General features: G+C 41.0%; 3 protein-coding genes across 6 annotated transcripts; 1 reads left to right on the top strand and 2 right to left on the bottom strand.

The window, feature by feature from the left end:
* Positions 1-13,952: 13,952 nt before the first annotated feature.
* sh2d3a (SH2 domain containing 3A) lies at positions 13,953-25,821 on the top strand. Of its 4 annotated transcripts, none has more exons than XM_085356817.1 (15): positions 13,953-14,060; positions 18,284-18,323; positions 18,470-18,586; positions 19,211-19,354; positions 19,738-20,027; positions 20,116-20,201; positions 20,896-21,015; positions 21,093-21,250; positions 21,384-21,584; positions 22,478-22,639; positions 22,801-22,916; positions 23,247-23,418; positions 23,532-23,643; positions 24,682-24,867; positions 25,375-25,821. In XM_085356817.1, the coding sequence occupies exons 3-15, from the start codon at positions 18,491-18,493 to the stop codon at positions 25,548-25,550; spliced, it is 2,019 nt and encodes a 672-aa protein (XP_085212943.1). In that variant the 5' UTR covers positions 13,953-14,060; positions 18,284-18,323; positions 18,470-18,490; the 3' UTR covers positions 25,551-25,821. The 4 variants fall into 4 exon arrangements, with proteins under 4 accessions (XP_085212943.1, XP_085212941.1, XP_085212944.1 ...); XM_085356815.1 differs by having other exon boundaries at positions 24,667-24,867; XM_085356818.1 differs by lacking the exons at positions 24,682-24,867; positions 25,375-25,821 and adding an exon at positions 24,001-24,647.
* Positions 25,822-26,064: 243 nt separating this feature from the next.
* Positions 26,065-46,615, bottom strand: trip10b (thyroid hormone receptor interactor 10b). Its single transcript, XM_085356814.1, has 14 exons — positions 46,338-46,615; positions 40,085-40,200; positions 39,911-39,964; positions 38,895-39,042; positions 38,668-38,730; positions 38,205-38,309; positions 37,801-37,929; positions 37,476-37,622; positions 36,562-36,723; positions 29,648-29,757; positions 29,047-29,179; positions 28,884-28,951; positions 28,252-28,373; positions 26,065-28,163 (listed from the first exon to the last, which is right to left on the bottom strand). The coding sequence occupies exons 1-14, from the start codon at positions 46,359-46,361 to the stop codon at positions 28,018-28,020; spliced, it is 1,527 nt and encodes a 508-aa protein (XP_085212940.1). The 5' UTR covers positions 46,362-46,615; the 3' UTR covers positions 26,065-28,017.
* Positions 46,616-48,410: 1,795 nt separating this feature from the next.
* On the bottom strand, positions 48,411-51,224 carry LOC146630246 (microfibril-associated glycoprotein 4-like). The gene is made up of 5 exons (XM_085355692.1): positions 51,188-51,224; positions 50,204-50,401; positions 49,774-49,870; positions 49,434-49,601; positions 48,411-48,960 (listed from the first exon to the last, which is right to left on the bottom strand). Exons 1-5 carry the CDS (start codon positions 51,194-51,196, stop codon positions 48,689-48,691), a joined length of 744 nt encoding a protein of 247 aa, XP_085211818.1. The 5' UTR covers positions 51,197-51,224; the 3' UTR covers positions 48,411-48,688.
* Positions 51,225-72,089: the final 20,865 nt, after the last annotated feature.

Genomic DNA, 72,089 nt, shown 5'->3' with positions numbered 1-72,089 from the left:
TTTATACAAGACTTTGCCCACACCTGACCTCGTTAGTCCCTACCATTGAACAAAATAGGTCAAACCAAATAATACAATTCTAAACAAAGAACAGGAATAAAGTCATGCATGAAACTGACAAACTCATTTACTCAACTAAATGGTTTGTAAAGTAAAACACTGCATACAATATAACTCAAAAGGCTACTTTAAAGAAAACAAACAATACTATACAAAATGAAAACCCTCCATTTGGTTACACCCAGTGATCCAATCATTGACCTCATGACCCTATATAAACAGGAAGTAGTGGGCGGCCCTTCCCATACACCCGTCTCACATACAGGACCTGAATGCACAACATGGACACCATGGTAAGTATAACCAAAGCAACATAAAGAAACATAATTTACTAGACATGTGCCTGTAAACAGAAGAAAATTCAGATGATCTGATGGTTAGTAGTGTTTGCTTTAAAACACATGCATGGATGTAAAGAATGTAACTACTGCTACCACAAACAAAACCCGGGATATTGTGTGTTAAGAGAAGTTACACCAGCACTGTCTAAATTAAAGCATTATGGCTGACTGTAAAATAACAGAACACAGAATAACAATATACGCAAGTGACAAATGGCAAATGAATTCTGTCCTAGCCACTTTGTCACAGGTATGACGCACCTCCCTCATGTTTTAGTCAAGGCTATTACATATCTTAAATTTCAAACGGGTGCTAATGATGTGATTAGCCACTTTGTCACATTCCCCCCCCCCCTTAAGTCCGTTACTCTTCATAGGAACGGGAAAGAAAGTCTGCCACAACATTCTTTTTCCCTGCCCTATATCGAATCTTAAAACAATATGGCTGCAATGAAAGATACCACCTCGTGATCCTTGCGTTGGTGTCTCTCATTCTGCTCATCCACTGTAAAGCTCGATGATCGGTTTCAAGCACAAATTCACCTCCCAGTAGATAGTATCTCAGAGTGTCCAAAGCCCATTTTATTGCCAAAGCTTCTTTTTCAATTGTGGAATACTTCATTTCTCTGGGGAAGAGCTTACGGCTTATGTACTGCACAGGTCTTTGGTCCTCTCCATCACCTTGCAGCAACACAGCTCCCAGCCCAACTCCTGAAGCATCAGTCTGTACAATAAACGGGCACGTAAAGTCTGGACACTGCAACACAGGCTCATTACACAAACAGTTTTTCAAATCCATGAATGCAGCCTCACACTCTGGAGTCCATTTAATTTTGTTGGGGCATGATTTACGAGTTAAATCACTAAGAATAGCTGATCTGGTAGAGAAATTAGGGATGAAACGACGATACCAGCCAGCTAAACCCAGGAAGGATCTCAACTTTTTCTTTGTAGTCGGAGGAGGACAAGAGGCAAGGTTCGACCTTACTCACCTGAGGGCGGATGACCCCACCCCCAATGACGTATCCCAGGTACTCCACCTCGGTCTGTGCAATGTGGCATTTCCCAGGGTTGATGACTAGTCCAGCTGTTCTGATGCGTTGCAGGACATCAGCCAGATGTTTCACATGGTCCTCCCATGTCTCGCTGAACACCACAATGTCGTCAATATACGCTGCTGCATAGCCAGATGTTTCACATGGTCCTCCCATGTCTCGCTGAACACCACAATGTCGTCAATATACGCTGCTGCATAGCCATCAGCTCCTTTCAGAACCAAGTCCACCAGCCTCTGGAACGTGGCTGGAGCTCCATGTAGTCTGAAAGGCATAGTTCTGAAACGATAAAGTCCGCTGGGAACCCTGAATGTAGTTAAATCCCTTGAGGACTCTGTTAGGGGGACTTGCCAATAACCTTTACAAAGGTCGAGTGTTGTGAGGTACTTGGCATTACCCAAGCGCTCAATCAATTCATCCACTCTTGGCATAGGATATGCATCAAAAGCAGAGACAGCATTAAGTTTTGAGAAGTCAACACAAAATCTCTGTCTTGCATCATTTTTCTTGGGGACGAGTACCACAGGGCTACACCACTCACCTCTAGATGGCTCTATAATCCCTGTTGCAAGCATTTCTTCCACCTCCTGTTTCAATGCTGGCATTAGCTTTGCTGGAACTCTGGAGGTGGTATCCCTGATGGGTGGTTGATTCGAACAACGCAGGTGTATGTCATGCTGAATAAGATGGGTGTAGCCTGGCTTTGTGCTGAAAAGCTCCTGTGGCATTATGGCCACGAGCTCCTCCTGCTGTTCTGGTGATAGATGGCTCAAATCCGGAAATAGCTTTTCTTCAGTACTGGTGGGAAAGAATTGCTCTTGAGGCTCTTCTTCCTGCAGTACAACACGAGCCCACAACTGAAGTGATTGCTCTGGCTTCTCAATCCACTCCCTCAACATGTTGACATGAAACACCTGTTGCTTTTTCCGACGATTCGGCATGTTGAGCTCATAAGTGACAGGACCTGCTTTCCTGTTTATCACAAATGGCCCCTGCCATTTGGCTAAGAGACTGCTTTCAGTGGTTGGCAAAAGGAGCAACACTTTTTGTCCTTCTTTAAAGGTCCTCCTGCGAGCTGTCTTATCATAGTTCTGTTTTTGACGTCGCTGGGCACTTACTAGGTGACAATGAGCCAGTTCCTGAAACTGTTCAAGCTTGTCCCTCATTTTCAACACATAAGAGAGGGAAGAGCACTGTTTTTCAGGGCTAGCTTCCTCCCAAGCTTCCCGAAGTACATCCAGTGGACCTCTGACATTATGGCCGTACAAGAGCTGAAACGGAGAAAATCCAGTTGATGCTTGTGGTACCTCTCTATAGGCGAAAAGCAAAAATGGAAGCCATTGGTCCCAGTCTTTTCCCGATTCTCTTACGAACCTCCTCAGCATTGATTTCAGGGTTTTATTAAACCTCTCAACAAGTCCATCAGTTTGTGGATGATAAGGGCTCGTTTTGATTCCGGTAATTCCCAGAAGTTTGTAGACTTCTTTCAACAGGTTGGAAGTGAAGTTTGAGCCTTGGTCTGTCAAGATTTCTTTGGGAATACCCACCCTTGAAAACATCTGTATCAGACAATTAGCTATTTGGCGGGCTTTGACCCTTCTCAATGGGAAAGCTTCAGGATACCTTGTTGCATAGTCACAAATCACTAGAATGTACCTATGCCCTGAACCACTTCTCTCCAATGGGCCGACAATATCCATGGCAACACGAGAAAAGGGGACGTCTATTACAGGCATAGGAATGAGTGGGGCTCTGTCTCCTTTCCTACTTGGGGCTGTCAACTGACACTGTGGACATGATTTGCAAAACTGGGCAGTGTCTGAAAATTGCTGTGGCCAAAAAAAACGAGTTACCATTCTGGAAAAGGTTTTAAGATGTCCTAAGTGGCCTTCCCAAGGAACTGAATGAGCCAACTGCAAGACTACAGGCCTTAAGCTTTTGGGAACAACCAACTGGTCACCAACTTTGCTACGACGATATAGTCGTTCATTCTTAACAATGAATACTTCCCGTACTCTGTCTGTAATCTGTGCTGATTCTTGGGTGCTCTTAGCAAACAGAGGTGCTAAAGAGGGGTCCTCCCTTTGGAGTTGGACAATATTGCTCGGGACAACCAGGAGCTCATCGATCTCTGGTTCAGGAAGTGACTCAGCAATTTCTGTCCCCCTCACTTTTTCCTGTCTTCTCTGCATTTTACTTTTCTTTATATGCGGCCTACTTGGTCTGTCAATATCTGGAATTTCACTGTCTGCATAGGGCAACTCACTCAAACCTGGCTCTGACTGAGAAGCTTTATTACCAGACCTAGTGACTACTAGCAGACCTTCACATGCAACATGCAGATTCTTCTCTTCTCTGTCCTTCTCTGTCTTTGCTAATAACTCCCCAAGAATTGGCATGTCCCGGCCCAACACAATCTGGTAGGGAAGTTTATCCATTACTCCAACTGTAAGTACGTACTCCTTTTCATTAACTTGAAGGCAAACATTGGCAATAGGATAATCAACATTATCACCATGAACACACCAGACTTTAACTTTACCACAAAATGTGGTGTCGCTAGGGAGGCAATCTTGCCTGACAAGTGTGCGGCTACTGCCTGAATCCAAGAGGGCAACACACGGTTTTCCCTCAATGAAAACACAGATGGTGTGCTCCTGATCACTGGAGGGTACTAGAGACTCTGTTTCTTCCTCTAGCAAGTCAAAACACTGTGGTGAAAGACACATGTAAGTCTTACTGACTTGCTGACCTGGGCAATCTGCCTTAAAGTGACCTGCTTGACCATAGGCATGACACACCAATGGGCCTCTCTGCTTTACTTCTCTAGCGCGGCTACTGCTAGTGATTGGGGAACTTTGTTTAGGGCTTTTAGCTTTGTACCCATTCCCACCCCCTGACCTACCCACAAAAACATTGGCTGAACTGGGTTTTCCTACCATGTACCCTTTTTGTGGGCGTCGGGCTGCAAGAAAAGCCTCTGCCATCTCTGCAGCTTCTTTTGAAGTGGTGGGGTTGCGCTCTTTCACCCAGGTCCTCAGCTCTGGGTTAAGAACTCTGAGAAACTGTTCCATCACTATGACATCTCCTATTTGGTCCTTTGTCTTCTCCTTTGGAAGCATCCACTTTTCATATAGGTCTTTAAGGCGGGTTCGCAGCTCTTTGGGTGTCTCATCGTCCTTCACCGTCATGTTGCGAAATCTGGTTCGGTAAGTCTCAGCACTTATTTCAAATTTTTCAAGAACGGCGGTTTTTACCTTATCATAGTCCATTGTTTCTTCAGTGTCCATAGCAACATATGCCGCACGTGCTTTACCACTAAGAAGTGGAGCCAGATGCAGTGCCCATTCTTCTTGTGGCCACTGACATCCTGTTGCAATCCTCTCAAAAGTGGTTAAATAATGTTCAATATCTTCATCCTCACCATAGGGCTGCATCTTCGGGCCTTTCCAACCGCTTACTCTGCCCAGATTGGATGAATGTGGTGCTGCGGAAGATTCAGGGGGGTTTCCTCGCTGTTGAACAGGTTGCTGCACCTTTTGCCGCACTGAGGAACTCAGAGGCACTCCGGAATCAGCTACTGCACCTTCCCACAGCATCTGATGCTCCCGGCGCTCCGACTGGACCTCCTGCTGCAGTTGGCTGAACTGGTGTTGCATTCTATGCCACCGTTCATCCTGGCGTTGTCTGTCCTGCTCCCATTTTGCCTCACGGTCAGCCTGCTGTTGCATCAGGCCTTTTAATAAAGTTGAGAGCTCTGAGAGACTTTGTGCTTCCGTGCTGTGCTCACCCGTAGCTTCTGGCAGGTTGCCATCATCTTGGGCCTCCTCTGGGGGAAAATCTGTTGGCCCTTGAGGTTTCCTTGACTTGGCTGATTTCTGCATTGCTATAACCTATTGGCCTGGAGCCACTGCTGCCACCATTTGTGATGTAGCATAACTTAAGCAGCAAGGAAGGTGATAAGTAAATAGCATTAGCAGACAATTGAAGTTCTTTTTAAGCATACTTTATTGCTAGCATCTCCCTTTTACCATAAAACAATCAATCAGGCATGCAAAAATCCCACTGGCTTTATACAAGACTTTGCCCACACCTGACCTCGTTAGTCCCTACCATTGAACAAAATAGGTCAAACCAAATAATACAATTCTAAACAAAGAACAGGAATAAAGTCATGCATGAAACTGACAAACTCATTTACTCAACTAAATGGTTTGTAAAGTAAAACACTGCATACAATATAACTCAAAAGGCTACTTTAAAGAAAACAAACAATACTATACAAAATGAAAACCCTCCATTTGGTTACACCCAGTGATCCAATCATTGACCTCATGACCCTATATAAACAGGAAGTAGTGGGCGGCCCTTCCCATACACCCGTCTCACATACAGGACCTGAATGCACAACATGGACACCATGGTAAGTATAACCAAAGCAACATAAAGAAACATAATTTACTAGACATGTGCCTGTAAACAGAAGAAAATTCAGATGATCTGATGGTTAGTAGTGTTTGCTTTAAAACACATGCATGGATGTAAAGAATGTAACTACTGCTACCACAAACAAAACCCGGGATATTGTGTGTTAAGAGAAGTTACACCAGCACTGTCTAAATTAAAGCATTATGGCTGACTGTAAAATAACAGAACACAGAATAACAATATACGCAAGTGACAAATGGCAAATGAATTCTGTCCTAGCCACTTTGTCACAGGTATGACGCACCTCCCTCATGTTTTAGTCAAGGCTATTACATATCTTAAATTTCAAACGGGTGCTAATGATGTGATTATGATGGAACCCTAAAGCCCTGGGTTGAGAGCTAGATAAAAAAAAAAGGCAGCAGATCTTCTGGAGGTTTGTAAGGCTGTTTCACAGCTCGTCCAAGAGGCTTCTTCAGCTCTAAAAAGCAATATGGAGAGTCCCAGGTATTTAACCCCTAGTGGGCGTTGTCCCCTTTGGAGGTGAACCAGGTCGTTGAGCCACTATTGATCATGTTAGTCATAACATGAGCTAAGGTGTGGAAAAAAAGACATGGGCCATTACCATCACTAGTGGTTAAGGGCGAACCTACTGTGAGACCTTGTCCCCAAGCCATCATGAGACTTATTGAGGTCACCTGACACAAGGTGTGAGTGGGGGTGAAGCATCTGGGAAGACTGCATCATCGGGGGCTGATAGCTGGTGTCATAAATTACCACCTGTATTCAACGCTGGTTGTTCACAGTGGACATAGATCAGGGGTGTCAAACATAAGGCCCGATCCAGCCCACTGGATAGCTCTGGAAAATGTGAAGGACAGCATAAATTTTGGATTTTTAACTCTACTTTTTTTTAATGTTTTACAGTTTTTCCTACAGGTAAAGACTCTCCCATGGCCATTCATACTGCACCAAAGTAATCAAGTAACAGATAAACAGTTAAATTCAGAAATTTAAATGACAGAAAAGGTCTCGTTGTACAATAATTTTTGCTTGTTTTTTGTCAGTTAACAAAGACTTTCTCTTTTATAACTAAATGAATTGAGTGCATTGAGCTACCAGAGCTTTTTCTCTAGTTTTACACATTTATTTTATACAGCTGACAGATTTATTTCATTCACTGCAGCAGCATTTCTTTGTTGTGTAGAAAGACTGATGTGCATTCTTGAAATTGCTCTTCTTTATTTTTAATCTCACTGATTTAATGTATATTTAAAATTCTTTACACTGACAGAAAATAGACTACCACTGGTCCGGCTAACTTAAGTGGGCTGTATGTGGCATCCTCAAAAGTATCCTTTGTCCTTTAGGTGCGTTTGTACTGCGGAGTCCTCTCCTGTTGACGAGGCTATTCTATGTTGAACCTTGTGTTTATAGAGCAGGTGTTTCATCTACATAGAGGTCCGAGCACTCCTCACTGCCCTGCACAGCAAACACTATGTTGTTTAGCTTGTGTTTTACCCTCGGGACAAACCAGTTTGTATCTGGTTGTGATGTCATTTTTGGAGAAAATACTTCATTCATTCAGGGCTTCTTCAGTCCTCAAAACAAAAAGTGGATTTCTCATCACCCACTGGAACTCAAAGTAGCTGTGATCAGGACCTCTACACCATGGGAGAAGAACATTATCTCTAAGGGAGGACAAAAAGAAGAGGAGTACACACATGTTGGCCTAAATCAAATCAGCAAAGATGCACAGGAAAAAATGTCAGAAACCAAAATGAATACCAAATGGAACAACTGTCGTCCTTTATGTAGCAAGTTTGTCAGAGAAACTACAGTTGCCTTTTTTTAAGCTCTCAAGACTACTATGACCTGGATGACTGAAACTATGGTAAATGATAACCTTTACTCCACTGAAGATTAGGAAGTTTACCACCTAAACAGAATTTAATGCTGTCGAGTCACAAGACTACAACTTTTTCCTGATCCCTGGGGTGTAACCGTATCAGTAATACAATATCGTTAAAACTGAGTTTTTCCTACTGTCACCATGTGCTTGCTCAAAGGGGCTCATCTGATTGTGGAGGTTTTCTCTGTATTATTGTAGGGTGTTTACCTTAAAATCTCAAAAAGCACTTTGAGATAAATAATTGAACTAAATTCTCACAGGATGTTAAAAGTAAAAAACAACTCACAGGATGATTTCAGCCTGAGGAAATGAACTACTGTGAAGTCTGGTGGTACAGTGGCAGATTGTGGCTCTTGGTATTCTTTGGGCTCACCTCACTAAAAGTCATCCATACTTAAAAGACAGATGTGTTCAATGTAACCCTTTCAGTCTTGGTTCGTACACACGCAACAATAGAGGGGGATGTTTCCTGTCAAGAACCTGGCACTGTACCACCATCATGGAAGATGTTGAAATCCCTTAAGTTCCCCTTTATGAATCAAAAAGCGAGGAGGGTTCTCGATCAAACACTGATACAGCCTCCCTTACATATGCGCCTTTAAACATCCTCGCTGGGAGGAGCTACGGTGAGAGAAAGAGATGAGAGGGAGGGAAACAGGAAGACATGCTGGTTTAATGAAAAGCACCCGGCTCAGCAGGGATTTCAAACCTTTATGTTGAGAGGCCAAACAGCTTCAAAAGTCTTGTTCTAATAAGACATTAATCCTGCACTGTTTACTTTCCCCCTTTGCAGGTAGCCTTTCACTTTCCAACAACTATTCTGGCTCTGTATTGGCCAGCATTGGCCTTGCTGAATGCAATCAGCCTTATCAGCAAACAAGAACACACTCACTGGTGCCAGTTGCCAAGATAATTATCTGTGCCAAATCAATATTGCACCATATGATGATATAACACGATCACATCAAAGTCATATCAAAAACAAAACAGCATTTTGTATGAAACTTCAAAAATACTTAATGCTCCATAGTCTCTGTAGAAAAAGTAAACACCCAAACTGTCCCCATTTAATTTCCTTAGTTACTGACACTCTTTACTTTCAGATTAACATACTGCGGCTTTACATATGCTGAGCACTTGCCATCAAGTTGAGTAAATTGCCTTTTGTTGTATAAAACTGGCAGGTCTGTGTCACTTTTCACTTCAACACTGGGTGTCAGCCTCATGCAAAGCACCAGTATTCCTGCAGGGACTGTATCTCACAACATGCTACCTTAACAGACAGTCAGACAGGTTGGAAGACATACCGCTGGGCCTGCATGCCTATCTCTGACTTGACATGCTGACAGCTGCCTAACATTTAATATCCCCCTTCTTGTTTTTTGGAACTCTGTATCTATCTCACGGCATGTCTCTACCTGCGCTCTCCACCTACCGAGAACTCAAGAGGATTCCTGTGATGTGATTTGCCGTTTTGGGCAGGGTGCTGTGTTCCCAGTGTAAAATCTGATTGGCTTTCTGTTGACCCCGCAGGTTTGAGGGGGAGCGGGCTTCCACTGTTACCACAAACAGAAAGTGAGAGGCAGACTTAATGATATAAGAAACTTTGACAAGGACTACTCAAAGAAGGGAGGAAAAGTAAGGAAAGAAAAAAGCAGAATGAAAGAGAGATATTAAAAAGAGAAGAGAGAGAAGACTCCCAGAGTGAGACGGGGGACCCAGTAAACAGGTAGGCGTTGCATACTGTAGCTGCTGCAAGGCAAACTGGACTGTCTGCTTGTGTTTCTAGCTGGCTGCTTTCTGGAAGTAAGCTGATAATCAGGCTGATCCTTCATTTGTGTTTCTTCTAAAACTCTTATGCACAGAAACATGTGCAAGCATGTGCGTGTTTGCATATGTGCTGGTATGTAATCCGTATCTTCCCCCCAACTTGCTGTTCAGACATGAATAATCGCTCCATCGCCTGGTGGCTGAGACAGATTGGCCTGCCCCAGTACACCAAGATACTTGAAAATGAATATTATGGTCTGGAGGTATGAACAGTAAATATTCAAAATGCATATTTTTTCTTTTTTTTTCTTGTACCCTAATCATTGCCTTTTTTTAAATGATGTTCCCCGGCCTGACTTTGTTTGTTTGTTTACTTGTTTACAGGGTTTGCTGAATGTGACGGACGGAGAGTTGAAGGATGCAGGGATAGAAGATGCAACACACAGAGAAACCATCCTCAACCAGCTTTCAAAACAGAGAGAGCGAATGGACCCACACTACGGTGACATGCATTCGCTAGATGCATTTGCACGTACACACAAGGGCTGGGAAGTTTGGAGATTATGTATAAATATGCTGATTAAATATTGAAACGTACTGGACGACAGCATATAAAGTGGAGCATTATCACATCACAGATTACAGTTTTGTCAGGCTTTCTTTTGGTAAATCATGTATTTCAATAGTTTATCCCACTCCACTTATATCCTGGAAGATTTTGGTTCATACTGACATGACAAAAGTAAATGTGGTCATGGATGTGCAGCCAATAAACATGCAGCACATCCATGACCACATTTCCCGTTTCATCACATCCTACAACATGCTCTATTGGATGCATCCATGCTTGCATCCATGTCTTTTTATGCCAAATTCTGACCTTGCATCCAAGCAAAAATCAAGACTCATCAGACCAGGCAATGTTTTTTCTAATCTCCTACTATCCAATTTTGGTGAATTCAAGCGCACTGTAGGCCTCAGTTTCCTGTTCCTAGCTAAATAGAGTAGCACCCTGTGTGGTCTTGTGCTCTGAAGGGATTTAAGGTTTGACATGTGTGGTCAGAGATGCTCTTCTGAGTACCTCGCCTCTAATGTCTGGTTATTTGAGTTACTGCTGCCTTCCTATCAGCTCAAAGCTGTTTGGCCATTCGCTCGTGACCTCTGACATCAACAAGTCGTTTTCACCCAGAGAACTGCCACTTGTAAATTCTTGAGATAATTGTGTGGAAAAATCCCAGGAAATCAGCAGTTTCTGAAATAATCAGACCAGCCTGTCTAGGAGGCAGCGACCACGCCGTGCTATATATGCATCAACATGTGTACCTAACAAAGTGGCCAGTGAGTGTATGTCTCTGTTACGAAAGAACACAGACAGAAAGATAACATCTTATCTTGGGTTGATTCATCCTTAACTTTCACAGAGCAGAATCTGTTAGAATAATTAACGCAGTGCGTGACGAGTCAGTTCATGAAGTCAAATGTTATCTTTTTAGGGTTTTTTCTGGCTCTTGGTGCTTAGTATAAATGAAAGTAGGTGAAGATCTCTGAACGAATGATGAACTCACAACTTATTTAATATCTGGCACAGTGCATGCTTGGAAATAAACAAATATGCTGAACAGTTCTGTGGATGAAAAGACAAAAACTAACAGACTTTAATCACCAATTAATTTAAATTAACATTGACTATGTTTTTTTTTAAATTCCAGCTTCAATTCTAACGGACAGTCAAGGCAGCGGTACGGATCTTGTCTTCTTCAACTCTTCTTTAACTCTGTTTTCCAGCATGTCAACCTGTGCCATTAAAAATGTCCTTCTGTCCTCTGAGGTGGGCAAGTCATAAAGCGCAGAATGAGCCGAAAATATTCGCTGGGATCGTCCATGGATCTGGTGAGCTCGCAAAGTTTGCACTGCAAGCTGTGAACATCACAAAACAGCTGAAGTCCTAACGCAATGCAGACAGCTGCTCCAGAGGCAACACTAACTGGGGATTTGCCTTTGCGTGCAGGAGAGGCCGAAGGATCTGTTTCGTCAGAGTGTTCTGCCCCGCCTCCAGCGCGCTGACAAGAAACATCGCCTGTCGGCCTCCTGCTCGCAGCTCCGCCCCCTGGACGAGGACAACATCAGTAACAACACCTGTCAGGACAGCAAACACAGGTAAAGTGACCCCCGCCTCCACCTTCTGGCTAATGATTACATTTGACCTCACAAAGTCTAACTCAGAGTTTGTAAGGCGGGGCAAACAATCAGTTATCCATAAATGGGCCTGAAAAGACATTACGAATGAAAAGCCTTTATGAATATTAAATGACAGGATGTTACGCTGCACTGAGTCCCACCTCCCACTGACGAAGGTCAAGAACTCAGTGACAAAGTGAAAGTACGCGTCTGCAAGTGTTCAATCCTTACAGTCCAAACAATTACAAAGAAGAAGATTTAGCTCCAGACTATCTCCAGCAACAAAATCCAGTTCATTCAAATTACAAAAAGCATGTATTTTCACTCTATTCCTGGTAAGTGGCAACCTTGACCAAGTCATGTCCTTCCTAAACCCATTGTTCCAGTTTGTTTGAATCATCCAGAGACCTTATGAAGAAGATCTCCATAAAAGAATCAGTTAACTGTTATTTTCTCTCAAAACAGGCAGCGATGGAGTTTTTCAGCAGATCTGAGATGGATAAACAATAGTTTAGCATCCTATGTCTGAGGGCAGCTGTAGATGTGGATATTTGAACATTTGAGCATGTAAAACCAAACCCACCTGCACGGCTAAATACAGCTTCAAGTGTGTGTGAAAAGATAGTTTTATAATGTGTGAAGTGACCGTTTACATATTAGCATATCACCTCCTTTCTATAGGTCTGCTCATCACCTCACCTGTAATCAGTTTTACTGATCCAAAGGCTATTTATATCCAATATATAACATCCAGTCATGCACTTACTTTTTAAATTTTGAGATGCCTGTGTGTAAGGTTTCTGTTGCTCCTCCTCAGTGGATGTGACAGGTCAGGAGCAATTTATCTTTCTATTATCAACATCTGTTAAAGTATAAAGAGGCATAAAACAAACAGCATTTGTTGTGCTGAAGAAAGACTTAGTAAAATCTGTTGATGAGGAAAGCATGTGCAGGAGTGCTACAATAGCAGGGTGATCGGTTTCCAATAAACTGAATGTGGGGCAAACACTGTGTCTGTGTGGGACAAAGTGGGACATGTCAACAATGCTGAGAGACAGACAGGTACATTGACAAGGTATGCTACTCTATCTATCCATAGACTAGCATACCTTGTTTTGAGCAATATCTGACAGTTTTAACCATTTTCATCCAAGAATGAACACATATACTACGTTTACGTTATTTTTTTCCCATCATATTCAACAAAAAAGCTTTTTGGTGACTTGTAGCGTTCCCTGATGGTACTAGACAGGATAAGCTTCTTCTGACTAGAAAAGTGCATGACCTGCAAAAACAAGTCAAAATGTGGGACAATGCTTCATGATGTTCCTAGGACTAGGGACAAACATGTTGTCCACTCCCACATAAAGAGGCAAATCTAGTTACTCCACGTAACACTGATTACTAAATACTGCTTAGATTATTCATATAAAATATAAACTTAGTAATCATGCCAGATTGTAAAAGGTACCAGCTACTCAGCAGTATATAAAGTAAATAAAACAAACAGCAGCTGCAACATTGTGAACTGCTCTGTTCTTTATACTAACTATGTTTAGGCCATATTTGGATGCTATTGCTTTTCTATGCAGGGACTTTTACTTGTGCAAATATTATAGACTGTAGTGCAGTAATGTGTATGTTTTGGTAAATCGTCTTAACACTTCTTTCACCCCAATTCCAAATTATTGCTTAGGTCATTTTTCATGCAATACTATTAGCAAATTTCCATTTGTTTCTTCTTCTTCTTCTTCTTCTTCTAATAATAATAATAATAATAATAATAATAATAATAATAATATCTATTTTCTACTTTAATTTTTTTTTAAATTTCTATTCATGGTAACCCCCCAGCCTTCAACTGCTTCTTTTGTTTTTAAATCCTATGCTCGCCCTTGACCGTGTTTTGCCCAATACCGACCTTCAGTTTGTGTGATAAAATAAAATGTTGGCCAAGTTGACATCTAAACCAGCTCCACATGTAGGATATACCCCCATACAGCTCCCCACCTTCCTGTCGTCCCAGGTGCTGCTGTGTCAGCTCACCTTGCGTCGGTATCCGAGGAATGCCAGACAGATAGCGGCGTTTCAGCACCGGGGCCAGGGGCGGGGAGGAGGAGAGCTGAGGGCAACTTGTGGGAACTCGTACTGAGCACGACTCAGGCAGGAGGGAGAAGAGAGGAGGGGGGAGCTGGGAGGGACCGCAGCACAGACGGACACAACGTTAAACTTCCCAGCTGTTGTTTGTTGGTGTGAACTCGGACCGCAAACAGTAAAACATGTCCGCGGAGAGTGAGCTGTGAGTCGGGCTGACAGGTAGGACGGACCGCTGACCGCCGTCAGTGCCGTTTTTTTTAAACAACGAACAACTTTAACTAACGCGAGATGTTGGAGGTTAAGACGGGTGTTTTCTCAACAGTTAATTTACCTTTTATTGCGGATTGTGCAAGGCTTTCTGGACATTTTCTGAACATGCAGTACTCAGAACTCAGCACACGAAGTGGTAAAGCTAGAACCAAAAAGTCGAGAGTGGTTACTTTTGGGTTGTTGTTACCTGTACCTCTGCCAGCGAACTAACGACCTGTTGCACAATTTTAAGGCACTGGCAAGTTTAGACGCTGTCGAAGAATGTTCAGGTTGACAACAAGAGCTGTTAGAGGATATAATGGCAGCTGTCTCCTCTGGTGTGCCAAATTTCCAGAGAACTTTAATAAAATTGTATCAAACATAGAAATATGTGGTGTCAGGTTACATTTCTCAATAGCTGGCTGTCCAGCGCGTTGTACAGGTGTTTCTGCCCAGACCAACGCCCCTCAGACCGGATGTTGAACTAAGAACCACACAGAAAATCTTACAACTGTGATTTATTCGGATGTCCTTCAATTTTAGTTTTTTACCCCCCGGTTTTATTTATATAGCGCCAAATCGCAATAGCAGTCATCTCAAAGCACTTTATATTGTGAGGTAAGGACCTTGCAATAACAAAGAGAAAACCCCAGCAAGTAAACGACCCCCTATGAACAAGCACTTGGCGACAGTGGAAAGGAAAAACTCCCTTATAACAGGAAGAAACCTCCTTCACTCTGTTCAAAATGTCCATTATTATTATTATTGTTGCTGTTGTTGTTTTTATTATCAACATGGGACACCCCTCAACATAACTCGTATATTACACTAAACCTGCTACCTGTACGAAGGCTGTGATGGTGTTACGGTTCTGATGCTTCCCTGACCTGAATCCATTTGAAAGCCTCTGGGATGTCATGTATCGGTGACTCCACCGAATAGACCCACACACCGAGGTTGTTGTGGGTTTGCACAGCCAATACACACTACCGTGACACATTACGACAATACAGGGAGTGCAGAATTATTAGGCAAGTTGTATTTTTGAGGAATAATGTTATTATTGAACAACAACCATGTTCTCAATGAACCCAAAAAACTCATTAATATCAAAGCTGAATGTTTTTGGAAGTAGTTTTTAGTTTGTTCTTAGTTTTAGCTATTTTAGGGGGATATCTGTGTGTGCAGGTGACTATTACTGTGCATAATTATTAGGCAACTTAACAAAAAACAAATATATATACCCATTTCAATTATTTATTTTTACCAGTGAAATCAATATAACATCTCCACATTCACAAATATACATTTCTGACATTCAAAAACAAAACAAAAACAAATCAGCGACCAATATAGCCACCTTTCTTTGCAAGGACACTCAAAAGCCTGCCATCCATGGATTCTGTCAGTGTTTTGATCTGTTCACCATCAACATTGCGTGCAGCAGCAACCACAGCCTCCCAGACACTGTTCAGAGAGGTGTACTGTTTTCCCTCCTTGTAAATTTCACATTTGATGATGGACCACAGGTTCTCAATGGGGTTCAGATCAGGTGAACAAGGTGGCCATGTCATTAGTTTTTCTTCTTTTATACCCTTTCTTGCCAGCCACGCTGTGGAGTACTTGGACGCGTGTGATGGAGCATTGTCCTGCATGGAAATCATGTTTTTCTTGAAGGATGCAGACTTCTTCCTGTACCACTGCTTGAAGAAGGTGTCTTCCAGAAACTGGCAGTAGGACTGGGAGTTGAGCTTGACTCCATCCTCAACCCGAAAAGGCCCCACAAGCTCATCTTTGATGATACCAGCCCAAACCAGTACTCCACCTCCACCTTGCTGGCGTCTGAGTCGGACTGGAGCTCTCTGCCCTTTACCAATCCAGCCACGGGCCCATCCATCTGGCCCATCAAGACTCACTCTCATTTCATCAGTCCATAAAACCTTAGAAAAACCAGTCTTGAGATATTTCTTGGCCCAGTCTTGACGTTTCAGCTTGTGTGTCTTGTTCAGTGGTGGTCGTCTTTCAGCCTTTCTTACCTTGGCCATGTCTCTGAGTATTGCACACCTTGTGCTTTTGGGCACTCCAGTGATGTTGCAGCTCTGAAATATGGCCAAACTGGTGGCAAGTGGCATCTTGGCAGCTGCACGCTTGACTTTTCTCAGTTCATGGGCAGTTATTTTGTGCCTTGGTTTTTCCACACGCTTCTTGCGACCCTGTTGACTATTTTGAATGAAACGCTTGATTGTTCGATGATCACGCTTCAGAAGCTTTGCAATTTTGAGACTGCTGCATCCCTCTGCAAGATATCTCACTATTTTTGACTTTTCTGAGCCTGTCAAGTCCTTCTTTTGACCCATTTTGCCAAAAGAAAGGACGTTGCCTAATAATTATGCACACCTGATATAGGGTGTTGATGTCATTAGACCACACCCCTTCTCATTACAGAGATGCACATCACCTAATATGCTTAATTGGTAGTAGGCTTTTGAGCCTATACAGCTTGGAGTAAGACAACATGCACGAAGAGGATGATGTGGACAAAATACTCATTTGCCTAATAATTCTGCACTCCCTGTAGTGTGTCAGCCTGTGGTTTCAGTTTTTATCTCAGATTTTTGGTTTGATTGTGGTTCCAACCTTCAAGGGGTTAATGATTAATCGTCCCAACTGACCACTGTGACATCATTTTGTTCTCTTTGAATTACTCAGTGTATGTCAGTAAAGATTTTCAGTTTGAGTATTTCCTTCATCAAACGCTGATGTGTGACTTACAATAGAGAACAGAATGCTTTTATTGTCACCATCCAGATGTGCAATGAGATACAGAGCGTCTCCTCCTCAGTGCAAACATGTGGGAGATTTAAGTGTTTCCTTTCTTTCTTTCTTTTTAAAGTGTACTTATCCACTGCCACAGGGTTTAGACACAGACTGAAACTACCTCTTAGCACAATTAAAGGCTATTTCTCTGGCCTGTGTTTTGGATTGAGCTTCATACCCAGTTAATTAATTGTTTTTAGATCTTTGCAGCTTCTCAGTTTGGGGGATTTGCTGTTTTGCTTTGTGTTATGTGGAAGTTGGATTTTTGGCTTTAGGAAAGTGTGATTACTATTATTATTATTTTGCCATTTTGTAAAATTTATAGATCAAATGACAGGTGGATTAGTTAATAAGAAGAAAACTCCTGAGTGGAATATTTAAAAGGCATACAGGATGAAGATTTCTGATGTTACAAAATTGTTCAGGGAGCAAGTTTTCAAGGGCTGCTGTCAGTCTGGTGGACGCCTGCTCTTGAATTCAGTGAGGACAAACATGGAAGAGAAAGCTGCTGTCAGGCTTCATTGCTAGTGAAAGCAGGTAGGATGAGCGGCACTGAGGACTCTGAGGTCATGGAGGTCATATGATTTTTTTTTCTGGAAGGTTGGTGGACTTTTTTTTAACAACCGTTGAATAACTCTCGTGTTAAAGACTTAGTTGTCATTTAAAAATATGCATATTCTAGTTTTTTAGATTATATGTCTGAAAAGAACATTTTTGGTGATTTGGGGATATAAAATTATGACTTGTTTGCAAAGGTTTTTGCAAAGGTATAGATCTGAAAATAAAGACTCCGTTTGATGAGGTTAATTTAACAGTAAACTGAACAAACAATTAAAAGACACAAAACAGGACTCATCAGAACAATTGCACTCGTATGATTTGAGGATCCTAAATTTGTTTTTGTAATCAGAATATACTTCTCTGCATAAACCAAAGAAAACCATAAAAAATGTGGCGGGTTTTGTTTAGATGTTGATAGTGGTGATGTCCAGGCTCAAATCACCTTCCATCACTGTTTGTGCACAAGCAATCCCTAAACAGATCATTTGTTCCAGTGACACAGATGGACCTTTTATGGAATAGTTAATATAATCTGTGGGAGGTATCTTTTTCCAGCCCTGTTATAAGTTGTCTGACCTCTTCATCTGCAAGCCTTGTGTATACAGAGGCAGGAAGGTGGAAGCTTGGGGAGGAAGGAAGGAAGAAAATGAAGGCAGGCTGTTAAAAGTTGTTCAGATTTTCTGGTGTTAATCGCACACCCAGACCTTGGACCTTCCATCCTCGTGCTGCTTTTGTTCAGAGGAAAAACATGGCACCATCATCTGTGGCTCTCTGGGGTTCAGACGAGTAACTCCGAATCACTTCTTGTTTTTCAGCAAGAGGAGAAGTGTCGCTGCATACTTCAGCCAGCTGAAGGTAAGAGCTTAAGCAAATGGCCTTTCTGGCTGTTTTCTTTTTCATTCTATAAATTTCCCTTTAAATCCTCGTTCATGCAGAATATGAGCACGAAATCAGCAGTGTATCTCTGGCCTCTGCGGGGGCTGCTGTGTTTTGTGCTGTAGGTGTTTGGAGGTCGAAAAGAGATGGACTCACTGAAGAAGGAGCTGGAAGAAGAGCTGAAGCTTAGCACTGACGACCCAAGGAGCCACGCGTGGTACCACGGACCGCTGAACCGAGAGGTGCACATCAGATCCACACGTTTAAGCAACAGATTTACTTCCCCTCTGGAAATATGGTTATTTGCTGTACTGTGAAAAGTTAGACTTTCATGTTTGTACAAAATAAATATCAAGTTACACCTAGTAGCTCGTTATTGTGTGTCAGCCTAGCATGAAGACTGTAAACAGACAGTGCAGAAATAGACACAAAAAACCAACTTCCTGCAGTTGTGACTTCATCTGGGGTTGTCAGGCATTCAGTGAAACCTCAAGGAAGTTGTTTCTTGTTCTCGCAGTTTTTGGATTTTGCAGATCAAACAAGCAAACAGGATATAATGAGTGTAGCTGCTACTGTTATTACATTTGGATAAAGGTAGCATTGACGTTTTCTTCAGTATACAGACTTATTGCCAGTTTTCATTCAAGTGCCACTTCCTGTTTAAAAACAGGTGAATAAGTAAATGAAGGCTAAGTTTAACAGCATAGCTCACCATAAATATCCTTTACAGTAATCATACATCATTCTTGAACATCTAAAACACTTATCTTTAGCTGACTGGCAACTCATTGTATCTATCACACAGACATGAGAGTGTGCGTGGTAATTGTCTGGCTGTCAAAGCTAACCTGCTGACTCTTCTCCAGGCTGCCGAGTCTCTGCTGGAGAGGGATGGGGACTTTCTGGTCCGAGAATCGAGCTCCTCCGCGGGCGACTATGTTTTGACCTGCTTTTGGAAGAACAGCCCCATGCACTTTAAAGTCATACGAGTGGTCCTCCGACCAAAAAAGGTGTGTCTGTGCTACGTGTGCTCATGCTAACCTGACAACAATCCATGTCTCAAACAACACACACAGCACATACCATATGTCTGGCCGTAGATCAATAGAAAAAACAAATATAAATTAAAAATAATTGATAAAAATATTAATGCTGCTAAAGAAGTTTGAGATCTTGTGTGATGTTTGTATATATATACACATATAAATTGTAATTATTATTATTATTTTTTAATCAATACCAACTTAAAAGTAACAGTAATGATTCTGGGTCACCACAGCTGCAAGCTACACTAGCCATTTTTTGTTGTTGTTAACAATACGTCTTTACTGCCTTTGCTTGACACGTTGTGTGTAAGTTTGTGTGTGTGACTGCGCCTCCATCTGTGTGACAGGGCTACTCTCGGGAGCTGTTCCAGTTTGAGGAGGATCGCTTTGACAGCGTTCCCGCTCTCGTTCGTTTCCACGTGGGCGGGCGCCGGCCCATCTCCCAGGGTTCGGGCGCTGTCATCTTTCACCCAATCACACGGACCCTTCCTCTGCGTGTCATCACCGAGCGACAGGCCACGTCCAAAAGCAGCTGTAATAAAGTTGCAGGTGGAGAAAAACAGACCGAGCACGGCAAAAGACGCAGCCTCAGCTCCACACATGCCGACACACTGGAAGTTGCCAATCCGCTGCTGAGGTGCGAGAACGTAATTGGTGTGGTGCACATTCATACACAGAACTGAGATTTAAAGCAAAGTTACTGAGCGTTGTTTGATGTGTGGCAGAAGTGGAAGTCATCCTGCTAACTTGGAGAACGTGGGACGGAGGCCTTCACTTCAGACTGCACAGTCTGACAGCAACCTACGAACTGGTACAGTATTGCAAACATGCAGCGTATTTGCAGAACAGCAACATTAATGTCAGCTGCTTGATGTACCACTCGTGCTGCCAAACCAGTTCTGACCCCCTCAGAAAAAAGGAATATGTTTAAATTCTTTTTTGGAATTTAAACATTTGATATGTTTTTGTTTTTCTGTGTTGGATTGTGATAAGGGTTTCAAAGATCATTATACACATACAGTGGTGGGGAAATGATTATTTAATCCCCTGCTGAAGCTGTAAGTGTGCTCGCTTCCAAAGAAATGAACAGTCTCTCGTATTTATGGTAGTTTTATGGAGAGAGGGGGATTTTATCCACAAATCCAGAAAGAACACATTATATAAAAGTTATGAATTGATTTGATGAATTTACGTTAAGTGAAATAAGTATTTGATCCCCGACATGACTTAGTATTTGGTGGCAAGCTCAAAGGTAAGAGGTTCCATGTAGTTGGTCACCATACATTTGGACACACCTCAGGAGGGATCTTGACCCCCTCCTCTGTACAGAAACACTCTAAATCCTTTAGGCCAACTCGAAGCTTCAGCCCCTCCATCACTCCATGGCCTTAATGTGCTTCTTCTTTAGCCACTTCTTTGTTGCCTTGGATATGTTTTGGGTCACTGTCATGCTTGGAGACTCATCCACGCTCCATCTTCAGTGCTCTATCACCTTCTTCATACAGGTGTTCCACAGAACCTTCAGTCTGAGGACACTAGCCCTGCCCAAATCTCCCCAGTGTTTCGGACAGGCAGCGAGCCCCTTCTGAGCCCACAGCCACGACACGCACGACCTTCCCATCCAGGTAACGTGGAGAGCCACGCGCATGGAGAACTTCTTTATCTAACAAACAAAGCTCATGCTTCCCTCTCTCTGATGCAGGTGGTGGTGCAACTTTAAGAGGTTCAGATGGGCAGCTACACCCCAGAGCTCCTCCTAAGCCTCTCAGGGTTTCTACTGTTTTCTCCAATACTGTACCTCCCCCACCCAGAGACCAGGATGAAGACCCTTCTTCTTTCTACAATGAGCTGGTCATCCGGGTAAAAGAAAAAAATTTCACAGCTGATGTCATCTTTCTGTTGTAACTGTTTATGTTTGCAGAAATGAGGAAGGCCTTTCAAGCTACAACTAAATCCTCCGTGGAGACTTAAGCCCTCCTCTTGTTCTGTTTAGGTGCCACAGAGCCGGCGGAAAGGTCATGTGGATCAGCTGCGTGCGGAAGAAAAGTGGCAGAGCCGTGCCCGCCTCACAGAGACTTCCTTTGGCTTTTTGGAGGCTGAGAAAAGAAAAGCCTCCTCACAGCTGCTGTTTGACAAACAGTTCCAGAAAAAGGCAGAGAAGGAAGTGGAGGACTGGTGCTTTGAACGACCACATGTTTGTATACATAATAATTACCTTCCAGTTTGTAGTTTTCACATTTCCCATTGGTTCTGAGGCTTCTGGAACTATTAAGTTCTTATCTGTACATAAATCTATTTTATGCTCCCCTGGGAGGCTGTTGATTTCCAATTATTTGATTATGATTTATGAAAAGAGTACTCTTTAAATTGTTGGAGTTGTGTAATCCATCACAGTGCTATCAAATCTGCTTTACCTTAGATATAGTTGCATACGTCTACAGGCACAGCAGCTCCAACTTCCACATCAGTGTTTGGTCAGCTACACAGAGCTGACAGTGTCAGAAACTGTATCTGTACCAGTCTTGCCAGTTAAAAGTAATAGGGAACTCCAGGCCTCGAGGGCCGGTGTCCTGCAGGTTTTAGATCGCACCCTGGGTCAACACGCCTGAATCAAATGATTAGTTCATTACCAGGCCTCTGGAGAACTTGAAGACATGTTGAGGGGGAAATTTAGCCATTTGAATCAGCTGTGTTGGATCAAGGACACATCTAAAACCTGCAGGACACCGGCCCTTGAGGCCTGGAGATCCCCACCCCAGACGTAAGAGGAAGTTTTCCATTGTTCCTAAGATCATGTCAACATTGACCTTGACTGTTATTAAAGGTGACACTTTTTTTGCACTATTGCATGCATATTTCCTGTTGTTTCTCTACTGCAGTTTTAATTACTGACTTACTACCTTTTTGCCACCAGGTGTCAGAATCATATTGTATTTGCCAGTTTGTAAAGCCTGACTCTGCCGTCTTAACTTCATATTCACAATAAATTCAATCCATGCACATTAGTGTGCAGTTATATAGAACTGCACACTAATGTGCATGATGTGTATCATGTGTGTATATGATATTCTTCTGCCTTCATTACAGATGGAGTCACAGTCGTGTTTTCAGTTGGATCAGTTTAAGTCGCTGCTCCTACCTGAGAATAACCGACCTCTGGAGAACAGCGTCCTGGTGACGCTGAAAGAGCTCTTTACCCGATCAGACCCTAAAACCATGGCTTTGCACATGCTCAGCATTGACTGCCAGGTGTCCCTGGTTTTTACTCTTTTCTCATTTAAAACTTTAGCTGTGTTGAATTTAACAGTAGTTTCTAATCTTGAGTAGTTTGATAAACACTTTATGTACACATGAGCTGTTGAAATTCTTGGATCAGGAATCTGACTGGCCATTTATCGCTCATTGTGCAGGTTGCACGCATCATCGGGGTGACCGATGAGCAGAAGAGGCTAATGGGAGTTGGCTCAGGGCTGGAGCTTGTCACTCTGCCACATGGACACCAGTTAAGACAGGATTTATTAGAGAGGTACACGCAGCCTGCACACTATTTTAAAAATCAATCCAATGTTACACTTTGTCAGTCATCCTTGGAGGTGTTGGTTTATCTCGTGGCTGTACACAGAAACTGTAAAAGGATCAGTTTTTATTTGTTTGTTTCTTTGTTTGGGGTTTTTTGCACATCTTTTTTTTTTAATTCTCTGGGTACCACAAAATTCGTTTCACCTCAACTGTATTTGCTTGGACTCTGGTTGGGTGAAAGCCAGTGTTCAGAAATGAAAAATGTCCCTTACCAGTTACTGCATTCAATCTTCTGTCCACTCAGACGCCTCTAATCCACTCAATGTGAATTTTTTAGGCATCATCTAATAGCACTGGGAGTCGCAGTGGATATCCTGGGCTGCACAGGGAGGGTGGAACAGAGAGCATCTGTTTTACACAAAGTAATCTTATTGGCTAAGGCCCTGAAAGAGCACACCCACAACTTGTACTCTTTCTCAGCTGTGATGAAGGCTCTGGAGATGCCTCAGGTGGAGTATTTATGACAGAGGACTGTGATTGCTGGATGTAAAATTATTCAAAGTAAAATGCGGTTCAAGTTTTCTTGCATATATTGAATATTTGTTTACATACAAATGTGCAGATAACGCGACTGGAGGCGACATGGAAAGAGCTGAGGAGGGAGTACACAGAGAGCGCAGTTTTATTTGAGAAGAATCTCAAACCGTTCATGAAGTCGCTGAATGAGGGAGATGGTGAGTGGCTGTGTTTACATCGTCTATGCAAGTTACTTTTGTTCAGCGCGGTTAGAAATATTTGTTTCTTGTGGTTTGATCAGGCGTTACAAAGATACAGTACTGTGCAAAAGTCTCGAGCACCCTTCATTTCTTTAGATTTGGCTTGTAAAATGGGGAAATAGGTGCAGCAATTTATTGAAACCTGTGCAAACATGCACGGAAATACAGTATGTAAGGCAAAAACAGAATTTGTACATTTCTAATGAGCGTATTCTTCAACCTGGCCTAGACCTGTTCTCTGTCTATGACCCTGTGTGAAAGCTGTGCATTCTCATTTTCAGGCCCCACTCACTCTCCCTCCCTTTCTCAATGCAGCCACTCCTCATTACTACATGAGGATCTGCCCGGCCTTCCCTAAACCGCAGCCTCAATTCATGGTCAAGCCGTCTGCCATCATCTACTGGACAAGCTGTCAAACCTAAATGACAATGTGGTCCCAACTAGTGAAATTACATATAGAGCACAATCAAATCAACAATCACAATCAAGACCAATACTAATATTTGGCGATTTGATGTATTTTGGCAAACACACAAAACATAACTTTCACTAAAATTTGACATATGTAATCATTTATCAGTCCTTTCTTAGATAATGTGACAATGCAGTTTTTCCTTTATTGTCGCAACAATTTGTGAATTAGTCATTTACAATCTGCACAGTTCTCCTTGCATCAGCTGGCTGTTTGTGGTGTCCCAAAAACATCAAGTTGCAGAATGCCGTCTCACAGACAAACTATGCAACATCAACATGAATAGCATGGTCAATCGCTTTCCTTTTTTTTCCCCTTTACTAAATTTTCAGTTGCCAGCTAATACAAATATTGGCAAATATCTAATATTGGCTGATACATCAGTCAGGCTTTAATTATATATGTTAAGCTCTTATGAATATGCAGTTGATGTAGTATTCCCTGAAATGTGTAAGCAAACACTGATGTGTAAAATCTTTGCATTACCCCTGTGAGATTAATGGGTGCAGTGCTTTTGTTTGCAGGCTCTGTGGTCCAGGGCCCCATAGCCTTGCCACATCTGGTTCCACTGCTGATGCTAATGGAGGGTGAGGACCCAGTAGAGGACAGTGAAAGAGGCTGTCAGCTACTCTATGATGTCCTCCAATCTGCTCGCAGCGCTGCGTTGCATGCCCATGATTATCAGGAGCACGCACACGCTCTGCTCTCAGGTATGCACGTTCATCCACACAATACAGTACAACATTATCATTAGTGTTATTAAGGAAACAAAAATGTCAGTGCACGTGAGTCCAAATGAGGGGGGAAATAATATTCAGTAAAACGTTTAAGGCAAATACAGCTTGTGTAAAGATGCTGGGAGGCAGCTGTGTTACTGAGCTGAAATTCAAGTCGAGAAAATGTTGAAGCCAAAACTGGCAACCTGGTGATATGGTGAGCAGAATATTCACTGTGCATCAATTTCCTTCAGCTTTATTAAGTAAGTCGAGAGAGTGTTTTGTGAAATATGGAAATGAAGTGGATTGCTCCCACAGGCTACAGATAATTGGTTCATCTGAGTAGCTTTTGCACCGAGCCCATTGTAATATAAAATAAACACTGGCTGAGACAGGAAGTGGAAAAGTAAAAAGCATTATGCTCAAAAACTGTGTACATTGTGAAACTTGTATCTTGGTGGTATCTGATCTGACTAAGTGTCCAACGCACTGTTCCAACAGGAGGCTGGGAGCCGATCCCCGAACTGCTCGAGGCTTTCCGCACAGAGTTCGCCCTGCGGCTGTTCTGGGGTCAGCTGGGCGCAAGAGCAGAGAGGAAGGAGCGATATGAGAAGTTTGATAAGGTTCTTTGTGTCCTCTCAAAAAAACTGGAATCTAAAGACAACCCGAACCTTTAACCTGAGCCTCAGCCCTCCGTTTCTCTGAGCAGAGAGCGAAATCGGCACTTTCTTCACTTGAGGAAAACGAGAAAAGGTTTCAGCCGAGCCTCTGCGTGCTGTGGAGGTAAAGGAAGAGACATTTCTACTGGGAGATAAAATAGAGAAAAAAATGTTTTGTTTTGTTTTTTTCTTCCTGTACTTGCTGAGAAAAGACTGTATGTCGAGCTCGTCAAACAACAGCTTAACAACTTTCTTTTTCTTTTATTTTTTTTTTTTTAAACAGGAATGTGTGCACAGACCTTTATTGTGAAATAGGCCTGCGCCAGATTTCAAAATTGCTTTTCCAAAAACTGGAATGTGTTTACAAAATGTACATTTCTGATCCTTTTTTTAAAAATCATTGTTTAAAGAAGCCTGACTGGATACTCTATTTTTCACTTCAGTGTTTCGAAGCATAAATAAAAGTTTTCCTTTGTCATTTGTTTCTTATGAGTAACACTGCAATAAAACGAGACAAATGTTTTTCCTTTTTTATGATACAAGTAAATACAAACATTTTCTTTTAAAAAATGACAATGATTCCTTTTGAATGTTGAGAAAACATTTACTCGTGCGGGTCAGAGTGCTGGAGAAGACGTGCGTAAACCTTATGTGGCTCATCTTTAAACGTTTCAGATTTGATCTTAGAAATATTTGATAGCTGTTGGGAGGGATTCCAGTGAGGAGGTGAATCATAAAACTCATTTCCTTTCCACTGATGCCGTGATTCTTCATAATATTGGCTGAACGGGGCCATCGGCATTTCAAGTTTAAAGAAAAAAAGAAAAGGAAAGAGTTTTGCTTTTTAAAGGACCTCATTTTAGACAATCTGACCAGGCAAACATTCAGGAAACATGCAGTTTAAACAATTTGAGAATATGAGAAACAGAAAGCAAACAGCTGACCATGAGAGCTGTAACCCTTCCAGCGTGAGTCCGACCACCGCCAAAAACTGCCTGTAGACCACATTTGTATTAACAGATATGATAAAGCCAGTGAAGCTGCACCCTCAAACACAAGCAATTCACAGGGATCAAAAATTAATAAACTCTGCATTTTTTTTTCACAACTTTGATCTTTCATTGCCAGCACTTTTCCTTTCGCTTCGGACAAACCTTTAATTCACAAAAAGCACCGCAAAGCAAGTTCCCTTCCAACCCTCTGTCACAGAGAAACTACAATGTCTGGTGTGAAGACAAAGGATAGGTTCACATGGTTTAAAAAGTCTGTCTTCACAGTACTCAGATCCTGCATAAGCCCCCTTTCAGCCACCTTCCTTTATTCTGACAGCTTCATGGACACTTCTGTAAACGTCACTATGTTAGAATGTGTAACATCACTTTTTACGCGACACGAGCCTGAACGCATGCCACGGGTTAACCGAGGAGCGTGCGCCGAATTAGACCGCGCACAGGCTCTTTGTGAGTTGCTTGACTCACCAGAAAATGCCCCAGACAGCAACAACCATTGTGCTTTCGTTATCTGGCCAAGTCAGTTATTAATTTCCAATAAGATTAAGACAGACCTCTGCAGTTTCCCCATTCCCAATCTAGAAGAGAAATCTCGCTCGCTGCGTGTGACGGGCAAGCTACAGGTCTCTGAGAGGCACCGTGCAGACAGAGACGCTGTGCTCTGCATGACAATCGCTGCGAGATCTAAATGTTCAAAAGTATAGTTACACTTCCATAGCGTGACTGTCTCCATCATTGTCGCGGCATGTCTGAATCAGGTCAGGAGGAGTCAGCAACAAAGTGAAAGTGTTTGAATAACCGGTTGGTGAAGCCATGGAGAAAAATGACTAATCTTCACATGGAGCCCGAGTTCTGTTCCAAACAGACCATAAACACACGTAAACCTATCCTTTCCTCTCACCGTCTACTGGGAGGGTCATTGTGCACTCCCTACTGAGTAGTGGTTTTCAGTTAAAATAATTAAACATCACATTTCTAAATAATAATAATAACAATAATAATAAAAAACCCTCACATTATCCTCTCACATGAAGGAATTGGGTAAATAGTTGGTGTTAAAACAAGAAAAGGTTCAGCAGGTTAATTCAAATCATTAGTGGGAAAGTCAAGTGGATGGATACAAACATTGCCATAAACATATCAAAGTATGTTACAGGAGTGGTCACTTCACACGTGACAAAATGTTCAGGCATACATTCAAAAGTTTTGGGGTTTTTTGTTTTAAAAGAGCTGAGATCTATAAAAGTCAAAGTTTCGTCCGTCTGCGTTTAGAGGCAACGTCTGCCACGGCGAGCAGAGATGGAGTGTATGATATTGCGATCAGCCTCGATAACAAGCTTTATAATCACTCACTTTCATCTCTCCATACACATCACTAGCTGAGATAAAAGATGTAGAGAGCAGCTCCAATTATCTGGAATGACTTTGTGTTCACCTTTGGCTGTTAACTTCCATCACAAGCTCTGTGATGGAAGTTAGGATGCGAGTTTGACATAGGATGAAGGTATATAGCCCTCGTCTCCACTGGCTCTAAGGACTCTCATCCATCCGTCGCCTTTATCCTCTTCCATTATGCTCAATAGCTCTCCCTCTTTAATGGAAACGGTGCCCTCGCTGTTGCCTGCACATAAACACCCAAGTAAGAGATGTATAATAGGCTAAATGGAGACCTATTTATTAACAAGTTTCATGTCAGTCATAAAATTCACCTTCAAAGCTGTACAGAGCCGTGCACTGGCCAATAGGACTTTCTATTTCATCAAACTCTTCATCGAACTCTGCGTAGATGTTCGCATCAGGATCATGTGTTACCCTGCTGGACATGCTCGTCCTCAGATGGAAAAAAAAAGATTACTCATTCTGTTTCACTTTAAATGTTCACACGCTAAGGTAACTGGTATCAGTGTCTAAAAGGCAGACATCAAGCTACAGCCAGCAGTCAGTTGACTCAGGACACAAGGCACCCCTGATTCAGACAACTGTCATGTGATGGCCATGTGACTTTTTAAAATTACATCAAGCAATAGCTCCTAAGGAGGTGCCTTGCTTTTTTGAGAGGGGAAAAAAGTCACATAAACGTCAGACCACCACAGCCAAGTTTAAAATGTGAACATCTTCAGTGGCCCAGCCAAACTTTTTTGTTACAAATCTGATCACCGAACTAGAAAATTATGATTTTCTATAAGCATAAATATGTGATTTCAGTTTTAAACGTGTTTTGGACAGTTTCTTCTCTTTTTATGACAGGTGGTCTACATTTCTTTAGTACTGTGCTATTTACATCAAGCTAAGCTAAGCTAAGCAAACTGAAAGTCTCCTCGTACGTTTCCTTTAAACTTACCCATACTCTGTGTTGTTGTTGACAGGAAATGGAGATTCCTCTCCTCCCAGAGCTTCTGAGAGCCACGTCTGTCAAGAACATGAAGATTTGAAATGTTTATGAAAATTGCCCCAAAATACAGTACGGTATTAGCTTGCGTGTGCATATGTATGTGCGCGATAACCTCGTATTTGGCGAGCTCTCCCCTCAGGCGGCCCATGTCCTTGGTCATTTCCAGGATCCGAGGTTCCAGACTGGAGGGGTCTCCCATCTGTGGATTCTGCTCATACACACCCTTCATCTTCTCCAGGGCTTCACTGACAAAAGTGATGAAACAAGAAGAGAGAGGTGTTAATGTTTGGGGAATGTGATGTTTAAGGAAGTCTTTTTGAGAACACTTGTTGAGCTGCTGTTTTAAATCACTGCAAAGCTGTTGAATGGGGTCGGGGTCAGAGCTTGGTGAAGTTATTTTGTTATCTATTAATGGAGCTGACATGAGCTCTAGGTACTATTACGTTCAAACAGAAAATAACCTTTTTAAGCTTCCACAAAGTTAGAAGTACACATTTATTTAAGATATGAAATGATGACTTTGCATTTCTATCTCTCTTATATATTTGCTGCTGTTTTGGTTTAAACAAGAAGCATGTGTGGGAGATATAGCCTCGGGCAGCCGCGTTTCATTTCAAAGTTAGTTCATGCACAAAGGAGCTCGCACTCGGCTGTCTGTCACAGTCAAAAGCATTTTTCAGAGACGTCTGTCATAGTGTTGCCGACGCTTTCACCTTTGGTCCTGTGCCTTCTGCAGATCTTTGTGGATATCGTCAATCTTCGTCTGCAGCCTCTTCTTCCTCTGCTCCGGAGGAAGGTGAGAGTAATCTTCCGCAGGAGTTTGCTACACAAACACACACACGACACCAACAACAACGGAAACGCACACGCAAACAGTTAAATCTCCTGAGCATCACGTATACAACAATCATATGAATTCTGACCACCGGCTGTCTTCATCTTTCCCACCTCTAGACAGACATCTTCACACACACACACACACACAGGTTAATGCAGCAAATGCAGGTTGTTAGTTAAGGAAACAGAAACGAGGGAGAGACATTTATAGTAAAAACCCAGTAAGTAATAATGCATTTACAGTTTATACTGGATGAACAGTTTACAGACAGAACAAGGCCGACTCTCTCTCCTGTGATGGTATACAAGTACGCATTTAAGTAGCAGAAAAGATTCAATTCATTACACATAGTAAATTTTAAAAGACAATATAACAAAGAGGCACAGCAAACAAGTAAAATATGACACACAATGCAAATGCAAACTACAGAATACTGTTTTATATTATACGTTTTTAGGAATGTGCCTAATTGGGAAAAATATGACCCTGTATGATTTATGATACTGGGACTTTCTTGCTGGTTTTGGTTCTTAGTTTACGAACCAAAAAGTGTTTTACACGAAGAGCGAGGACTTCTGTGAAGGTAGCAGGTGTTGTGTTAAGCTACACTGGAAGGTAAAGTGCCAGCACTACTGATTCTACAGTAAGACAATAATAATAATAATAATATTGGCACACCAGTTTAAAAGAAATATGTTTTAAACTACTAAAAAGTAGGAGAAGGAGCGTAGTTAGAAAAGGTAAGGAGCTCCTTATGCCTACATGCACAAGCATTTAACATTAAACAAATGTTAATCTGGACTTTGGACTCAATAATCTAGTCCAATCTATTTTTGGAAACAGCTGGAGCAGCAACAATCAATGTTGGGTCTTTACTGCTTTATGCGCACTCGTTATACATGATAGTTAATAAAAACCACTTTGGCTGTCTTCACTGTTGTTTTTAATATATTTGTGAAGTGAACCTCCAGGTTAAAATGTCATATTTTGTAACTTTTTATTAAGCTTTTTCCTGGATTGGATAGTCAAGCTATAATATACATATACTGTAAATAGTATGTAAAATAAATCTTTAAATTAAATTGATCTGAATTTACTTCAATGTTTCACCTTAAATGTTACATACCTGTATGTCATCACAGAGAGAGAAAATTCAGAGGACGTCCTCAATAGAACAAAAACAAAAACAGTCGATTTTCCCATGAGATAACAGCATTTGATCGGGGGAATTAAAGAGTAACTGCAACCACACTGAGAACCCTGCGTGCACTGCCCACTAGGCCTTTTTCCACACACCACACCCGACTGTGATTACAGGTGTAATGCCATATCACTTATTTCCTTTCAGATCTCTTATCTAGCATAACCCACGCTGGTGCCACCAGTACTAATGCTGATAACAGCGACTGTGTTTCAGAACTTTCCATGTCCAGAAACAGTAAATGGACAGTAAACGCAGCGAGCTGCTGCTCTTGGAGAATCGCCTACAAAAGCTAAATCTCATTTAGGGTGGAGCATCTAGAAATGCACCAGCAGGTGTAGAAGACGACTGGGATCTGCAGGTTACACAGCATTTTCTGGTTTATATAAAATTATGACATGATGTGCTGTTCAAATGTGCATCCGTCAGCGCTGGGTGGAAGCAAATGACACATGAATACATTTACAATATTGGCAATAAAACAGCCATTCCACCATCAGAGGCGTTCTAATAAAACTGAGAAATATTTTATTGAACTGATGAGACGGGAGCCCAGAAACAAGCTTCACTACCAGCCCAACTCCCACAATGCAGCCCGACCTTTACAGAGCTCTTTATTGTGGCAATTAGTTATTTCATCACTTCCTTACTTGCGCTTTCATTTTAAAACAAGTGTGCTTATTAATTATATAATAAGAACGTCTTTATAATAGCGTAAATTAAATGGCATGTGGCTTTAGGAGCGCGGGGAACTGGTGTTGTTTGAAAATTACCCCACAAAACGAGGCCTTGACGAAAGCGAAGCTTCCTTTCCCACGGTCAGTGATAAATGAAAGCTGCACTCGCGCTGTCTCGCCCTCTCTGTACCTGGATACTGCCTGGAGCTACCAAAGGATTAAAAGACACGTTTCTATTATGCTAACAGCACCTTTCTTCTCTTCTTCAAACAGGCTACATGCTCACACAATTATAAAGGTACGGCCGTTCCAAGCATCTGGACAATGACAACATTTGTAATTTCTCCTCTGCACGCCACCACAGTGGATTTTACAATCAAACAATCAAGATGTGATTGAAGTGCAGGCTTTCAGTTTTAATTCAAAGGGGTTTAACAAATGTATTCTATTAGATGTTTAGAAATTTTAGTCATATAGTGTTTTTCCATGTAGTTATTTTTGCAGTCAATGATTGCCTGGAGTCTGAAACCCTGTTTCCTCCCTTGAGATGCTCTTTAGTGCAGCCACACTCAGTTGCTGTTTGTTTGTGGGTCTCTGTGCATTCAGTTTTGTCTTCCGTAACTCAAATGCGTTCTCTGTTGCTTTGAGATCACGTACCTGACTTGTGTATTTAGAAATATCCAATTTTTTTGTCTTGAGAAATTCTTGGTTTGCTTTTGCAGTGTGTTGTTGGTTATTAGCTATCTGCTCAGTGAACCTGCTGAATCTGAGCAAAGTATGGCTCTGTATACTTCAGAATTCATGCTGCCACTTCTGTCGGCAGGCACAACATCAATAAACACTAGTTTCCCAGTTCCGCTGGCAGCCTTGCATGCCCATACCATAACACTGCCCCCAACATGTTTGAGAGATAATGTGTATGCTTCAGATCATGAGCGATTTCTCTCCGTTAATCTTGGTTTTATCTGTCTAATGATTTTTAAGTTAAATCTTTCCTTTCTGTTGTTGAATGTAACTAGTAGTTTGCGCTATGTTGTAAATGCCCCGTATTTTATTCACGAAGGCGTCTCTTGTTCTTGACTTAGATAAGGCTACTCTGAAGCATATCTAACACATTTGAGAACACCTGGGATTCTGAATGTTCGTGACTTGGTTAGATATTGAGAAGTTATTCTTACCCATTAAAAAAATTATTTAATCATCCATTTCAGTGGTCTTCTGTGGTCTTTCAGGGCTTTATGTGCTGATAGGTTTGTCAGTGATTTTTTTCTGGTCTCTCTGATAGGCTGAAAAAACAAAATAAACCTAATGATGTTCCATCACATCTCTTTTGGTTTTGAACCGAGAGCTCCAGTAAACAACTGAACACAAGTTCAATGTTTGTGATCAACTCAATTTATTTTTAAATCGTAAGATAAAGAGGAAACTGCCCTCCTGTGGCTATGCTTGTCACTCAACAATTGCTTTTGAGCTTTGGGAAAAAAGAAATGTCTGTAATTCGAAAACACTTAATGCCATACTTTTGTTAAAGTAGGGGATTAATTAAGTCTGCATTTCAATCACATCTTGATTTTTTTTTTAAATTTAAATCCTCAGCTGCGATGTATCAAGAAAAATGACAACAATTTAGTCACTGTGCAAATAGTTATGGACCTAACTGTAGTTTATATACACATATGACTGGAGGAAATAGTTCCCATCTGTGGAAGGAGCTCTAGTTTACATCTATACTGGTCAAAATATTTAAGGAACACTTTTTAAATGAGAGAAAAGCATCAAGTCATTTAAACTTCTTGGCTAATGACGTGCTCAGTTAACTAGCGGGGGGTGGTGGTGGTGGTGGGGGGGGGGGGTTTAATCAGTTTCAGCTGTTCTGTTTTTAAAGAAGGTAACAACAGGTGCACTAGAGGGGCAACGATGAGATACTACAAAAACAGGAATTGTTTCACAGGTGGAGGACACTGATATTTTCCCCTCATCTTTTCTGACTGCTTTTTTAACTAGTTTTGCATTTGGCTAAGGTCAGTGTCACTACTGGTACCACGAGGTGATACCTGGACGCTACAGAGGTTGCTCAAGTAGTCTCACGATAGCTCATCGGTATGTGCCATTGCGTGAAGGTTTGCTGTGTTTCCAACCACTGTCTCACAAGCATGAAGGAGATTTCGGCAGACAGGCAGTTACTCTAGGAGAGCTGGACAGGGCTGTAGAAGGTCCTTAACCCATCAGCAGGACCAGTGTCTGCTCCTTTTTGCAAGGAGGAACAGGAGGAGGAGGCCATTGGACTGGAAAGGCCATGACAGTGTTATGCTGCCCATAATATTGTTAAGGATGACCGATTTGGTGGTCTGGACAGGCATATCCATGGAGGGACACAAAGACCCATACAGGCTAAGCAACAACACCCTGACTGCTATTAGATATCCTTGGATCACCTGGCAGACCCTACATCAGTGCAGTGGGTGCTGGGGTCCTCCTGGTGCGAGACCATGCCCGGCTTCATGTGTGAGAGCATGCAGGCAGTTCCTAGAAGTTGAAAGACTTCATACCATTAACTGACTTCCAAGCTCACCTGACCTAAATCCAACAGAACTGGGACATTATGTTTCAGTCCATCCAGTGGTGCTGGGTTGCATCTCAGACTGTCCAGGAGCTCAGCGATGCCTTGGACCAGATCGTGGAGGAGATCCCCCAGGTAATAACCCATCATTAGGATGTTGTCAGGCATACAAACGAACTACTGAGTGCCATTCTGAGCTCTTGCAATTAAATGAAATTGCAATTAAAATGGACTCGCCTGCCACCTCATTTTTTCAGCCCACTGTAGATTGATAATTTTTTATTTCCATCACACAATGTGGCCACCTTTCAGTCCTAACACATTACCTAGTCCATTACAGTATAGATATCCAGTATGACTTTTTCCCCCATTGAGATATGATGTATTTTCAAAGTGTTCCTTAATTATGAGCAGTGTAATGTGTTGCAGCATCCCCCTGCAAGCAGTGACTGGAAGAGTTGGAGGAAGTACAACATCAACCAGCTATCCGGTGACATTTATTTCCTGAATGACATGACTTGGAGCAGATGCCTCCCTGTGTCAGGAATCTAAAGTCAAGCAGGAAGTAAATTCCTTGCTTTGTAGGGGTCAAAGGTACTGAAAGCCAACTGAACTGTAGCTAAGCGCAAGAAAGTGGGGTCAGTCACGAACAGAAGCTGTCAAACGGAAACAGATATGCCCCTCAGCTGCGATGAGCGATCAAAATAGTAAAAACTAAACTTCTTTGCAATTGATTATGTCCTCTTAACAGTTCTCTGTCTCTTTTATTATTGTGGTGGTCTATAGGGGACATTTTTTACTGAGTGGCTACTGGGATAACTTGACAGCAAGGGTGTCTGTGCTTTCTACCCACAAAGGTCAGTGCAGCATTAATTAGTGTGGAGTTACTCCTTATATATCACTTCCCCTTGAAAAGAATCCAGCACCAGATCAAGTTCTACCGGTATACCCTCTATGTAGTGATCATAATTGTTACCATTTGCTTTTGAGCTTGCATTATCTAGACAGAAAGAAACAAAGACTATGAGGCAGGTACACATCAAACACATGGCATGGAACGCACAGATACAATATCAACAAAAGCTTGTGTACATGAAACAGATTAGGACAGCAAAACAAGGGCGTGAACACGACAGCAAGCGAGGGGATGGAGGTCAGACGTGAACCAAGACGGGGGCGTCACTCACCAAGCAACATTTGTTTAATGTCTTTAAGGTGGAAATCCTGAGTTTGACAGAGGCTGAGGGTTGGGGTGGAATAAAGAAGGAGGGGAAGATGGAGAACAGAACAAGACAAGGTGGAGGAGCAAGGGAGCGGAGAATAGGAGGGATAAAATAACAATGGTAATGAGAAAAGAAGAAAGGGGAGAGAGCGGGTGAAAGAGGTGCACAGCTTGAAATAATGTGTGTAAAGAGGGACAGTGAGAAATATGTTTGGGGCATGTCTGTGCAGCAGCCTGGAATCAGAATCGGCCCCCTAGGCAATGGGGTAGTGGGGTACGACATGAGTGGAATGTGAGCTGAGTCTGATGTATGCGTGTGTGCGTTTGTTCGAAACTGCTGTTATAAGACTATGACAGGACCGTATTTGCAATTCTCGATAAGGTTGACAGGAGCCAGAGTCCCACACTGCATCGAGCACCTGCAGGTTTTCTGTTTCTAGAGTTTGGAGATTAACTCTGTAAAAGTGTTGAGAGACTGACTAACACTGTATTGTAAATGGACTTTGAATGGGACCTGCTGATGAAAAGAAAATACAGAATGAAGCTCTTCCTGCAGTCTGCTGGATAATAGACCTTTTTCATAACTTGACACGTCACAGCAGGGAAAACACAGATGCCTTAATGATGGCTGCATTCCACTTAAGGGAGGTCCTGCTTTTGTTCCATGCAGTGGCTTAATGGGACACTGAAAGGAAATGGGCTGTGCTTTCTGTATTACAGTATAAAAGGTCATAAAGGTCTGTAGAGAAAAAAAGGTCTTTCATCACAATTTCAGAGACTTGCAACACAAAAACAAACTGCCTGTCAGGTTAAAATTCTCTCTATAATACTAACAACAAGGTTTATGTTACATCCTGATGAGATTTGTAATTTCAAGCTCCATATTTAAATAACTCAAGGCAAAAGAAAAAGAGTGTCTTTGTAAGTTGATTAGCATGCCCAATCGTGAAATCAACTCTGTGTCTTCATTTCAAAATAATGTAAAAACATGTACTATTTTAGGAAAGACTAACAAAACTAACTAAGTTAGCTACACATCTTTTTAAAAATGTTGGGATCATCTTAGCCCAGATTAGAAATGATATTCAGGTTTTTACATGCAGAAGAGGAGAGTGCGGTACAAGTTCACCTTGTGTTTCTTGCTGAACGGCCAGATCAGGCCGCGCACTTTTGGCGGGTTGAGGCTGGACTCTGAGGTTGCCGATTTAATGCCCTGGGAGTAATCTTCAAAGTCCACATCTGCAGGTGGCTCGAAACCAGATTTGTGCTGCTCGATGACCAGAATAGAGTCCTCCAGAGAACAAAACAAAGAAATAGACTCAGTCACATCAAAGCAACAAACGGAGACCTTAAAAGGGTTGGCAGTGACACTGGATTTTTAAGTGCAGCAATTAGAGGCGTTTAATCTTTTTATTTAATTATTTATTTTATTTTACAAATTTTACAGCTAAAAAGCAACATCAAAGTCAAAAACCACCATTCCTTCCACTAGATGCTGTCTACATACGCTGGTCAGAAGTAAATGCATTTAGGTACATTTTTACCCCTCTGTAAAAACAGTGAAGAGGTGAATTTCTGTATAAGTGACTCATTTCCAATTTGTAGCCTGAGAGTTTTTTGGTTTTTTTCACTTAACGTTTTACATGACAGATCTGGATTTTCCAGACGTTAAGAGAAATTCTGTAGCTTAATAATTAGCCGTTATCTGTGTGACAGTCAGACAGTATAAAAGATGGCTGCAGCCTTGATGTCATGACCCCAAACACACTCAGTGGCTAATGGCTTGCGATTGGCCAATCCACTAACCAATATCGATGCAGTTTCATACCACAGATAATCCTGTATTTTGGAATACAGTATGAGAAAAACTAATAAAACTGTTTAATTTTTTAATCAAAATCACCCAAAAACAAGTGACTGAGCCCATAAACTCTGCAGGAAAATGTTAACAGTGACATCTCCAAGTTTTGCTTAAAGTTGTGTTTTCGTGGAGATGACTCTAAACCTGACAGAAAAAAAATATGACAAACATTTCACACTTGCCTGTTTCTCATTAACTTTTGTCCCAGCAGCAGAAATTCCTTCTAGACACTTCGAGATGATGGGCAGCACCTTCTTCTCAATATCTGAAAACTTGCAGTAGCCATCCGCAAGGCTCCGGATCCTCCGCTCATCCATGCCTTGCAATTTCTGTTCACAGCACAAATTAAAGGGCCTCCTTTCACAATCAGACTTGCTGATTTCTACAATGGCCACTCATCAATGTATGAACTCACTGAATTGTTTTGTTTATATTGACATATGTCATATTAGCTTTGTCCACTTGTGCTACATCATCACAGTGTTTTTATGAATACGTTTGCCTTACATTGAGGAGCTGCGGTATGTCGGTGTAATAGTGGTTGTTCTGTTCCTTGTTGTATTTCTGGAGTTCTGCTGCATAGTCGTTCCTGCACTCCTCTGCCGTGTGAGTGCGAGCATGGGCATGCTGCTTGGCCTTTCAGAGTGAAGGGCAGATGGAACAACAGAAACAAGAGATGGGAGGATAAAAGGGTTCAGCAAGAAAAAGAAATGAAGAGAGACAAAACAAAATGCAAAGTGGAATGCAGGAATAGATGCACGGAGGTGATGGGAGGATACACAAGGAGGTGAGCGGGAGACAGAAAGTAAAAGTTCATGGAGGGAAAATATCACAAAATCCAAAAGTGGTAAAAACAAACTAAAAACGAAACACTGCTCAAGTAAAGCTAGCGCGTGCATGTGTGTGTTTACTTTTTCGACATCGACTTTGGTGGCATAGACCTCGCACTCCGCTTTCTCTGCTTGTTGTGAGGCTTTTTCCGCCTCCGCCCACTCCTTGGCATAGCGCTTCTTCGTCTGTAGGCATAAACACACACATATTAAACTTAAACACAAACTTTATTTTTAATAATTTCAGCCCTAGTAGTATTAACAATTTAAAAATGAAAGAACTGAGTTCCACTTGAGATACTAAGAGTAAAGTCATGGCCATATTTTACTGCCCCTCGGGTAATCTGTCACCTGAAGAGTTACCAATAAATTATTAACAGTATGACAGCAAAAATCATAATAACGTAAACTCCAATGATGTCATTGAGATATTGCTGTAACATCTGTAGAATAAGAATTACTACCAAGAATATCTTCATCTTGAGGTACCACTTGAGTGATCTGCTCAGTAACAAACTAAAACCGCGAACAACACAAGACTCACATTTTCTAGGTGCTTAAAGCTGCTCTCTAAATTCTGCTGGGCCTTCTTGACATCAGCCAGGTGCTGAGGAAGGAAGAGGATGCAATAAATGTCAGGCGGTTCAAGATGATGACGGCAAAGTGTGCAAATCAGTCTTTAACCTGCCAAACTTTCCCGTCAGTTCTTCCTTTCTTTTTCTCCCCCTCCCTCCCTATCTCCCTCTCACACTCGCTTCCTCCTTCTCTCACCGTTTTCCGTTCTTGTTTAAAATCCTGAAGCTTCTTCAAGAGATCAACACAGATGCCAGTTATCAAGTTTTCAGCAATGAGCTCACGTTGCCCGGCGTAATCGTTGAGCTCGTTGAGGATCTCCTGGAATGAAGCATGGTTGCTGAACCTGCGAGAAGATGGCAAAGGGATAAAGTGTTGGCTCCAAAGGTCAAGATTTAACGTACTATTTGGTAAAAAAACAAAACAAACCCTACTCTGAACAGCAGTTGTAAAAAAAAAAGTAATAAACAAACTATTAAAAAATGGACATAGTGATCATAGCATCACATGTCACATACTGGTTACTGAAGTCCTGTTGGAGTGTTTTTGCATTGCCGTCTGTGTGTTTTTAAACCAGACGTGGCGAGCAGCACGTCTGACTGAGAAACTGAGTTGCGCTACATGCTAATGAGTGAGGTTATAATGGACATCATAGTTTCAGGTATAAGGCACTTCTTCATTTGCTTTGTTTTTCAGACTCAGAATGATATAGTTTCGTATATGGTTTGCATATTCTCTATGTTTGACATGCAGCCTTTATTACTTCAAGCTAACTACCATGCTACCAAGCTATAGCTATCTACTGATTAGCATAGTTTTGGACCATCTGTTCAAAATCTTTTAAGCCTCCAAACCACAGTTAGCACAATTTTTAGTATCATATATAATTATGTGCCATGCTACTCCACTAGCTCAAGCTTTTTATCCGAATGTGTGAATGCAAAGAAGAAAAAAAGATGCTAAACGTGAAACTTGAAAATGTTAGCCCACATGATCACAGCATTCTCTTACATACAATCTTCAGTCATTTCTGCAAAAACTTTGCACCATTTGCAACTTATCTGCAGTCATTAAAGTATATAGTTAAAGGTTATATCAGAAAAACCTCAAAAACCAAGAAAATGTTATATACAAATAAAAAAATAAGAGCTGAAATGGAGAAATGTAACAATGCAACTCAAACTGGAGCTGGAAACGAGTTTTTGTTTTCTTACTTGCAGTCTTGATCTTCCCTGTTTCCTCGTTTGGCATATTTCTTTGTGAGATTTCTGTTGGAAAAGTGTAAAAACATCCACTTGACTAGCATGCATAGGGTAAGAGCACACACAAAAAATAAATTCAAGATCCCATTTCATATAAAAATGAATAAACATTCAGAAGGACCACACCTGAGCTGCTTGGCGTAATTTTGTTCTATCTCCGACCGCTCCTTCACAAATTTGATGTAGCGGTCCAGCAGGTCAAGGCCCGACTGTGTATGCTTGTCGATGACATCATACTGATCCTGAAAGAAGAACAGCACAGAGAAACATGTTTTATATCAAAATATCACCTTTGGTTTCTGGACAATTTCAATGGAAACTTCTCCTTCCATTGAAATTGTCCTTCCTTCCTCATCCTGTTACTTCCCTAACTATACAAATGCCATAGCATGTCAGTAGGTCAGATTGCCTTTTAAAACTCTGTAAGCTGACCATGCACAAGCAAAAACACGGCTTCAGCAAACTATGACACAGGACTTAAAAGAGTTTTTCACCAACAGCCACTCTGATAAAGCAAACATCCACAGCGCCGTGTGCTGCAGGGCTGCAAAAAATTATTGTTTTTATCATTGCTGCTGAGTATTTTCTCAGTGAGACGACTTGGTCTTGAAAATGTCAGGAAATACTTTTAAATGCCCACGAGAATTTTCCGAAGCCATAACAGATGTTATGAAATTGTTTCTTTTGTCTGACACAAGGTCACGAAAGCCCAGAATACACAGTTTGCAATCACAAAAGGAAGCAAAAGTTCTCACAGCGCAGACATTGGAGAATATTTGGCCTTTTTGCTTGACTTACACAATTAGTTCACAAAATGAGACTCATTGCTCAACCCGGGATGTATTTCACAAGGCGCATATTCTGCATTTAATTTAGGGTTGCAGTTAACTTAATATTCTCATTATTGATTGTTCTTCTTAATTTTTCTTCTTCTATCAAGCTAATATTAGGTCTTTTTCTCAATGTAAGTTGGGCTGTAAGTTCCCACAGTCCAACATGCCTTCATGTAACTCATTTTTTGCCCATTAAAATTTTTAAAAACAACAAAATTATTTCCTTCATAAAACAATAAGCAGAAAACATTCACTTGTGCCATTTTGCATTAAAAAAATAATTAAAACAACAAAAATTGATCCCTTATTAAGACGAACACTGATTAATTTCCTGTGGCTCAGCTAATCGTTTGAGCTTTAATTAAATTGCCTTTCGCAACTCATTTAATCAGGCTGTCGATCTGCCACAAATAGAAAATGGAGGCCTAAGAATAACTCACTGCACACGGATACACACAAGTATGAAGGTGTAGTAGAGAATAAAAGCGCTCCAACAGTACTCTCCTGTCAGCATTCCTCCCTCGCTTTAGACACATCTGTGCAAATCAATCCACACACACACAAAAACCTGTTGGACCGGTAAGGGAGCCCTGCTGGCTTTTATTTACACTGTTTAATGACATACAGTGAGAAGCACCTCGGAGGAGAAAACAATCTGATTACATGGAAACATGAGAGTCTGGGACACGTAATAAAGCCCCACGGGTGGGTCCCTTGTTGTGTCTCTTGTGAAGCACAAAGGAGGGCTCCACCTTTTTCTTTGTTGTGGTGTGTGTGTGTGGTTAAGTGCATGCGTTGGTGCTGGAGGGCCTTCTGGGACCAGAGACACAGATACAGAGTCCTCAGAGGAGGGGGAATCTAAATGGAGATCACACAGTAACACAGTTTGATATGAGAGGCCATGAAGGAGGCGAACGGGATAAGAAAATAGGAAAGTATGATAAAGCAACATAGTTTATGCCAGGAAGTAAAATGACCGTGGAAATCAGATTGAATTATTTAATGCAGGTTTCGATGCAAGAGATTAAAGAGTGTATGACGAGTTCTTGACACAGATTAATGCGTGCATTTCCCACTTCTGTTGCACTACCTCACTTTTACTGGAATACATGTGCATGCTTGTGTGACAAAAGGAAACTGATTGTAAGACAAAGAGCGTTCAAGAATGAGATAATGATTAGCTCAGCGTGAACCTCCGCCCTGTGACTGACGCTCCCAGGGGCCTATCTAAACCCTGGAACCAGTCTGACTGGTCCTGCCCTCACAGTACTGCCAGCAGCAGCCGTGCTTCCTGACTGCAGCTGATCTGGTGTCAGGTTTTTACCTCATCTACTCATAAAAGCCACCCAACAACATTTACTGTAATAACTACTTGTAAGTCAGCTTCTAAGTTATTAATAGCTTTTGTCAGAGTGGTAATTTACTCAAATGGGTTGTACGACTCGTGTTTAAAGACCACGTCCAGGCAGGTTTACTACGCATTACTATGAATTCTATTACTTACTTTGCAATTTTTTTTTTTTTAAAATCATACAACTTTTGAATGTGAATTTCATGTTAAATTGTCCGTGCAAATAAAGCTAATTATCTAAATGTTATACCCATTTTCAGAAAACTGAATACACTGTCACTGAAATATTAGATACATGTTGAATTTAATTGACATATTGGAGTCAAAGATTTTCAAAGAGGCTCTTTTAGATTTGTTTTTGTTGTTATTTTTACAAAATACGATAAATGTAAATTTAGAATATGGACAGCAAAGAATTAAAGAAAAAGCTGAAAGCTTAGTGGATGTCAATTTTGCCAAAGTGGAAATCTGTCACTTAAAGCATGACTTATAGAAATCACCCTTTAAAGATATGCAGTGTGGGATTCTGTGTATTTACTGGAAAACGTAATGCACAGTTAAATAAGTTAAGTTAAATATTTTAGCAAATTGCAGTCAATGTAACTGAGCATTTGCAGAGGAATCTTTTTCGTTTGTTAAGCCACTTAAATACTGTTCTCTAAATCATTCAAAGATTTAAAAAAAGGCCCCTAACTCAAAAGATGAACCAGTGCTGTGTTTACATATAACAGGCAACTCAACCAAAGAAACCATTTAAAACTTAGACTTTGCTTTGCAACGAATTTGTTCCCATTTCGTTAGTTGAAAGATAACCTACTTTGACAGGTGTAAAATTGGTCAAGCATGTCATGGTTCGGGGCTGCATTTCAGCCAGTGGTGTTGGGCATCTTCCAAAACTCCAAAAGTGATGGAATTATGAACACAAAAAAGTATAGTGAGATTTTGATTGACCATGCAATACCATCTGGAAAGCATCTTATTGCCAAATGCTTAATTTGTCAAATCTCAAACACACGGCCAAGGCACTAAAATCATATCAGGATAGAGAAAACACACAATGAAACACTATCAGTGATGGATTGGCCTCGCCAGAAACCTCAACCAGCAGTGTGGGCTCATCCTGACAGAGAGCAGAATAAAAGAGAGCCAGAATACCAAAGAACAGCTTTGAAAGTCCTTTAAGAAGCCTGGAGAACTATTCCTGAAAACTGCTGAAAGAAATGACAAGAAAGCTGCCTGCAATACCTTCTCTACTACGCCTTCATACTTGTGTGTATCCGTTCAGGTGGTGTTAAAAAAAATGTAGTCAAACCACATATTGACTTTCAAGCTTGTTAGAATTGTACAAACTCTGCTTTTGCTTTATATACTGTATTTCCATTCATGTTTGCACATTAATAAATCGCTGCACCCATTTGCAACTTTCATAGTAGAATATAAAGAAATGAGTGGTGTCCTAAAACACTGTACTACACTGCTCTGTGTGCAAAATAGGCGTTACATCAATAAACATGCCGTAATTTCCAGAAATGCATAACATACAATTAATATTTCTTATACAACCACCATTGCTTTACATGCCAATACAACTTGGGATCAAGATAAAGGAGAAATTGGGCACAATGGAGGAAGCAGTGATGTAGCTGATTTATATCTAGGTCCCTGAATTACATATCAGCAGGATGCAGGCAGGTCAACAAAGAGAGACCATTCCACAGCAACATCATTCTTTAAGTTTGATTACCTGCTCTGTGCAAACATGTACAATATTTGTTATCAAAATGACCTAAATGAACGAGTCAGTTTCCACTATTTTCCACAGCTAGCTTGTTTTAGTGTCATCATGTGATCAGGGAGATTTCTTCCAACTGAACTGGCAAAAAGCAAAACGCACGTACACGGACACACAATCATCCTGATTGCGAAGTAGATGGTTTTCAATGTGACAGAGCTGCATGTCCTCAAGCAAGAGTTTAAATCCACATGACCTGAGATGTTTCACTTCTATTAATGGGATAACTCATGCTTTAAATAATCAAAATCTTTGATAGGACAATAGAAATGCTGAACCTTCTGCACAAAGTACGCTGCTTACATCATGCGTTCTTGTTACAAATTGCAAGATTTTTTTCTCTTTTGAACAACATGCGATTGACTTGGCTCCGCGGTGATTCGACACCTTCTGGACTGCGTCATATTTAATAAGAACTGGTGGTGGTTTTAACTAAGCAGCCAGTAAGTTACAAAGCTATGCCGTGCAACAAAATATTGTCTAAACCCACAGGACTTTATTTTGACATCAAGCACAGAGTCGAACGCTCACCAAAGACAATTAATATGTCTGAGCGTATTTTAGAGGGCATGTGTCTGAAATCAGGCCCAATAAATCTTTTATGATTTAATTTGATGAGATGGTGACGATGCACAACCAAGAAGCCGGAACAGCTGAAAGTTCTTCCAGAATTAAAACAGCACTATTAAATCAGCTGAAAAAGAAATGCATGACATGTTTCCAGGGTTTGTCTCTCCTCATCCCCAAGATATTCAGTTTACACAAACAGAGAGAGAGCATGTTAACCTAAAACTGGATCAATCCATCTATCTTCTCTTGTTTATCCAAATCAGGGAGAGGGCTTCAACCTCTCCAAGCTATCATAGGGCAAGAGGTGAGGTACACCATGGAAATGTCCCCAGTCTATTGCAGAGATAACACACAGAGACAGATATCTACTGATGCTCACATTCACACCAAGAGCCAATTTAGAATCACCAGCATGTCTTTGGACTGTGGGAGGAAGCTGGGACACCTGGACAGAAAGCATACTGCTACAGGGAGAGCATGCAAACTCCACCCAGAAAGGCTCAGGACACTTCTTGCTATGAGTCAGCAGTGCTAACCACTGCACTGTGCAGGCTCAATTTCATATTTCAGTACCGCTTATCTCAATTTTAATGCAAAAAAGCTATGGTTTCAAATCCTCGAACGTGAGAATCATACCTGTTTCTATGTTCCATGACAAACCAAATATCTTCTGATTTTGGAAAGAATTCTCAAATGTCACATCATGCTTTTGTCTACAAGACATTTACTCACTAAACTAATAAATAAATAACGCTTTTCTCATCGTTTCAGGTCTAGGCCTCTAACTCTTGCTCCAGTATCAATGAAGCCTCATACACCCAAGTTTATGGTATGCAGCCAAACCCACTGCAAGCAATTGAATGCAGTTGAATGACTTTCAACTCTTTTGGAACAGACACACATTAGATTCAGGCCATCAGCCTCACTAAGTCTAACTCTATCTGTGCAATCATTTCAGATCGCTGTGCCCAAATGTTTTCATTTTCTTTGACCTAAAATACAACAATGTGTAGTCAAAGGCACATGCAGCCACCTTCACTCATCTGATTAACTAGGAACTACTCTGATAATCAATGAACTGTTCAAGAAGCAGAGATGGTGAACGATCTCTATCTGGAGCTTTCCAGATGGGAGGATTTCCTGTCGTTCTGTGACACCGGGCAGGACAGAACTTTGCTTTAGGATTTTGGGGAAGAGGATTTCTGATCTTTAGAGCCAAACGCTGAGAGAGATCTTTATCAGTCAGTGCCTTAGATCTTGTGGCTTGTAGCCACAGTCCCTTAAATGCCCTGTCACCCAACTGAAGGCGCTGGTGTTGGTGTGCCGTGACTGATGAGGGAGCTGACTGTACTGATGATTCAACAACTGAGACACGGGCAAGAGCAAGGAGGTTATACTTTCCTAAACATTGCACTGTTTGTATCTGCAGCCAGGACACTTCCTGTCACAAAGGAAAATTTCAGGTTTGAGCTCATATGAAAGAAGAGGATAAAACAAACAGTGTGTGTGGTGGAGCACACCCTAAGCTCACTGTGTGTACACAAAAGTGCACCAGAAAAGAGTAATAAACCTCTCCTTTCCCCTCTGCTTATGATAAGGTATGCAGCAGGAGTTGCGAAATCCTGTCGCTGCAGGCTTTACAGATAGACTCCTGCTGTTGTCTTGCTTAGCCAAGGCCAGCTACTGAAAAACAACCGTGTGCTACGGTGAATGTCGACGAAAACAATTAAGAGGGCACCGCACTTAAAGAAACAGTGAAAAGGCGGAACGCTGTCCTCTAAGGACTTATCCCAGAAGGCTCCTCCGCTTCTTCTGAGCCAGCTGTCAACTTACCCAGAGCTGTGTTCCCCAGTCCATGTCGCCAAAAAAGTTCAGATGCGAGAAGATTCGCAGAGCAGGACTCTTCGGTGTGTTAAAGCAAAGGCAAAAGGCGATCAGGCAGAGATTGTTTTTTAATTATTAGTATGTTCTTTAAAGTAAAACTCTTCTCGGAACAAAACTTTGAGGCACGAAAGCGGAGATGGTAGAGGAAATGTTTGAAGGAAGTCTACGCCTTCTCCTTGGCACGGACGCGACTGTCCTGTTTCTTCCAGCGGGCAGCGAGCGCAAAAAAAAAGTGTTCCTGAAACAACTCTGGGTCCGAGAGAGGGAGGAGGAGGAGGAGGAAGCGGCCTTTCTGTTTGTTTTAGCTTAAAGAAGCAGCTTGAGGTTGTTGTTTTTTTCATAATAAAAGCTGGTGTTGGGCTCCAAACTTTAACCCAATGATGTATCCAGTGCTCGTCAGATAACTCACAACATTACACATAAGATTAAACCAAATAAACTAATTAACTTTTTCCCCCACAGCACTGATAGAGGAAGTAAGAACATTCTTTAAGCTACTTAAAACTTTTTTTTTTTACCCTCGTTGTAACATAAAACAGCAGCTTCCTTGTGGGGCCCTTTTTTGTGTTTAAAAAGTATAAAAGTTTTTTAATGGCCAGCAGGGGGCGACCTCAAGGAGCGCCCTTGTATAGCCCATTTTGGGGGAAAAAATTCTCCAGCTGTGTTGTTCTATGACATCAGTGCACACGTTCCAGATGTGTTTATGATCTCACTAGTTTCTGATAATGTAACGTGGTGTTAATTTTGTAAATTATAGTCAAATTTAAAGAAAAACAGATGATATAGCAGTCTAAACCTGTGACTTCTGGGGTTTTTTTAAAAATAAGAGTCACTTCACTAACTAGTGGGCAGTGTCACTCGGGCTCTTCTTTTTATACCACTGCAAAAGTCTTTAGACATTCCTCTATGTTTTGCTATGAAAACGCAAAATAGGTGCAGTGATTTACCGAAATATGTAAATGAACATGGAAATACACCATATAAGGCACAAACAGAGTTTGTGCAATTCTAATGAGCTTCAGAGTCAAATCTAGTATGACCACCTTTATTCTTCAACACAGCCTGAACTCTTCCTGACATACATGACTGATAGTGTTACATCCAGGTATGCTTTCACTGCATTGGCAGTCAGTTTGGGATCATTGTCATGATGAAAGTGAAGCATTTGCCATTCAGATGCTTTCTAAATAATATTGCTTAATGGACCAAAACCTGACGGTACTTTTCTGAGTTCATAATTCCATCAATTTTGGAGATCTCTCTAATACCACAGGCTGAAATTTCGCCCTAAACCATGACAGAGCGTCCACCATGTTTAACAGATGTCTACCTCTCTCCCAAACTTCCCCGTTTGTCCCCAAAATTTTTAACTTTGATTTGTAACTCCATAGGGCAATTTACACTTGGGAATATTAATAAATATTGCTAATATAATATTTAATACCTGTCTAACTGGGTTATCTTTGGCAGATTCAACTAAAAATTGGGAACATATAATGTGCTTTGTGAGAGGCCGCTACTAATAGTAAGTAAATGAAAATGGTGAAGTACAAGGTATGGACTTTAAATGAGTGTGAAAACAGCGAATATCAAAATAAGAATTAAAAAACCATCAGAAAGCCATCGACGAACATGCTAGCATTATCCCTGTTAGCTAGTTAGCCAGATGAAATTAGCTTTAAGCTCAAAGCTCTGCTGCCCCTGATGTTAGTCTCCTGGCAAGCATGTAGACTCTTTGAAAAATGACAGAAGTCAAGAACAGAGATAGTTAAAAAAAAACACCATTTATTATATTTATGAAAGAGCTAGCACAATGAAAATGCCTTTCACCTTTTCCAGTAGCATATCATTGGGTTTCTAATAGGAGCTGAATGGCACCTCCTTCTCCTCCTCCTACTAACTGCAACTTTTAAACTTAGTCTACTCTATCTTAGAGGATAGAGAGAAAGCACCAGTCCTGTAGCGCTAGTATCGATCAGATGCCATTACCAGCGTTAGTATCAATACTACTGATATTTGGGTCGATATGTTATTAAATAACATAATATTGTAATAAGAAATTTCAAAAGTAGATGTATGCAGATTTAAACTATTATTACAGTTTGTATTTTTGAAACAAGGCACTAAACTAAAAAAAAAAAGGAAATAAATGGGTGTTTTAACTGTTTCTTTATTGCTTGTAAATTAATTTCAGCAAGAACAACTTGGGTGTTAGAGATGGTGTCCCCACACATCCCAGCTCTTCTCGTGCAATGGAGGGTGGGTACTATCATAATCTTGTTTATCTTTAGAAAATCAGGTTAATTTCTGCATGAACACTTAGATCTTAATCGAATTTTCATGGCAATGGTCTTGAGGGAGTAGTTCCAGCCCTTCCATGTATGCCAAATCACGTGGACGTTATCATACCCAATGGCACCATGAGGCGCATACATGCCGTTTGGGTTAGTGATGTGACACTGATTGTACCAGAACCCACCCAAATAATGCTGAGCGCAGTTTTTATCCCACAGATCCTGATCTTTGTCGTACGTGGTGAACTTCATGGAGTTGTGTTCAGATAAACTGTCCCCTAGAAGAAGAAAACAGGGAAAATGTGAGTGCAGTCAAGACTAAGAAGGTTCTATGGTCTTTTTTACTTTTCTCACACGGGTTTGTATTTGTTATTTGGCTTTTTGTGTTTGACAGAAGTAGTTAATTTACTTGGAGATAATATGTAGAGGAAAATAGTTTGGAACTTTTCCTCAGCCTTTATTTTCAGCAGTTAATTCCTAATTATTATCTTAACAATTGTCTCTTTAGCTGTTTTTCCTTTCAAAGGAAGAGAATGACTCTGTACAGACCAAATACTGCACTTTGCAAACCATTAAGATAAAAAAAAAAAACATTATTCAAATTAATAAGCTACACTGGCATATCTCTTTAATAGGATTTTTCCACTTAAACAAAATTTTAAAAATCAGTATGTTCTTTCATTATTATAATTTTATTTTTGGCCAGGTTTAAAAATGATCCACAGTCTCTTGTGCTCGACACACTCCTCACCTGCTGCACCGCCAGTGAAGCTGCCCAGGTGAAGCTGATACCCAACAGTCTCAGACTCAATTGAGAAAGAGGAGTACTGTGCAGACCTCCTTTCTCCGTTCCAGTCCTCCATGTCGACCCGCAGCTCGTTCTCCTTCCTCATAGTCAGCAGGAAGATGTTTTCCAGACCTGGAAAGACACACACACACAGCTCTGTTTTTCACTTTGCATCGTGCACCAGCATCCTATTTCTGACACTGTTTCTTTCCCAGGCTCCATCATTTCATCTCGCCACACCAAGTTTAGATTAAAAGCAGCACAAGCGCCTTGTATTTAATGCACTTCTCCTTCCTGCACTCACCCAGCCAATATTCTCCAGCCACATTCCCAAACCCTGTCTTATAGTGCCTCCAGGGCCTGAAGAAGCTTTCTGTCCCATCGATCCTCCTCTGAAATACCTGAGAGGGAGAATACGAAACAAACTGAGACCTTTAATGTTTACTAACATTAAATGCTATATATTTATCTAACATTATTAGTTGGTCACATCTGCATTCTCCACTGATGCCAAAAACATATATCATAATTAAAGATGTAATTTTTCATTTTTGCCCAGGTGCCACCACTCCAGAGGGTTTCGTGAAATTCAGCTTGGTATTTTTGTGCTGACAAACAGACATGTTTGTCAGCACAAAAATACATGTTTTATTCTGCAGCACGGTGACACCCCCCCACCCCCCAAAAAACTTTGACATTTATTTGAAAATATGATGATAGGATTTGATACTGACAGTCCATCTCCCTCCATCAGTGTCCATGTCGCAGTAGACATGCAGGGGAGTAGTGGGACCTCCTGGGTAGATTTTGTAGACTCCACTGGAGCTTGTGTTGTCATTGCGATATATGTCATCACAGTCAATGGGAAGGTAAAACTGGGAGCTGGAGTGGACTGAGGCCACAAGAACGAGCAGAGCTACGAGGAATGTCTCCTAGAGGAGAGGAAAGAGATTATAGCACCTCCAGTATCTACACTGGTTTCCTGTACCCTAGAAAAATGTTTGTCTTATTTATCACGGAAAATCATGCAGATATTTTGTTCTTTTGATCGCCTCTTAAAAATACTTATATTTCAGAGTCTGTACTTTTTCACTTGTACCTGAGAAAAGAAGATCCTTCAGTACTTACCAGCTTTTACTGGTATATTTTTTAACACATGTTCCTGTACTTCTACTTCAGTAAGCAATGTGTGTAATTTTGCCACCTCTGCTATGATACCACCAGTATCCAGCAGTGATGACATTTGGGGTTTCCCTGCAGGATGACTCTGATGTTTGCCATAAAGTTTTGCAATTATTTGTGTAACTTCTCTGGAGAACAGGGTGTTACACGGGCTCAGTGAAGCAAAATCTGTTTTATTCCCCCACATTTGTTCTGTGCATGCGTCACAGAGAGTGAGGTCACAGGTCAGGCGTCTGTAAACTGATGACACGTTGTCAGCGGAACTGGGAGTGCCTGCTAATGGTTAACTAAAAATATCAGGTAACAGGATAAAGTCAACAGTAGAAAGAGATTACAGGCAGCACACGTAGGTTGTCTGTTAGGACGAGGTAGTCTGGCATTTTTGTTGATGTCTGCAGCCTTCAACCCCAATATTGAAGTATATATGGTATATTCTGTCAGATGCAGAATATACCATACCCTATCATCATATCATTTTAAATTTAACATTTTTGGGGGGGGGGATGTCGTTAATGTGTAGCTTGCATTATTCTTACCTGCATCATCGTAATGTGGAGGTGGGTCTCCTGTTCAGGTCAGTCTATGGTAAAGGATCTCAGAGGAGGGACAGTTTTAAATAGTCCAAGCAGGGTCTGTCTGTGGAGTCATGTGACATGGGCGTTTGTCTGTAGACACCCACAGTCTGATAAAATATACTGGTCAATTTTTGTTACATACATATCTAGCTCTGATTTATTTTTTTAATGAGACAAACCAAAACATTCTGGGTAGCACTTTTTTTTCAGCACAGCACAATTGTTAAAAAGTGGTAATAGCACGGTAACAAGTTAGAATCAAGAAGGAAATAATGTGGAAATTTCTAAATTATTAATTAATTATCAGTAATAACATGGTAGGAACAGTGATTACAGTTGACTCCACTGAAATGTGGCCAGAAACTGGGGGTGATAATGTCAAAATAAAGATTTGGTAACAAGGCAAAACCAGTTAGTAATAGTAGCAACAATGCTGATGTTTTAGCATACTTGGATAGTATTACTATACTATAGTGCTTAAATTATACCTTTGGCTCCCAGCATTCTGCTTTAGTTTAAAGAAAATATGTAAATATTATGTTTAATACTCTGAATTATTAAACAGATATTTGACATTATCAAATCAATATTCTGAAATGTGTCCCTTATACTATGAAGACGTTACTAAGACCATTTGAAAATGTAGGAAGAAAAAGATCCAAGGATTTTTACTGAATTTTGACTCTTTGCCCTGAAGATGCCCAGAGAGCTTTCTCTTTTACTCGCTGAAGGAAAAAACTCTTTTTATAGTGTAATTTGAAAAACTCGAATCAAACAGGCATCCAATCAGCCTTGTGTGAAGTCTTTTAGCCATCAAAGCTAGAAAGGAAGAAGGTTATTTGTAAGTGAAAAATGACAAACCTTCACTGTGCAGGCAAACAAAGGCAGAGGAATACGTTACAATCCTAGTTTTTCTACAGGCTATACTGCTGACTATAGAAGCTTGCTTCTGCCACTGGAAAAAAATGCTGCCCTTGAAAAATTAGATTTTGCAATTTTCAGTTGCTTTTTCAGAACTGAGAGCTTGTAAGTAAAAGTTTGGGGAAACCTAACTCAAACTTTTAAGACACTAACATGAGCTTTCTTAATTGACTTCTGAATGCAAAGCAAATTTTCACCTCTGTGAAATTAAAAGTTAAGTTTTTACCAAGTGTTAATGTGAAAGTAACTAAGATTAGTGAGAAACAAAAAACAAAGTCACATTAGCTTTGTAGGAAACAGTTCCATCACTTTGGGAAAGTGCCCTGAACCGCTTTTCATTAAATTTTGAAACGGTCTGGCTCCTGCCTACCTGGCACATCTTCTGCACATATCTCTCGGATCCTCTGTCCGGTCATTTCTTGTTGTGAAGACTGAAGCACCCACGGGACGAGCGTTTCCTGTTGTGGTTACAAATAATGGAATGAACTGCCTCTCTATATTAAGCTGGCTCCTACACTTGACATTTTAAAATCCCTTTTGAAAACAAACATGTTCTCCACGGGATTAGAGTTAGCTTCTACTCAGTTATTTGACACTTAATAATCTTTTTTTCAGACTTTTTTAGTTTTATTTATTCTAAATTGCTCTAAAAATGAACTTGAATTGGACTGGATGGTCTGGCTCTTCTGTTGGACTCGTATTTTCTCGGCTGTGATCTGTGCACAGCTTGACATTTGAGTCCATCATTCTCATGTTGATGTTTAGCGATGTTGTTGGATCTTGGGTATTTCATAAACAGTAGAGTGTGTCACATGTGGCTCAGCAGAGCATTGCTCATTAGTTTTATGTTTTAATTGACTAAAGGAAAAGGATCACAGACACAGGGACCTAATTTATTTTCCTTTGCAGAATTTCACAAGTAATTAAACCAATCTCAAACTGTTGAAACTTTTTCCTTCAGTTGTAAATCTGCTCCCTCGGCTTCTGTTCTCTTCGCTGGCAAGGCGTTTCACTTCTGCCAAGCTCATCAGCAGGCTTCCAGGAGGATTGGGATCTACCTGAAGGACCTGGCAGCCGTTGATTTCCTCTGCGTCTGTCTCCTTATGTATAATACCAATTTTGCCAACAGCTCTGTTGCTATCCCCATATTCGACCGTAGCTTTGGTGCCTCGGCCTTCCTCCTCATCACGCTAGCATGGTGTTCCCGGTCTGCATCCTTGCTTACAGGTAGGCAGCAGTGTCACACTGTGTAAGTGTAAATGGTTTGTACTGGTCTGGGATTTTCCCCTAATATAAATAAAAAATAAAAATTAATTAATAAATAAAATCCACATGATGAAAATGATAAAAATAAACACACTTGATCAAATTCCATGTTATTATTAAGGTTTCTCAAGATTGTCAGCCTTTTTGGAATTCACATCCTGCAGACAGTGCAGGGCGCGCACATCATCTGTACAGTAAACTTGTTTTTTCTTTCCTGCTCCAAAGAGGCAAACCTGGCAACCTTTGATCCCCAACGTCATGATCTGAAGTCAGCTCACCCAGTTCTGCAAAATCTTAACATATTACCTTCCAGCATATCCCAGTCTCCCTGATCTGCTCCCTGAAGCAGTGACTGGTCACACAGAAACACCTGGTGCTTTATATACAAAATATCTACAGAACATCTGTCTCATCTACTTCACTGTCTGCAAGGTTTTCAGGACCCAGTTCAACCTGAGAATAATTTGTACAAATATATCTTCCAATCATACAATTCAAAATATATAAATCATCCATTCGTTTTCTTCTGCTCGTCTAATTCAAGTTTGCAATGGGGCTGGAGCCTATTCCAGCTGTCATAGGGAGAAAGGCTAGTTACACCATGGTTTTAACAGCTGTTCAGTCTAATGCAAGGCTAACACACAGAGAGAAAGACAATCATTCACTCTCACATTCATACCAGTTAGCTACAAATGCATGTCTGTGGGAATATGGTAAAGAAATGTAATTTTTAAATGTATTATCAAACTTATCAACGTCATACCATACATAAACATTTATACATTATTCTTTCATTTACAATATTGTGGTTTCAAATACAGATAATGTAGTAATGCTAATAAATATCTATTTATTTATAATAGTAAAGTAAAACAAATTAACTGCTTATAAAACAAAACAGCTTAACATTACATTAACAAACATTTCTAAAATATTTGCAGGAAACAGGATGTTAAAATTTCATGTAATATATTTCATGGAATGTACAGTAGTAAATGTGAATATTATTATTCCTCACATAGTCTTGTTATAGTGACAAAAATGTAACTGTAACTGATTATATGTAAAAAATGTTGGGCATGTAATGTACCAGTGTGTCATGTTGTCACGTTTACTGACTGATTTTACAGTCCTGTTTCCCTGGCAACATTCCTAATTTTCTGACCAAAATCAACTGCAGTGGAACTGAAACTGTTACATCACTCGTAGGACGTACAGCAGCAGGTGTGGTGAATAAAGGGATCGATATTGTCTTATACTGTACAAATGCCAGTGCTTTCTGGATGTGGCTCCTTTTTATTTGATTTCCTGCACAGTTCAAACACTGGAGTTGTGATCCAGCTTTTGTGGTGCTTGGGTTACTAGACAGCTAGCTGCTCTCTCTTTTTTCCTTCCTATCTGCCTACCAGAGGAAGTCAGGTCAGCGGTGGCTTGACATTAACGACACAGTTATTGATGGCTAATCTCAAACACAGAGATGCAATCAAACCCAGGGCCTTGTGAATGATGTTCCAAGAAAAGGTCAATGAAAAAGTGGATTCTTTCTGCTGTTCTCACATGTCTCTCTGTCTTTCTTTCATTTTATCTCAGTCTTGCTGCGGGGCTTCTGGTGGTGTATTGGCTCAGAGAAAAGGGGTGGGGATGAGGGGTCGGTAGAGAGGCTGCTATTTTCCTGCCAGGTTTTGTTCGTTTCGACAAATAATCCATGTTAATAAATGGCCCTTGAGGATGTCAAATGCGGCTGGAGGAAAAGGGGAGATAGAAAGGAAGGAAGAAAAGGAGTGTTTGTGTTAAATTAAGAGTGTTCACATATTGTCCAAAATGTTGTATCCAGCTAGAGATATTGGTTGAAAGTGCACCTAAAAGAGCCTTTAAGTTTGAGCTCCACAAGATTTTGAGGGATTCCCATTACCTGGTTGCTCTTTGAGTAACTGTTGTAGTTTATACAGAGGCATGTTTCAGATGGAGCACATACAGTATTTCCTTGTTGCTGTTTAGTAAGCAACTTAAGTAAGCTACTGTGTCAGGGCTCTGTGTGCGGGCAGACGGAAAGGAGGATCCAAACGCAGGACTCAGACACTAACTTGAAACTCAAAAACCTCGGCTTTATTGCTGGTACGAAAACAAAACATGAAGTGAACACGGACTATGGAGAACAGAAACACACAGGCATAATCTGATGGTACGACGCGACACCGAGCATGGGAAAACACAGGGCTTAAATACACAGGGTAGTAATGAGGGAATGGGCAACAGAAGGGAGACACAGTTGGGGGAGATCAGGGCTAACGAGACGGGGGAGCTAAGCTGCACACACTAACATAAGACAAAGACTTTCACAATAAGACAGGAAACAAGAATTACTAAACCAGATGCAGACATGACACTGAGAGACAGACTAGACACTGAACAGAAACTGCAACACACATGAGAACCCAAAACCCAAGAACTGATCCCTCACCAAGAATAACAGAAACAGATCCATAATGATAATAATAAACAAAGCACCAGAACATCAGAAAACAATCCATAATGCAAAAATAAACCAAAACATAATAAACTCAAAATACTGGGTCCAACGGACCCAGAACCGTGACATACTGTGAGCAAACAAGTTCTTTATTTCCATTCTTAGTTGATAACGCAACACTTTTCCAGGTTTAACCCAGTGAGATCCGAGTCATCACCTCTGATGACCCCAACCTGTACTTTCAGAATACATAGAGTGCTTAAAAGAAATTTATCACACCACCACCTAAAGTAAGGTTTAAGCCAGCATTGGTAATTCAGTTTAATTTATGTTTATATAATGGTTAATCATCTAGTTTGTTCAAGCTATTAAATCTAATTGCTAAAACTGTTGTTGTCCAAAAGCAGAAAAAATAGTAAAGTAAATTATTATTATTTTGATTGAGATGAAAAATTATAGTTATTTACTTACTGGAGAGGAAAAATCATTTCAGTGATTGGATGTTATGCTTGATTAGTTTCTGTTAGTCCAGTGTGGCGGCTCAGATTTGAGCATAAAAATGTGAGTTCTGTGAATATTCCATAATTTTTAGTTTTAAACAAGTTTTTGACAGATTTCTAAAATATTTGTGTTTTTCGGTTTTTCAAAGTCTTGAGAGTTACCGGAACATGACCATAGTTCTCAGTTAAACACTTCAGAAAGTTATATCCATAGACAGTATTAGCCAACGCTCAGAAGTTTTGTGATGTATCTGTCCAAAATTACAGATCGTAAATCATTGTGATGGCACAAAAGACCAGTGAAAATATCAGCTTTCATCTTTAATAGTTGTTGACATATTCATGTTCAAACGTTGCCACAGATTTCAAAGTGTAAAAAATAATTTGCAAGTGGGTCAAAGGATCATTTTTCAGAAATATATATTTTGAAAACTATTTGATATATGAAGCTAAAATCTCACAGGACTCTTTGTATATGTTCAGACCTTATACCATATTGCAAATTGAAGATATTTGAGCTGAAAATGTCCTAAAAATTGGCTGCATAACATGGAATTACCCACATATCGAAAACCCTTTAAAAAACTCATCTCAAAATAGTCCAGCTTGTCCAAAAAAACCCAACAAAACAAACAAAAAACACACATGTAAGGGTTGTTATCACTCAGGATGACTTAGCTCTGTGATAAAAAGGTAAAAGGTAGTGCAAATATGGTAAGCAACCTGCCTTTTGTCACTGTTAATGTTTTAAATGTTCTATATCAATGTTAGTTATGTTTTATGTCCTATGATGATTTATGTTGATTTTGCAGACAGTATAATAAAAAAATCCTTATGTTGATCCCTTTTTCTATAACTGGGTGTTACGGCCGAGACCGTTTCAGACGAGTGACAGGACTCAAACGCAAGACGCCGAACAGCTCGTAAGTATATTTTAAGAATAATGTTTAATGTTTACACAAAATATTCATAAACAAAAGGTGAGCGTAGACGTTAAACTAAATAACGATCTGGTCCGGGTCAGAGAGGACAGCTATTCCGGGGATTGGACTGGAAAGCAAGTCACAAAGGGTCCAGGAAAAGGTCGGGGTCACTGTAACAGAATGCAGATGTTCAAACATAGATAAGGAGGCATATGAATATGTTGTTTGGCTCAGAATCCTCCTTCGTACTGCGTACTTGCCAACGGAGGTCGGAGATGACATAGAGGGGTGAGTAGTCCGGGTGTGTAAATCCAAAAACTCCTGGCGTGGAGGCAGAGAGGCAGGTAGGTAATTTTGGTAATAGCCTGAGGGACTGCCAGAAGGTCCAGCATCCAAGTAGAAGCTCTTCGCCAGGGGTTGACAGTTAGGTGTAGCTGAAAAAGGAGGCGCACAAAAAACAAACATACAGTGAGGCAAGGTGATTCAAAAAAACACGTAGGGAATTTATGGTGGTGGCCTGCACTGACTGATGTTTAGCAGAGAATCTGGCGAAGAGAGATTGAGAACGCTGGCCTTATGAGTCCCCGGCTAATTACCCACAGATGTAAGCAATCAGCAAAAACACTGAGGCCCCTCCCAGGGGTGGAGACGCCGGCTCGGAGGGAGACACACTGGCACACACCCGGACCATGACAGTGGGCCTCTTTTTTAGCATCAGAAAACACACTTGAGGCAGCTGCAATAGTAAAGTGTGGTTGGGGTTAATCAACAGCACACTTCCAGGTATTTCCAGGAGTTCCAGGTACCTCCAGGTAGTACCTGGACCCTGCATGTAGTCTCACCTCCTAAGCAATGCTGATATTCAGGTCTAGGAATTCATTCTCAGAGCGAATGATCTGATGATGGCTGCACTTTACATTTTAACTTTAGTGGCCAAAACCCATTACCTTATAAAACTGTCATGGTGGAATGTCGAGCAAGCAGCTGCTTAATTATGCATTCAGTAGATGTGGAGCAGCATTACAATTCATCTGGAGTTTCAAGCCTGCAGATCAATACAAATTCTCTTTTTACTTCTGTTTTTAAACTCTGTCAACTTTTAATGGTAATATCTGAATATAGACCGACTTAATGCTCCAATAGGTTCACCAGCTAGTCTTTGACTGTGTTAGCTGGGCAGGTAACATACATGTAGCTTACAACTGAAGATGCAAATGAGTGAAACTGGAGGCAGCAATGTGACTGAAATATACCATTCACACAGATAGCTCCACTCTAAGTAAACATATGCAGCACTAAGTGTTGTGTTAACAAATGTGACAAAAATGAGCAAAATTCAAAGTGAAGACACATTTCCTGTATGCTTTTTGAGTTATTTTGACACACAGTGTTGTTTCAGATATATTTTTGTGCAAGTTTTTGTGCCAGCAAACTAAATAGTTTTTTCCACAGTTAATTTCAGAAGTTATTTTAGTGTTATTTAACTGCAGTGACCTTGGTGCTTTTCCAAGTGTACACCACTGTATTGTATTATACAGTACTTTTTTATTCTTTCTAAGTCACACTCGAGTCCTCTTTTGCTTGAGTCCACCCATAACTCATCTGTGTGAAATCACGTTATATCAAGTTCCTTGACCTCGTTTAACAAGTGATCTTTAAAAAGCTGTAAAATGACAAAGTGAACTGCAGAGGCTGTCCCTCAGGTCTGCAGTGGCAAAAGTAGTGACTGATGCCAGTGTAAATGCTCGGGCTCTAAAGTACTGTATTTGTTATGGGTGCGTAATGTGGTCTCTAATGTTTGTGTGGCAGAGAGTGTGTGGGGACGTGTGTGGATGTGGGGACATCAACACTCTGGCTGAATAACTACATGTAGTCAGCCAGTCAGCGTTCTTTTGCAGAGCGGTCACTTGAACACTAACTAAGCTGCACCCCTGTGGGAAATGTAAACGCACAGGATTTGCCACGGAAGCTGTGATTTTGTCTTCGCTCAAGAAAAAAAATAAGTTAAATAATGTGCAGAAAACCAAGGAAACAAACAAGTGAGAAAGTGCATGAAAACAGTTTAAACACATTAAAACACCTGCGATATCTGACAGTATTTTACTGTGTTTAATGGGACAAATTGTGTATCTCAACGTGTATTTGTGTCTACATAATGCCACACATGTCGCCCTACATTTAAAGCATGTTGAACTCTTGTAGCTCCTTCTGTGCTGAGGGGAAAGGAGGTGATATGTTCGAGTGTTCGATCACGGCATTACGAATAGGCACCTCTCAATGTTGACGAAACATTACCACGAGCACTATCACGTGTATGATAATGACATAATAAGAAACCCTGAGTGCAGGGTTTCTCTGAACCACTGGATGGCACTGCTCCTCCTCCCACAGTTTCATTTCACCCACCACTCCCTCCCACCATGTAGTCTGTTTCTCTCTCTCTCCCTCTCTCTCTTGCCCTTTCCTTACGTCTCCTTATCTTGTGTAGGAGGAAGATTAGAATCGCCAGAGAGCACAACGAGGATTACCAGATCAATATCGGGGACAATCTTTCTCTCCCATCTCTTTTACATGGTCTATCCCTCCGTTTCCTTCTCCTCTCAGGCTCTGTCACTCACTCGCTCTCTGTGGTTAATTCCTATTTTCACCCTCTGCCCTTCAAGTCACTCATTGCTTCTGGGTGAGAGAGAGAGGCAGAGAGAAATAGAAGGAGAGAGGGATAGCAGGGGGTTGGGGGTGAGGATGGGGGGAGCACCGATAATAAAGGAGACAGATACAGCTGAGTGAGATGGGGACAGAGATGAGAGATTTAGTTTCCTTTCACTCCACGGATGCTATTGATCCACTCTAACCTGCTTGCACACACACTCATAATGGGCAGCACTCTTAATTCATTACACAATGCTAAACAGGCTGAGCTGAGGCTCGGTGAGGCAGCATATAACCCATTTTATACACAGATAGGTGAGTGGCGCTGATGAAAAACACCTAAAGGTATTTTTCTGTCCTCTCAGACCGACTTGGGGCCTGAAGGAGGGGAGAGGAAAACGGAGAGGAGAGACGGAAAAGTCGGAAATAAACGCACAGGTGCACAGATCCATACAGGTTTAAAATAACAAGTGGAACGGAGGAACCTTGTTTGTCCACTTCCAGGGTACATGGAGAGGTGGTAAATGAAATCCCACGAAAAGGAGATTAGTCAATAGACTCAGGTAAACACTTATAGATATAGTGCAGCGCGTGTATGTGTGTATGTCGTGGGGAGGGCGGTGGGGTTGGGGGACTCATCTTTTATGTATGAGTGTTTGTTTAGCTGCACTTGCAGCTGTGCCTGGGTTGCTTCCCATTCTCGGTCAGACACGACTTTCTCTTGCCATAATTAAACACAGTGCTCCATTTAAAACTGTCTGACTGTCAACACGCAATGTTTACATTATAAAATGTCCCAACAACACATTCACAAACAGAGGAACATGACATTTGGTGAAATGACAGTAAAAAAAACCAACAAACAGGAAATTATCTCATTACCTTTGCTGGGGCTCAGAGTTAATCGCATGAATGGACTTGCACACTTGTCTGTTTGCTTGCGTGTTTGCACATGGGTTTGCATGTGTGAACACCGTGTGTGTGTGTGTGTGTGTGTGTGTGTGTGTGTGTGTGTGTGTGTGTGTGTGTGTGTGAGACCAGCTTGCATCTCAGTTGGGCACAGGAAATGGGTGTTTGTTTGGGAACAGTTGATGGTGAACCACTCTGTCCCAGGCAGAACTATATACCAGGAGGTGACCAGCGAGCACGCACACACACACACACACACACACACACACACACACACACACACACACACACACACACACACACACACACACACACACACACACACTTCCTTTCCTACTTGCATAATGAACCAAAGAAAGGTCTGTCTAAACTAATGGCCATATCAGCAAGTTCAAATAGTCAAAAAGACTGATGTGAGTCACACTCGCAGATCCACACACACAGACACAAATGAAATGTGGCTTTGCAGATGTGCATGTGTCTCTACGTGTGTGAGAAACTCATTGATATGTGTGAGCAAAGGCGTGTTATTGGTTCCTACGGGCTCGTTTGGGGCTAATTAGAGAGAGTAATGAAATAAGAGGAGTGGGAGAGGGAGGCGATGCTCTGATGGATGTGGGGAAGGGGACGGCATCTCAATGAAGAGAGACTCTGTGGGAGGGAGAGAGATCAAATTAGAGGATGAAAGGGGAACAAGAGGCAAGGTAGCGAGGATGGAATAATGCAGGGAATCAATAATGTGGGCTGAGCGGGAACCTCGCCTGTAGTGGTTCAGTGAAGGGGAGGTCCCGGACAAAGGACACAGTATATTCCAGGAGCTCAGGGTTAAAGTCCAGTACCAGGTAATAAGTCAGAAAAGCAAACATTTCCTGCATCTGGTGATATACACACTGAAGTACCTCTCTGAAGACCGAGAACTGTGAAAAAATAAAAAATAAAATAAAACAAAACAAATACAGCCAAGCGTTGAGTAGCTTATAGAACAGCTTTTAGCGGCAATAATTTAAGTAATTGCTTTCTGTTATCTCTTTATCAGTTTCTGTGGAGGAATTCTGGCCCATCTTCTTTACATAAAGAAAATAAAAGAGACTGCGGTCATTTGTTTATGCACAGCTCTCTTCACATCACAGGGTTTCAGGTTGACGTCTGGACTTTGCCTGGGTCATTGCAACACCTTGATTCTTTTCTTTTTCAGCCATGCTGTTGTAGATTTGCTGCTGTATCTGGGATCGTAAACCTGCTGCATGACCCAGTTATACCCACATCTTACCTATCAGACGGATTTCATGGTTGACTCATTGACTGAAGCTTGTGCCCACGCTACAAAACAAATCACACCTCCACCACCGTGCTCTGCAGTTAGTATGAGGTGTTTGTGTTTATGAGCTGTGTTCGGTTTTCTTCTGTTACTTTCCATCCAAGTATGAACAAAGTGGATAAAATCATCTCTGCTGCAGAAATACTTTGCTTCTTCATTTTAAGTGGCTTAATATGAGGTGAGTCACTAATATGAGTACTGTGAAAAAATAAAAATAAAGAGCTTGAAGACAGCAGAGTTTGTTTATAACAGACCTTCCCAAAGTGTGGGGCCCGCCCCCTAGAGGGGGCGCAGAGCCATGGCAGGGGAGGCGCGGCATGAAAAGGGGGGGAAAAAAAAACCAAAACGCTTGGACACTGCTAGCACGGGCGCCTACAGAAACGCGGGAGATGAGGCATCACTGAATATGTTTCCAAACCAACTTCATTCTAAGCCAAAGACTATAAAATATGGTGAAGCATATCTGCCCTTTGGTTTCACCTGCACAAGTGCCGAGGTAGGTCTCCCTGCAGAATTGGTTTTCCCTTCATCAGGAGCAGCGCTGGGCTGTTTAAATCACGGACAGACAGTATCCCACATTCGTGATTTTTAGTTCACAAACACTTCTTATAATGACTACTCCTGACATTTTGGAGATATACATACTATACTATACTTTATACAGTAAAGTTACAGCGGGATACAAATAATATCAGGCTGATCCTGCCACGATTTGTTCCCCTGGTTCAAATCACGGACAAACAGTATCCCACAGCTGTTTATGTTTTTAAACACATTTTGCACAGAGAGGCATTTTTTGAAAAATGTATTGCTAGCAATGTTGAATTTTATTACACAGGGAAAAAAAACTACACGTAAAATAATCACACCGTGACGCCTCTGCCTTTGTAAATAGAGGGACAGTAACTGCGTGTAAAAACTGCACACAGCAAAATCGCCAGTGTTAAATTGACACTGTGAGTGTTAAATTTAACACTAGAAAAGTGTCTATATGTGTCCACTCTTTTGAGTGTTAAATTAACACTTTTCAAAGTGTTATATTTTTAACAACGAGCTAGTGTTATTTTAACACTGCACAGAGTTAAAAATTAACACTGAGTAACACTGACCAGTGTCAAAAATATTCTACACTGGTGTTAAGTGTTAAAAATTAACACCGAATAGTGTTGGTGGTACTTTACACTAGCCCTGGTGTTAAAAAATTCAACTCTGAATAGTGTTAATTTTCTAACACTAACACTAGTGTCAGTCAAATCATTAATACCACCAGATTACAATAAACTCCCATTAATCTCTGATATCTCTACTGCTACAATTAACCCCCAACATCCACCCATTACAAAGAAATACAAGACATTAACGTTCCAAAATACTTTGTATTCAGATACACCACAAGTAAACAAGTCATACAAAATTACAGTATGGGACAATGTACATTTTGTCATCAGTGCCATTTGAAAATTGCCTATCATAAGGTCTATAGTACACCAGATCATCTACAGAGATCAGTGCAAAGACATCTAATCCATCCTCAATAACAAATGCATTTAAGTGATCATTGAAATATACTGTTGAGACCTTACAAGTTAGAAGATAAGTATTGAAATCGCTAACAATTATACTGACAATCTTACTGAACAAAGGCATCTCATTTTCAACACCAGAACAAACATACATCCCAACTTGATATTCTGTACCATAACTTTTGACCCAGGAAGTTGTAGAAACAATAGAAGAAACATCACACATTTTATTCAGTGCTTCACTGCCTTTTAAGCTGCTGGCCAAGACTTCATTAATGGGGCTGAACTGTAATCTTTTAAAATAAAAATTTTCAAAATGAAAGGCTAATTGATTCTGATGTTTTTTTACTAGTGTTTTTGTGATATTTTTAAAGTTCTTTACAGATCTTTTGAAGAACTTGTGCTTTGCTTCAAATCTCATGCACCACATATGTATGAGTGGCCCAATTTTTCTAATGCAGCGTGGGTAATAGATCATTAGGTGGTGCTTTGGAATCAAATTCCGTTCTGGAAAGAGAGATTTGAAAGCCTTGTGATGATCGGCAATCAGATGTTTCAAATAGCAAGTCATGCCATGAGTTATAATGGGTGAAAAAACAATGTTCACAATTTGAACTAACAAAAGTAGCAAGTTCCAATGTCCATCATTTCTGCAAACGATATCTCCAAAAATCAATGGGCTATTCCGCAAAAGACACCATGACTGCACAGCATTAAGCCCAAGATCTTTGCTGTTGTCATCCAGTTTTAGCCCACCTGGCCTGTTCCTTCTCTGTGCATATCCGTAGTTAAAGCTTATAATTCTCTGTGACAATGAATTCAAGGATATCAAAGAGGTCTTAATCAAGTACTGAAACACAAGCTTTAACTCATACTGCACCACTCCCTCTAGTAGATCATGCATTATGTCTACAGCATAGTTGTCTGAAATATGGAACAGCCGAAGTGAATTGAGTAAACAATTTCTTTTTACACCAAATGTTGAGGCCAAAGCAGGATTTTGTTGAATGGCACCACAGTGTTTGTAATGAAGTTCTTTGGAACGCAGTGTTAAGCCTACATGATCTTCACTAAAAACTGACTGCAACTCTGTCTTATCAGTTAAACAAAATCTACAACAATAGTTTGCACTAAATGATTCAACAAAACCAAAAATGCTATGTAAAGCCAAGTTGTCACCTGTAATCTGAAAAAGCGAACCTCTCACAGGTGTGGCTGAAAAGGGCACTTGCATTCCTTCAGTTTCTAAAATCTTTAGATCATCAACAAGTGGCTTTAGGATAGGATCAAACCCATATTTTTTTAAGTCTTCTGAATGAAAAAGGGCTACAAGATGAATGTTCATCAACACAGAATTTAACTCTGGTGGCAAATTTCTCAAAACAAAATAAATACAACCAAGTTTGTGCACCCCCTTTTTTGAGCCTAAAGGATTAGCAGTTTCAAAATCGTCATAGTAGAGCTGGATCTGGAGAGCATGTTCTTGTTGTGAGAATAAACTGTGATTTTTGAAGTAGGAGCCGTCATTTAAATCTCTGTACAATCCCTCCATGTTTAGTTTTTTTTTCTGGAAACTGCTACAAAGTTCACTGTTTCGAAACATAGATGAAAGGGATCCCATGATAGGAACGTACATGAATTTATCATTGACAGGAACTTGCCTGTATGTCCCTGTTGTTCTATCTTTGCGTACATCAAAACGCACACCAAGAACATGCTCTATGGGTTCAACTATTTTCCATTTTTGCTCAAAATATCTTATCCTTTTAGATTCTGTGTTAAGACATGAAAATGGATTTTCAAGCTGATCAAAGCAATCCTCAACTTTTTCTAAGGTTTCTCTTGATGTATCAGTTGACAAACAGTCGACAACAGATTGTTTTGCATGTGCATGGATGTCATTAACCAGTTCCTCCAATGAACCAACTAAACACTGTACAGTACTTTCAGGAACTCCTGATGATTGTACTTGAGCAATAACAGAGCTGCACATGTTCAGTATTTGCCTTTTTTCAACTGGAACTGGTGTAGTTATTGTCATGGGATGAGCCACATTTACAGGCTGTGAAACAGAGGTTCCATCGTTAGGTACAGGCTCAAAATTGTTGATGACCTCAGAGTGAACGCAGTCTCCATGTGCTCGGAATAAGTGCCGCTTGTAACCAGAGTACGTGTGAAAGATAAATGAACATCCAGGCTCTCCACAGGTCAAACGTAAAAACTTTCCTGGGTACAAACCATGCTGGAACTTCAAATGTCTAAATAACACTGAGCAACTTGTGTGGTGTATCTTGCAAATGTAACAGATGAACATTTCCAGTCAAAGTGCTGAATAGTGGATATCTTTAAACCGTACAGTGAAGACTTCCTCTTGTTTCATTGACCCGAGGACTGTCCTTCACGCTGCCAACATCAATGCCATACACTTGATGGTCTGGATGAATGTGTAGAAGTTGTCCAATGCCTTATCAAAGGACACGGCAAATTAAAAAATGTGCCTTGAAAAGTTTTGCCTTGTCAAAACCTGCATCTCCCATCTGTGTCACACAGGGAATGACCTTTTGATCTAGGACAATGTAGAAACTTTGGGTAGAAACTTTGGATGATGTTCTTTCTTTCTCCAACCCACAGGACGAATGGCTGAGTGGGGCCAGCCTTAAGAAAAGCCTCTGTGCTACCTCCCACCTGAGGGAGAGAAAGAAACCAAGTGATTCACATTAAACAAAATTGATAATCTGATGTTGAGGCATTGCTGTTTGAAATTATGACAATATTAAAATGTTTCACTCCGCGCGCACAATTATTTTTGTTTCAATGTGTACATTTAGTTTTAATAGAAACAATGACATGTCAGTCCTGCAACACCAAGCTTGTCTGGGATAGATACATCTGCTGCAGGTTGGATCACCTTGCCATCTTAAAATATCAGCCGTTGATAATTTGCATCTGTTCTCATCAAAAGAGAAATATACAATTCTAAAAAGCATACCTTGATGAATTTCATTAGGTGGTGAGCAGCATCTGATGTGCTAATCTTTGAAGACGTCCTTCCCTTAGATGTTGGAGTGAAGTGAAGCAGCAAAAGATGGCAGCCGCCTCGCAGTCCCAAACTACAGAATAGAAATTAAGATCATCACAATTACTGTCATTTAAAGGACCACAGCAGTCATTTTTCCACGTTATGTAATACCATGATGACATTTTAGACACCTGATAATTTTTCTAATAAGGCAGTTTTCCAGCGCCTTGGTATAAAAATTCATTTCTAGACTTAAAATCTTCTGGCCACCAAGTGAAGTAGATATCGAGTCATAACAATAGTAAGATTATGTAACTTTTTTTGTGTTCAAACTACATTAAATGTCATTTCAGGTTTAACATGTTTGTAAGCTTGTTTTCATACCATACAGAAATGAGTGATATATTGTGTTGTGGGAATTAAGCAAATGCTGTAAAGGCATGCAAAATCTACCATTTCCAACTTACACTTACCAGCCTCGTTAAGAGTAACGCTGTGCAGAAATGAGCAGCTCATCCAATTCTGTACTCTGGGACAGATTTTTGCAATCTTTGATGATCCTTGGCTTGAAGAATGTTGGCCACTTTGCAAGGAACTTACCAGACACTTCCTCCCCAAAAAACAGCATTGTGAAGTCTTGGTCAATCTTAAACACAAAGTGTAACAACAGAAACAACACATTAACAAGAAAACAAACAAAGGAACCACAAAGCAGTCATTAAATTATTTTATGCCTGAGACCACTAGGGGGACGTAAGGAAGATGGCAGCATAAACCTGCAGCTCCCGGTCAAAACTCGAAAGAGAACCAGAATTCGAATATTTCCACCGCTAAACCGTGTAATAAATGCCATGGAAGGTGGAAGAAGGTCAAAAAGACAAGGAAACATTAAGGATTTTGTGAAACAAGTGGAGCTGGTAAGAGGGGGCAACGCAGACATGTCCGAGAACAGCGTGCAAGGCGAGCAGATGGAAGGAGATGTAGCTAGCCACCCTCACGCAGACTTCCAGGACATCATTAAGGAAATTCACTCACTTAAAGCAGAGTTTAAAACCGAGTTTGCCACGTTTAAGAAAGACATCACACAAGAAATGAAGGACGAATTCGACAGCTTCAAGAAAGACATTAATACAAAGCTGGCAGAAACTGCGAACGAGCTAGCTAGCCATGAGACCAGACTCGAAGAAGCTGAGAAAAGACTGGAAGAGATGGAAAGGTGGAATTTGGCCGCAAAAGACGCTCTAATCCAGTCGCTTCAGCAACAACGGAATATTCAGACGAAACTGGCTGACTTGGAAGGCCGTAGCCGACGGAACAACATTCGCATTTTTGGCCTAAAAGAGGGCTCTGAAGGAAACTCTGTGCTGCAGTGTGTGGAGGACTTGTTGAGAGCTGAGCTTTCGCTCCCGCCGGATTCTGCTCTAAATATTCAGCGGGCGCACAGAGCTCTGGTGCCAAAACCCGGACCAGAAAAACCTCCGCGATCGGTGGTGGTTAATTTTCTTCAGTTCTCAACCAAGGAGATGGTGCTGAAGGCAGCGTGGAAGAAAAAGGTTGTACATCAGGATAAGCAGCTTTTCTTTGATCATGACTACGCTGCCGACGTGGTTCAAAAGAGGAAGGAATACGCTGGAATTAAGAAAGCCTTAAAAGAGAGAGGAATTCGCTTCCAGACGCCTCTGACCAGAATCAGGATCCACTGGGAGAGCGGCGCCAGGACATATGACAGTGGCCGGGCGGCGGCGGAGGAGCTAAGGAGGAGAGGAATACAGGTGGAGGTGCCGCAGCGGAGCGGGGAAAGCACGATGCTGGAGGAGCGACTGCAAAATGCATTGGGATGGCAGCGATCTAACACCGAGAACTTATAAGTGAGGATACAAACATTTGAATCCGGTGGAAATGACTGAACAGTAGAACTCTGAAACTAAAGGTTCATTACTCTGTTACTTTTCAAGGCAAGGTAGACCGGAAAGTGGTAGGTTTTCTTTTCTTTTTTTCTTTTTTCTTAAGGAACCTATGTTGGATCTCACGGGGGCCCCTAATCTGAAAGGGATATACCCCACGAACCACAGGGACGCTGTGGGTAAGAAATACGTATTTTCAGTTTCTCTTAAGTTTCTTGTTATCTTGTTCCAAGTTCTTAGAGTTAGTGTGGGATGCTATGATAGTGATAAGCCGAAAATAAAGCAAAACTTAACAGTGAAAAGATGAGGAATATAACGCTGGTGTCAATGAATGTCAATGGGATGAATAACCCAATTAAAAGAAGCAAAGTGATACTCAAAATGAGAAAGCTTAATGCCAATGTAATATATCTACAGGAAACACATTTGTCGCAGGAAGAGCATGATAAATTGAAGAAATTTGGGTACAGAAATTCTTACTATAGTACTTGCAAGAAAAGTCGTAAAAGGGGGGTAGCAATACTTATTAAAAATTCAGTTAATTTTGAATGTTCCAAAGAAATTCGGGACAGTGAGGGGAGATACATTATTGTAAGAGGTAAACTAGAAGGGGAGGCGGTGACACTAATCAATCTCTATATTCCCCCTGAGAGCAACCAACAAAATGTGAAGACTCTACTTACTACAGTCATGTCAGAATCTGAAGGGACTGTGCTGTGTGCAGGAGACTTTAATGTGGTATTCGACCATAGAATTGATACAACAAGCACAAATAGAAGCAAAAACAGCCTGGCGAGAATGGTTAATACATTTATGAAGGAGCATGGAATGGTAGATGTATGGAGGGAACACCACCCACTGGATAAGGAGTATACACACTACTCAAAGACTCACAACACTTACTCAAGAATTGACTATGTCTTAATGAACAGATGGGATCTACACAGAGTAACTGAATGCACAATTGGAGTGGCAGATATTGCTGATCACTGTGCCATTCATTTAAAGCTAAATCTAAATAGTAGGCGTAGAAATACCTGTTGGAGGTTAAATCTGAGCTGTCTGAATAATAAAGAAACGAAAGACCAAATCAAGAAAGATATAAAGCAATACATAGAGGAAAACTCCACTGAAGAAATTAGCCCAACGGTGTTTTGGGATGCATTCAAAGCTGTGCTCAGAGGGAAGCTTATTGCTATAACTTCAAAACAACACCAAATGAGGAAGGCCCTGTACCTAAGCCAGGTGGAGGAATTGAAAAACACAGAAATATTATACCGAACAACTCGGAATGTTCAGCTCCAAGACAGAATTAAAACACTAAAAAAGGAAATTGACAATATATTGACTGAAGAAGTGGAAAAAAAACTTAGATTTTTGAAACAGGATTATTATGAGAATGGCCCAAAGGAAGCTAGACTGATAGCACGGCGTCTTAGACAGCAGCAAGCTGTTAATACGATTCACAAGATTAGAGACCCATCTACAAATAACTTGCAGTATACCCAGGAAGCAATAGAAGAAACATTTAAGAAATATTACGAAAACTTGTATAAACAACCATGTTCCTCAAATAAAGATAAGAAAACTGCTTTTCTTAACTTCCTAGACTTACCACGTATTGGTACGCAGCAAAACAGCAAACTGACTGCCCCCATCAGTCATGAAGAAATATCTAGAGCAATTTCCAGTCTGAAAGCTAATAAATCACCGGGGGCCGATGGGTTCCCCTCAGAGTGGTACAAGAACTTTAAGGAGGAGTTGATACCAATGCTTCAATCATCATTCAATCATACCCTTGCGGAGGGTGTAACACCTCCCTCATGGAGAGAGGCGATTATCTCAGTAATCCCTAAAGAGGGAAAAGACACCGAATATTGTAACAACTACAGACCCATATCGGTTCTTAATGTGGACTACAAAATATACACATCTATAATCGCTAAGCGATATGGAGCAATTATGACAGACTTAATTAATGAAGACCAAACTGGCTTTATCTCAGGACGTAGAACTCAAGATAGTATAAGAAGGACCCTCCAAATAGTTAACTTGATACAAACAAAAAAGGGCAGTGCGGCCCTAGTAAGCCTGGATGCAGAGAAGGCTTTCGACAGTGTAGATTGGAACTTCCTATATGCCGTGCTTGAAAGGTTTGGTTTTAATGACGGTGCTGTGATGTGTATCAAATCTATTTACCAATCTCCTACAGCTCGAATTAGAATCAATGGCAGCCTAACGGAGCAAATCTCTCTCGAGAGGGGTACCCGTCAGGGTTGTTGCCTCTCACCTCTTCTCTTCACTCTATATATTGAACCCCTGGCACAGGCCATCCGACAAAGTGAGGAGGTGAGAGGAATAAGTATTAAAGGGGAAGACCACATCATCAGCTTATTTGCAGATGATATCATACTCTACCTAGAAAATCCAAACCAAACTTTAATTCCAATGTTTAATGTAATTAATATCTTTGCTGAACATTCGGGGTACAAAATTAATGTGACCAAAACTCAGATACTGGCTTTCAACTATTTGCCATCTGAAGAGGTTAAAAATAAGTTTAGACTGAACTGGACTGCAAAACAAATGAAATACTTGGGTGTAACCGTGACTAAACAATTGAGTGACCTTTTTAAAACAAATTATGATAGGCTGACCACTCAGATTAAACACGATCTAAACCGATGGTCAACTCTTACACTAGACTTTAGTGCAAGAATCACAACAATAAAAATGAGTGTCCTCCCACGGTTATTGTACCTTTTCCAATCTCTGCCAGTTAAGATCCCAGTGGAAAAATTCAAGGACTGGGATAGGCTCATCTCTAGATTTGTATGGAATGGTAAAAGGCCTAGAATAAAATACACAACATTACAACTATCTAGGAAGCAAGGTGGTGTGGGACTCCCTAATCTAAAAGATTACTATCATGCGGCCCAAACCAGACCGGCGATAAAGTGGTGTGATCAGAACTTTAATGCTAAATGGAAAGATATTGAAATAAAAGTACGGGATGTCCCAGTCCAGACTTTTCTTGGAAATGAGCAACTTAAGAAAACCTTACAGCATTTCCTTGATCCTATAACATCCCACACTCTAGAGATATGGTTTGGCCTAGTTAAACAAAGTAAGTTGGAAAGGGAGGTTAAGATGTTAAACTGGGCTGCCTATGTTGTTGGTGATATACTAAGTGCTCACGACCCAGGATTCAGGAAGTGGGAACAAAAAGGAATAACAGCGATTTGTACAGTAATGAAAGATGGCCATTTGATGAGTTTCCAAGATTTAAAAGATCGGTATAGTCTAGAGAAAACCGATTTTTACCGGTACCTGCAACTCAGAGACTACTTTTCAAAGGAAATACGAAGTTCGCGTACGTCTTATGGCATCCTGAATTGTATAATTAAATCATACAGGGGCCTCCAATTCAAGGAGATTTCTGTACTATATAAAAATCTAAG

This window comes from Diplotaxodon limnothrissa, linkage group LG6, assembly GCF_057381915.1.
Source record: "Diplotaxodon limnothrissa isolate DT_005_m linkage group LG6, D_limnothrissa_male_GT1.1, whole genome shotgun sequence".
Classification (NCBI taxonomy): Eukaryota; Metazoa; Chordata; class Actinopteri; order Cichliformes; family Cichlidae; genus Diplotaxodon; species Diplotaxodon limnothrissa.
Note: the sequence above shows the minus strand (reverse complement) of the source record. Positions and strands in the feature narration are given on the sequence as shown.

Coding starts and splice junctions, on each gene's coding strand:
- sh2d3a (XM_085356815.1), top strand. CDS start 18,491: ATGGACTCACTGAAGAAGGAGCTGGAAGAAGAGCTGAAGCTTAGCACT. Junction 18,587..19,210: donor ACGGACCGCTGAACCGAGAG/GTGCACATCAGA, acceptor ACTCTTCTCCAG/GCTGCCGAGTCTCTGCTGGA. Junction 19,355..19,737: donor TGGTCCTCCGACCAAAAAAG/GTGTGTCTGTGC, acceptor TCTGTGTGACAG/GGCTACTCTCGGGAGCTGTT.
- trip10b (XM_085356814.1), bottom strand. CDS start 46,361: ATGGACTGGGGAACACAGCTCTGG. Junction 39,965..40,084: donor AATTACGCCAAGCAGCTCAG/GTGTGGTCCTTC, acceptor CTTTTCCAACAG/AAATCTCACAAAGAAATATG. Junction 28,374..28,883: donor AACAACAACACAGAGTATGG/GTAAGTTTAAAG, acceptor TTTCCATCTGAG/GACGAGCATGTCCAGCAGGG.
- LOC146630246 (XM_085355692.1), bottom strand. Junction 49,871..50,203: donor CTGATGGAGGGAGATGGACT/GTCAGTATCAAA, acceptor TCTCCCTCTCAG/GTATTTCAGAGGAGGATCGA. Junction 48,961..49,433: donor CTTCACTGGCGGTGCAGCAG/GTGAGGAGTGTG, acceptor TTCTTCTTCTAG/GGGACAGTTTATCTGAACAC.